The sequence below is a fragment of the Indicator indicator genome, chromosome 2 (genome assembly GCF_027791375.1).
Source record: "Indicator indicator isolate 239-I01 chromosome 2, UM_Iind_1.1, whole genome shotgun sequence".
NCBI lineage: Eukaryota > Metazoa > Chordata > Aves > Piciformes > Indicatoridae > Indicator > Indicator indicator.
In genome coordinates this window covers 45,328,064-45,400,152 of record NC_072011.1, presented here as the reverse complement: position 1 = coordinate 45,400,152, position 72,089 = coordinate 45,328,064, and the positions used below count along the sequence as shown (strand labels likewise).

Genomic DNA, 72,089 nt, shown 5'->3' with positions numbered 1-72,089 from the left:
GCTGAGAACATGATCATCTTGATTGGCAGAGAGAGCAGGTGGAGGGCAGCTTTGAACTACTTGGAAACTACAAAAGAGTCTCAGCCTTTGGAACAGTAGGTGCTGGTCAGCCTCTTCCAAAGCACCTGATCATAAGGTTATATCCTATTACTCACTATGCACAACAACAGGAGAAGTAGAGGCATGCCCTCTTCTTATCAACAAGGGTGACAATGAACTGTTTTAAAGAGAAGGTGATAGCCAACTTTTACCTGCAGCATTGTCTAAAAACACTGTAAATTTTTCTTTCCCCCATGGAAAAGTTAAGTAGATATGAGGAAATGTCCACAGAAGTTCCTGCCCTCTATCATAGTCTGAATTTTCTAAAATTCATGTCTGTTGGTTTAGACCTAGACCCAGTTTTGAATAATCACTCCTCTGGCATGTGCACATGAGAAACTACTCTTGTTCTGAATCTAGAAATTAGATTCAGAGAGTTTAAGACAAGAATGGACCGTTAAAATCAGTCCTTCTAATCTCTGACATCACAGAATCACAGAAAACATCCAGTTGGAAGAGCTCTCAAAGATCATCCAGTCCAACCTTTGACCCAGTTTAGGGTCAATCCTAAACCATGTCCTTAAGTGCCAGGTCCACACACTGCTTAAACATACCCATTGATGGAGACTCCACTACTGCCCTGGACAGACCATTCCAATGTTTGATAACCCTCTCTGTGAAGAAATACTTGCTAGCATCCAGCCTGAACCTCCCCTGGTGCAGCTTGAAACCATTTCCTCTAGTCCTGTCACTTGACACCAAGGAGAAGAGGCTGCCCCCTCCTCGCTCCGACCTCCCTTCAGGTAGTTGTAGAAAGCAATGAGGTCTCCCCTCAGCCTGCTCTTCTCCAGAATGAACAACTCCAGCTCCCTCAGATGCTCCTCACAGACCATGTGCTCCAGGCCCTCCACCAGCCTCACTGCCCTGCTCTGGACACACTCCAGAACCTTCTCGTAGTGAGGGGCCCAGAACTGAACACAGTACTTGAAGTGTGACCTCACCAGTGCCGAGCACAGGGGGATGATCACCTCCCTGTTCCCGCTGGCCACCATGTTTCTAATACAAGCCAGGATGCCATTGGCTTTCTTGGCCACCTGGGCACACTGCTGACTCATATTTAATCGACTGTCAACCAATACCCCCAGGTCCTTCTCTGAGTTGCAGTTTTCCAACAACACATCCCCAAGTCTGTAGCTTACCATGGGATTGTTGTGACCCAGGTGGAAGACCTGGTACTTGGCCTTGTTAAAACTTCATACATTGGTCTAACCTGTCCAGGTCCTGCTGCAAAGCCTCCCTATCCTCTAGCAGAGTGACATGGCCACCCAGCTTGGTGTCACCTGCAAATAAACTGAGGGTGCATATATCACCACCCTTTTAATTTCAACTCAGTTACCCTGTATAGAACCAAATAACCATCTATTTAAGTAAATATCTGGCTAAAATGGGTCTTCTGAAAAAGTACTATTTAGCTTTATCTTAAAGAGGAGGAAGTGAACAATCACTGCTCAGGAGTTTTTTTCTCAGCAATATATCATCCTTTCAAAGTATGAGCCAAATTTCTAGTTTGAACTTGCTTAGCCTCAGGTTCCATCTGAGATGTATTTCACCAGTCTCCACACATTCTCTTGAGTCTTCAAATAAGTTTTTGGTGACCAGTACAGTCTTACTGTGAGGGTACTTTATACTAAGCCAATCAACTCTTAACCTTCATCCTGCTAAAGCTAAATAGGCTCTCCAATAAAGATCCCAGGCCTCAGATCTATTTGTGGCTTTCTGAACAATCTTTATTCGATATCTAGGCACCAAACGTGTCTGTTATTGCATGTCAAAGAGGAAAAAAAGACATTAATGATAGAAAAGGAACATAGGAGGAGAAAGTGTAGGTACCCTAACAAGAAGTCTACTAGATTACAAAACACAGTTCTCAGGTCCAGACTTCATCTGTTTTACTTTGTTTCCTTAAGTTCAAACCATACCTCTATACATCCTAGACACAAGACAAAAAAAAATTAGAGAAAACATTGTATTTCCATGGCCAAGAAAAAACGTAGGCACTCTGCACTATACAAAGAACTGTTTGGCCACTGGGCAGAATGGTGTTCAGATGAAGGCTGTGACTAGAGAAGAGTGAAGAGCATTGGCAGGACAGTGTGGAGCTGCTGGGAGGCAGCCCTGCAGGGCTGGCCAGAGGGGCATTTTGCAGTGGTGCACTCCATCCTGCTGCCAAGTGCAAGCTGGGACTGCTTCCACTCAGGCCTTCTGTAGGTCATCTCTTTTGACCTGGAACAGGGCACTGATATTTGGGCTCCAGGCCGTGGCTATTCAAAGACTGAGTTCATATTTGCTAAGCTGTTAATTACTGTGTAGGACTTAGTTTAATACCAGTGACACAGCAGGAAGTATCTCAAAGCCTCTACTTTGCCATTCTCCACCAGTACCAAGGGAACTGTATACCACTTCTTAGTTCACATTATTATGTCTTTAAGAATTACCAGATCACAGTTTCAAGAAGGACTCATCCTAGGAATGGCATACATTTAAAAGAAAGGAAATTTCCAATTACTACAGTCTGTAAAAGCCAGAGATCAGATACAATTACACTGCACTTTGCAATTTACAGTCTGTTGGTGCTCATTCCAGCAGAGGCTTGTTAAAATGCTCTCTTGCTGCAGACCTTCAAAATGTGCTTACCTATTGAAAAAGAATAGGCTTTCAGTCCAGAGCCTCACCATAGCTTTAGCTATGTGGACCTCAGCCTCCACTCAGAAACTCTGCTTAGGTAAGGATGGCACATGGCTGGGTTTAAGGCAAATGAAAGAACCTTGTGAGCTACTGAGCAATGTTAGTTTGAGCCTAAATTTAAAATGTGAATTCACCAGATGCACAAATATGCCATTCACTTTCTCAGAGACACACTGACCTATTACATGCTTCTAAATCCAGAATTTGAGTGTCCTCCTTCAGTTTTCTTTTTTCTTTTTTTTTCTTCTTTTTTTTTTGAGAATCTGGCCCTCCTGCCTTTACAGCTTGGTTGCCATTGCTGCAACACATATCTCCAGGGGTGGCAATAGGCATGTAGTGAAGGTGTTTACCCTGATGCTTCTCAAAGCACATTCAGGCAGATTGTTAATGGGAATACTCACAGCCAAAGCAGGTTCCAAGATCCAGAGCACCACAAAGGCAGTGGGATTCCCAGGCAAGTGGTCTTTACAAGCCTCTTCTTGTAAGTACAATGCAAAGTACCCCTTAGGTATGCTACTATAAAAATAAAGAATCAGTGCTAAAGATAATAGAAATGTAACAGTTCACACCAGATCAAAATTTGGTGCTCTGTAGGAGACTGTATAACAGTGGTATATGATGAATTGATCAAAGACACCAAAGACACCAACATGGATTTTCAAAAAATCCATGGCTTGGGCAAAATGCAAAGTGGCTTGTGACCTGTTACAGCAAAACAGATTCAAAATATACCACTGAGGTTGATAGCAAAAAAATTGCAAATATAGAAAACAGTTACCCTTCTAAACTTGCTATAGAACTGAGTTGGACCCACTCATAGATTTATTCCTTCCCCCTTTCTGCACATCTACTTGTATGGGCCTTGTCAAACACCAGAAAACATGAAACTACAGCAGAGGAGGAGAGCACCAACAGAAATAACAGCACATATCTTTCTCAGTATTTAAAGATGCAACTAATTTTCCAACGAGGAGATTGCCAATGAACTGATCCTCTAATGAGACAGAACAAAATGATCTAAAACTTGTCGAGGAGACTAGATACCAACAAAAGTAGTTTCCATTAAATCTTTCCTATTAACAATGGCATAGTATGAAATTAGCACACTCCTGAACGGGCCATTGACCTCACATTATGATTATTTAACCTACAGTCTAATGGTGCAGTGCACCATGAAAAAAACACAGTTCAAAATGGGCAGCTGCCATTGCAGATTTAACTTTTGTCCTCGGATGCATTTATTTTGTGAGTTCAATTTACATTTCTTTTAAATATTGTGCTCCTCACTCTGCATTTCCTAGTAATTTTTTTTCCTCACGTGTGGTGGAAGCCAAAGACAGTTATCTACTATTGTTCCCACTAAGAAGGAACTACATTAACAGTGACATGAGCTAAAGGGGTTTTCTATAATCAGGGTAATTTCAGAGAAAAGCATGGAGTCAAGCTCAGATTGCATAAATTGCTCCAAAGTCACAGGAGGAACCAGGTCATATAGCAGACGGCAATCTAAAACCTAGATTTGAGCAGGTGTCAGTTGACTCTCCTGCCATGAAGAATGATCAGAAAAAGCACCAGGGGAGGACAAAAAGGAACCAATCCTGAAGGAGCTGCAAGCATGAGAGCCCTAGTTCTCTGAGAAGTGTAACAATGGCAGAAGCACACAGCAGTGTGCAGAGCTGCTTGGTCTTTCCTCTCCAGCCCTCAGGGAGTACAGCTGGAGCAGCACTTGGGCAGCATCCAAGAAGGGGTTATGTCCCTAAACAGTGGGCTAAGGAGGTTCCAAGGAAGAGGTGAAGTTGATTTTGGCAGCCTTGAGGAAAATCCCAAGGGAGTTTGAGGTGAAATGAGGGGAAAGCTAAGAGACAAGAAAACTTGGAAATGGAGCAGCTGCAATATCCATCAAAATGGAAGTCACATACAGGTTAAATGTGAAGACATAGCTTCTGAGCTGCAAAAATATGATTGGGAAAAGAAGCCAGGCAATTCAATACAAAGCTCTGTGTTTTGCACTAAACAAACTAAATGTTAACAGGAGACATTGACATGAAGTTGGCACTTATAAGGAAGAAATTTCCCTTCCTCCTCCAAGCAGGGCAGCAAGCCAAGCTGAAAGCTGATGATCAAAGGTCAGTCGCCTCTCCCAAATCTCACTAGTTATCAGGATCTCCACTGGAAACAAATGCTTTCACACTACAGTTGAGCATGTTTATAAGGGCTGCTGAAAGCTACATTTCAATTAATGCAGAGGTAATACACTTTGGGTTCTGGGCAACATCAGTATGTGAGATATTTCAAGTGGCAGCGAGTCAATACTCCATTACTAGCAGCTCAGCAGGCAAAGCGCCTGCTGGGAATAGGGACACAGCTATGCTCTCTGCTCCCGGGAGGGGGCCAGGGTGGGGAAGCAACCAGCACTGCTGCTTGCCCTGTGCTAGGTTTTTTAGGTAAGCTGGAGAGCTTTGGTTTCCAGGATTATCAGCTCAGCACCACTACCGGAGTCCTACATTTTATGTAGTAGTGTTTCAAAATCTGCTTTGGAAGAAAATCCAAGTTTCTGCAGAGGAAAAGGCTGCTATCAAGAACTTTGAAAGCCAGCTTTTGTCTAAGCTACTCAAGTGTCCCTCCTGTTGGTCTTAGTAGCCCACCTACCTATGTTCTCCCAAAAGGCAGCATCTTGTCACTTCTGTAGGCAAGTACTATTTGTATCACCTATAGGGCTCATGCAGCTGAGGTTGCAAAGATAATTATTTATATTTAGGGAAGGAAACATGCAGCATTTCATGTTTTCTGCACAAGAGACCCTTTGGTTTCTCTTAGCTTGGATGTTGGCTACAAATAGCATTCCATGCTTTGACCTTGGGCTGCTGAGACGTAGCTTCTTCACCAGAAATTGAAATAATATTTGAGTGTTGATGTGGGGTTGTGTACTTTTAAGCAGAGTGTCATTGGCCCATTAATGGCAGATAGCTCCCCTAACCCACCTGAAATTTTCTGCCTCTCTCAGAATTGATCCTGGTATGAACAAAGACTTTCTTCACTGCCTACAAAAGTAACTTGTGGGAAAAAAACCCAGAAAAAATACTAAATGATCCATCTGAAAGACATTATACTGGTTAACAGAACGGTAGGGAATTGGGCTTTTTTGCCCACGAGACACTTCCTGGCAACTCCATCCTGCTATGTTACAGGCACACACCACAGTGCTTCATAGAAAACCAACAAGGGAACTAGCAAAATCATCCATCTAATATGGCTGCGCTAAAATGAAGCTAAAAAGGAAATAAAAGATGATATATCCACAAACACTGATTATGTTGTGGGTGTTAATGGGAAACAAAACTTTTCTTCATTGAGCTAAACAGTAGTTGGGACTCAACATTACCCAAGCTTAATATGCATCAAGAAGTAAAATTGTAAACTTATTTTTTTTTAATGAACAAAATTCACTTGGGTGACAGTTGGCATGAAATCTATGCAGGAATTAAGACCCACTTCAATCCAGAGAACAAGACTTAAAGCCATAGATTTCTCTTTTCACTAGGCCTCATTTCATCCTTCCAACAGGCACAGAAAGGAATGGAAGAGAGAAAACCAATGCAGCAGCTTCAGAAAAAGAGAAGAGTCTAACTCACAGGTTGGAAAGTAGCAGCTCAGCATGCCTTGTAGGTTTTCCTCCCCCCTTTTAAATTATTGTAGCATTTATTCCTCCACAGTGTGCTCAAGTTCATTGAATGTTCATCACTTCAAAAAGGAATTTGAGTAGAGTGGGAGTGCATAGCCAACTATATGATTTGGATTACCTACAGCTTTCTCCAAAAACACAGGACATATGCCAACTAAGTAGGTAACACACAAGAAAAACAATAGGCCAATTATTTTCTTAGCAATTACCACTTCAATTAAAGTTGGGAGCAATTTTTTTCAGGTCTTTGTCATGTTGTTGAAACATGTTCAAACACAAACCTGCCTGTTGCGCAGCAAATAATCCTTATGTCATTCAGTGTCTAAAACCCTACAGTGACAGAGATCACTGCATAGGACATTTCCATACTGGTATAAAGCTATCTGACTTCACTGTGGCTCTGCAAAGATGTGGAACTTGCTGTGCAGAGTCCACATCAGCAAAACCCATGGATAAAACTTTGCATATTATCAATAAACCCCAGCAGATTTCTGTGTATCTTCCTTGCCAAAACAGTGTCACTGTGGAAAAACTGAAGAGGGCAAAGTTTGCTTTCCTGCTCTATGTCAGAACAAGGAAAAACTGCCTTTCACTTGCTGCTTTTCTCCTAGGTCTGTGTATTCCAGCTGACCTTTGAGCAGAGCAGAGATTGTGGTGCAAAAAGCAGCACTGTAGTTCAGCTTCCTTGATACACCTCGTTTCCATGTGAAGTTTAACCTCATTATCAGCAACTCCCATTGTCACACTTGAAAAAGGGCCCTTGAAATCCACAGGCTATAACTTAATCAGTGCTGCAACTCCCACAGAGTACTTAGTACTAAAACAAAGATGACTGTATTTCTTTGGAAGTTGGTCGCATTTAATTCTGCAGATTGAAAAATTAAGCCATCATACATATCAAATTCACCCACTTCAGTTATTTTGCATGTAAGTCTTGATTTCACTAGTTGTTCTGTATGCTACATCCATTTTGTGTAAGAAAATTAAAACCTCAGCCAACCAGGTCCTGATGAAAGCTCTGATTCATTCTCATATTTATCTTTGCTCTAGGGCCTTTCTTCCTAACCTTTATACTCTTTCTCTGTAAGAAAGCTAAGGAAAAAAAAATCTTTTACCTCTCATCTGCTAATGCAATCTTCGCCATTAACCTGTTCAAAGGATATCTGCAACTTTTCAGCTGCAACATGCAAGAAGTACTAGGCTCACATGATGAAGTTTGTATCAGGTGAAAGCTCATGGAAAAGGGTTTTAATTATTTCTTTTCTCTTTTTACACACTTATTGAATTTCATCCTGTAATCTAAGGCAACACTCCCCATTCATGGTGTGCCTGTGAGATGAGTACACTAACATTCAATATCTAGCATAGCCCTTCTTGCAAGTGTTCTTCTGGTGCTGCTCTCAGTCTCCTGGTTTTGAAAATCTAGTAGTGATTTGCAATATGCAAAACAGCTCAGCAGATGATCAGCATTTCAAGATGGCTCACATCTTTTTAAATGCTATTTCCTCACCCAATCATAAAAGTACTTCTATTCCTACTTAGATTATCCTAATTTTGGATATGTTACATGGTGGGATTGCTCACATAAAGGGCAGAGCAAGGTGACTACATCTAGTGGACTTTGTAAAACACAGCCTTCAACTACACTAAATGCAGACAAATTTTCCTTAAGCAGGGAATTATTCAGTTTATCTGTAGGTTCAGTCATATCAGATTCTCTCAGCACAGGATCACAAGTCAGCTGAGGTGACTTCATGTTGACCTCTATCTTTCAGAAGCAAAGTCCAAGCAAGACAAAAAAACCTTCAGTCAATATTCAATTTCAAACTTTAGTTTTCTGTCCTTTATCCCTTTTCCTCCCTCCTGGCAAGAAAACCAGCATCAGCTTCTTTGGGTGCAGCATTGTGCAACCTCCACCCATAGCAGACTCAAGGAACCATCGTTTGTAAAGCATCAGGCTCTGTAATCTCCCAACCTCACACTAATTCACCAGTGTCTCTTTCCAGAACTTCTACCTGCATGCCCTAAAGCTTTCATGCCCTTTTACAAGGGCTTTGCTTCATTGACAGAGCCCTAACACAGATCTTCAATCCTAATCCCTGTGGACGTCCTGCATCTCCTAGCAAGCCCATTTCTCTTCTCACGTGTGTTTGTTTGCTCCCTTCAGTTAGGGTAAATAGTGCATAATTAAGGTTGAGACCCTGTTCCATATGACAGGATGCTGAATATAAATCTGCACATGGGCTAGTTTGGTCAGTCAGCATTCAAGTACTCACTTCACCTGACTTTCTGGGTCATCTGCTGCAGCTCAGCAAAGCAGATAGACAAGTTTAACTTTAAACATAGGAGCAGCCCCTAGGAATCAAAAGTAGTGACATTGCCTACTCACCTAACTAAAATGCTTAACTGCATCACAGCTGATGTGACCTAGCTTTGGCTCTAGATTTAAATGTTAGAGGCTGTACTTATCACTTGCTGCTTTAAAGGAGCATAGCAAGTCCCTTTTTGAGATACTGAACTGCATCAGGTTTAGCTAATGTCAGAGGAAATCCTGAGTCCTTTGGAAATCTCTGAAATTTAGGCACATAAAGATACATATGATACATAAAGATTGTACAAACAATGCAGCTAAGTAAGTAAATTTGGCAATAAAAGTCATTTAGTGAGGAAAAAAGAATACAGAGAAGATGAATTAATGGGGAAGTACTGTTTTGTAAAATCGTTTGCCCAATTTCCGTGTAACCTATCAACAAATCTTGGAAATTACTTTGGAGATTTCCAGTCACTGAAGTACTCTTGCCAGCTTCCTATTTCCATGCCACAGAGATAAAGACACACTGAACAATCCTCCCTTGCTTCCATGCTGCTTTTAGGTAACTTTTCCACTATTTTCTACATGGTGACATTTTTAAACAATAAGAAAATTCCACCTGGCATAGCATGCTGTTCCTCTCCTTCCCTCCATTTCTGAGGTGCTGCAGAATCTGTGATTCACCTCTGCTACGTGCATGGAGTGAAGGGGTTGCAGACTGGCTCCAACTAAAATCCAAGCCATACTTTGAGACATAAAGCAAACTCCACCATCTCTGCACTGCCACTGCAGCACACAGTTCTTGGTGCAGAGACCATAATGAAGGCTTGAAGAGAGACCTTAGAAAGCTGCATTTCTGCCAGTCCTCCTGAGATTCACTGCAGCAGGGTCATAAAGATAGGTCGCTATTTATTTGCACATTAACTCCACTGAAGAGGAGTGGCCCAGCTACAAGCACTGAAACAAGAACAAGTTTGGCCTTTAACTCAAACCCTGAGACATGACACAAGCATGAAAATGTAATAGTAAATATGTTTTTTTAAAGGTTCCATTTCCTTTGAGTATATGGATGTACTTATCTCCAGGGTTGCAGCTACCAGCCAAAATCTATCCATCTCCAGAGATGAATAGTTAGTGAGATTATGAGATCATATCCTCTGAAATGAATTCCCTGGTCCATCTTTGATTCATGAATTCTGCACAAAGTGTTCAAGGGAACACAATGCTTCTCAGCTAAAGATGGCTTGTTAATAAACAAGGTTATTTTATGAACACAGAAACTAGTGAAGGTCAATAAACAAACCCTATTTTAATAACATCTTTTGCTTTTTTCCCCAGGAGAACCAGAGCAGCAAGTGAATTTGTGTTCATATGAAAACTCCAGCTCCACATACACTATTACTGTTAATCAGTGCTGTTAATTGCTCTGGGGCAAGCATGTTTGCATCAGCTGAGGATGAGGCCTCCCCTGGATTCGATTCACATTTGATATCAAAGATAGTAATCCTGATACCAAACAGAAAAAGGTGTGGGAGAACATGGCCCTCTCCACAAAGTGCAGAGTGCATCTTAGGCAGACAGGCTTTGCATTTTTAGAAGTAGGTCCTAATTAAATTATCCATGCTGGTAAATGAGTGATGGTAATGTTTTTGGCTGGGCAATAAGCAGGAGAGCTTAACAGTCTGTCAAAACATTTTATCCACCTCATGGCCATTTTCAGCCTATCCATGGCCTGCCTTTTGAGGTATCACCATATTAAAAATGTTCTTCCCTGAAGGTATTTCCACACTGCACCAGATGTCATTGACTTGGCACTATTTGAAGGGTCTATTAAAAGCAATGTGATTAATTACTTGGGTTGTCATCACAGTGCTGCCTTTGAGATATTTAACACGGTTTGATAGCCTAATCCTGGAAAGTGCTGAGCACCTCCCAACTCAATTATGGATGCTGAGACAAGAGCCAGTGCAAGCTCCCCACTCATCCTCGAGTCTCCTCCTGATGCTACTGCTGTGTGTGTCACCTACCATGCGGTGCAGTACCACCATTTCTAGGAGACTCGACCCAGCAACAGGCACTGCAGCCAGCCCTGGGTGATGATTGGAATACTGAACCCTGTAATCCTGTATTAGCTGATGATTTGGGAAAGTGATACTTGCTGCAGCCTGGGGTGGAGTGCCGAAGTGGAGGAGCATGACAAGGAGGGAGAAGCAGAGAGGAACTTCTAGGTAGTGACCATAAACCCTGTTGCCTTGCTGAAGGGACTGATCATATGTATTCTGTGGTGATAACAAGGAGGAGGAGAGAGGAGTCAGGAGTAAAGTTGAGCCTGGGAAAGGGGGAAGGAAAGCTGGTTTTCCTAGATGTTTTAGCCTTTTTTTTTTTTTTCTTCTAATACCCAAATTAGTAATTAAATGCACATAGAGCAATTGGCAATATATCAATTTTTTCTCAAGTCTAGCCTGTTTTGCCCATGATGGTAACTAGAAACAATCTCACTGCCATCTCAACAAATAAGCTTTCTCATTCTCATTCCTCCTATTCTCCCCTTCCTGTTGAAGGCATGGAATGAGCGAGCAGCTAGTGGGAGTTTGGATGCCAGCCATGGCCATCCCACCACACTTAGATACCAAACATCTTATGTGGACTAATGTTGAACCATGTGCATGGAACTGAGAAGTACTGGACACATGGAAACCTCAGTGAAAGGCAGTGGCTTCTGCTGCCCTCTGAGTACTGAACTCAGCCAGAGCTAGACCTCCACTTTGCCAAACTATCTGGCTGCATCTTATTTCTTTATAAGGAAGTGCCTCTTGGGTTCTGCTAAATTCCTGCCAACACATTTGACTTTCATCTTGGGGAAGAAAGTGCAATATAGCTATGCATCCTTGAAAAATTGCTGAGCTCTGCTCTGTGGCAGTAATGACAGCATCTGATGCCAATAAAATAAAAAAGAACAGTTCTGAGAGGCAAAAAGAAAAAAATTCTATACACACACAGGATAAGAGAAGTAAGAGTAAATTACTGCCTAGGTCTCTAAAGCACAAATCTGTTGTTAATTTCAGCTACTGATATTACTGTTTGTTTCACTTTAAACATGCCACCAGTTAGGGAAAGGAAGCATCAGACACAGGGTTAGATTACAGAAGATAATTTACACAGAGCTATCTCTCAAAATTGATTCAAATCATCTCAGATGAGTCAGGTCATGCAAACTAAAATCTCCCTAAACACTGTAAAGAGAGTAAGAATAAATGAATTTGAAATATGAAAAGACAGGGACATCTCCAGGCATCTTTCTCAGCATCTTCAGTGATATGGAAGACAGACTCATTGGCACATTAATGACAGTCATATACAGTATGAAACTGAAAAATTTCTCAAGTGCTACCAAGGGCCATGAATTATTATGAGGGAAATAATAGAAGTATAGTTACAGTAGAAAGAAAATGTAAGGCAAACAGATTTAGGACCTCACCTGAAGTCTACCAAATGAGGGCAGAGAGTCCTTGATTCAGTGGTGCCTTAGATTTTTCCTGAGCTAGAGGAATTCACACTAGCATTTTCTCTACAGGAAACAAAACTGCAGATACTCCTCTAAGACCAGAGACAAACCTGAAAAGCAATAACAAAAGTGAACTAGAAGTGAAAGGAGGGAGATTGCTAGATATGATTATGTGATGCAGTTTTGCAGCTATAAAAGCTAATATATTTTAGGCTGCAAACAACAGCCTAAACATACACATATGTGATGTAGTGCTGTGCCAAGAGACCCAGGCTAGCCCTGAAAGAGGGAGCTGTGTTTTCAAAACCTCTGTGGCTGTATTCACTTGGCACACCCCATTCAACCTCAGAGGAATATGATGTTTTACCTCAGTAGCAGGCCGCATCAGTGCAGCATGCCAGCACAGCCTGCAGAACAGCATGCTGGCAAAACTCAGGCTGAGTCATTTTCAGCTAAAATGCAGGTCTCAAATCCATGTAACTTTTCCTAGCTATTGAAAGGATGACTGTGGGGGAGAAAAAATCCCCAAGACCCGGAAATCACTTACAGAGATCATCACAGATCGCTGCACTTAAAAGAGCTGAAGTGTTCCTTGTAGCACTTAGAAGACCTACTAGATGCTGCCTGCTAGCCACAGTAGTGCTCCCAATGAGGTGAACTCTCTACTTTGGCATAGGAAAAGGCTGTACTTAATCCCAAAGTAGAGGCTGTGGATGAACAGGTTAAACTTACTCTTGCTTGAGCTCTGTAATATTACGTGAGAAATTGATCATTTGAGTGACAGACTATTCTGCACTGATTTCTTTGTTTCCCCTCCTCTTCCTGTGAGTTGAAAGAAATAGATTAAATGGAAAGACTAAGTCTTCCTTTTTATACTCATACAAAGTGGCGCAGAACTAAGCAGACATCTAACCTAGATAGACAGACTTTTATCTTATGTAAAACATAAGCAGACTGCAAAGTAAAGCCACTATTAACCTCTGCCCAATTTCTTCTGAAAGGGTTTTTTAGGAATTTGAAAGCAGAGCAAAGTGAAAACTGTATTTCAGAGTGAGGCCTGGCAAGCAAAGCCCAATAGAGAGAGAATATATGACTTGAGCACACTGCAGTGCTTCATCTGTCTTTCCATGCTGATTGAGTCTCACCATCAGATGGCCCTTCTTGCCCTGTATATTGAACATCTTGAAATAACGAACCTTTGAACCCTGGCCCATCTATGGAGTTATGTAATAATCATAACTATTCAGAGGTAGCAGAGGGTGTTATTCCAGGGAAGATTAGCTCATGGTGTAGGTCTTAAGAATTTACTCCTTAGTTTGGGAAACATCTGCTGAATATAAAGAAGCAATTGTACTGCTACTTGTTTCTTAATCATGTGCTAGAAGGTTCTTATTAAGGCTATTCAAGTGACCTGTGTGACAAATTACTGCCTCAATGCTTTTCCTTATGGGCACTGCCACGATCACACCATCACAAATCCAGCTAGTAATGTTACAGTCTGATCTCTGTAGGGGATATTTCAGCAACCTGCCAGAAGCAGACCAGAGAATGAACTAGGACATGTAGTTTACTACTTAGTAGTTTAGTCCCCAATGACACAGATACTGAGCCCAAATTCCTCTCAATTTGTGCCCAGTAGGAGGAACTGTGTAACCACTCCTGCTTTTCCTTTCCTATTCCATCACCTATCATCCTTGAGAGGACTAACTAGGGATATGAGACACTGGAAAGCAGAAAACCTATCAGGTGATGTAGAACCTCTTTTATAATGATAGTATTATATCCTCTATGTTACTGCATTATATCCTCTATGTTACTGCATTCTAAGCATATACAATGAGGCTAATGCCATTATATATTATCTGTTCCTCAGCAGCTGGGTGCTCTACTACTGTCAAGTTCTTTTCCTGGTGTTTGAACCAATCTTGTCTTTTTTGAACCTTCTTTTGAATCTTTCAGCAAATTTCCCTATCACTGGCAGCTGATGACCAAAACTTCCGTCATGTGGCGAAGTCCAGTAATGATGGAGTCCCAAGACCCTACATTAGAATTTTTAACATTTCTAGCAGCCCTCTGGTTCAGATTCAGCTACAGGTAGGCACAATAAAAGAACCATCCATTCAAGCCTGACCAAGGTTAAAATAGGCTGTGCAGCTTCAATGTGAATATTTGTTTCTGTTTTCCTTAACTTCTGCAGTCTAACTCCTCCCCATTCTACTATGTAAGGGTGCTGACCTCATATCCTATGTAAGATACTAACCAACCTCAGGCAGCACTAACTTCAAAATACACTTTCCTTCTGCTCTGGAACATATCATAACGTTCACACTTGCTTTGTAATTAAAAAAAAAAGAAAGAAAAAAAGGCCAAATAAAACACTGAAACTGCCTTTCAAAGTGTGTTGTACTGGCTTGCATCCTATGTGACATCTAGAGTTATGATTGGAATGAGATGTTTTAGGTTTGTCAAACGAACAAAAAAAGCTTTCCTTCAAATTTTAAACACGATGTGTCGGTGTACGCAAAGTTCTTTCATTTTACTTAATTTCCAATACCAAACCTGTTTGCTTGAAAATTTTAAACTCTTTTGCTTTAGTAATTTTGCTCTCCTCCTCCAATCATTTTCACCTTTTCACCATACAGTAACTGATGATGCAGTGATGGCAGAGTTGCTGAATGCTTTCTTTGCCTCAGCCTTCACTCCTAGGACCAGCCCTCAGGAACCTCAGCCTCTGGAAGCAAGGGAGCAGAACTGGAGAGATGTGCACATTCCACTGGTCAGTCAGGACAGGGTTAGAGATCTCTTATACTATCTGAAGACACACAAATCCATGGGCCCTGATGGGATGCATCCACAAGTGCTGAGAGAGCTGGCTGATACTGTCGCTGAACCTCTCTCCATCTTTGAAAAGTCATGGAGAACAGGAGAGTTGCCTGATGACTGGAAGAAAGCAAATGTCACTCCAGTCTTCAAAAAAGGCAAGAAGGAGGACCCAGGCAACTACAGACCAGTCAGCTTCACCTCCATCCCTGGAAAGATGTTGGAGCAGCTCATCCTGGAGGTCATCTCTAACCACATGGAAGACAAGAAGGTTATCAGGAGTAGCCAACATGGACTTACCAAGGGGAGATCCTGTTTCACTAATCTGATAGCCTTCTATGAAGTTATGACCAAGTGGGTAGATTAGGGAAGAGCAGTGGATATCATATATCTTGACTTTAGTAAAGCTTTTGATACTGTCTCCCATAACATCCTCACAGAAAAGCTCAGGAGATGTGGCATGGATGGTTGGTCAGTGAGGTGGATTGAAAACTGGCTCCACAACAGAGTTCAGAAGGTTGTCATCAATGGCACAGAGTCAACTTGGAGGCCTGTGGCAAGTGGTGTCCCCCAGGGATCGGTGCTGGGTCCAGCTTTGTTCAATATCTTTATCAACGACCTGGATGAGAGCATTGAGAGTACCCTCAACAAGTTTGCTGATGATACAAAACTGGGGGGGTTGGCTGACACCGTGTCAGGCTGTGCAGCCATCCAACGTGATCTGGACAGGCTGGAGAGCTGGGTGCAGGCAAACCTCATGAAGTTTAATAAGGACAAGTGCAAGGTCCTACCTCTGGGGAGAAATAACAACAGGCACCAGGACAGGTTAGGGGCTGCCCTGCTGGAAAGCAGCTCCACAGAGAAAGACCTTGGAGTGCTGGTGGACAGCAAGTTCTCCATGGAACAACAATGTGCTCCTGTGGCCAAGAGAGCCAATGGGATCCTGGGATGTATCAAGAAAGGTGTGTCCAGCAGGTCTAGGGAAGTTCTTCTACCTCTCTACTCTGCCCTGGTGAGACCACACCTGGAATACTGTGTCCAGTTTTGTGCTCCCCAGTCCAAGAGAGACAGAGGCCTGATGGAGAGAATCCAACAGAGAGCCACGAGGATGATTAGGGGACTTGAGCATCTCCCCTGTGAAGGGAGACTGAGATCCCTGGGGCTATTTAGTCTTGAGAAGAGAAGAGAAGACTGAGAAGGGATCTGATCAATGTCCATAAATACCTGAGGAGTGGGTGTCAAGTGGAGGGGGCCAGGCTCTTTTCAGTGGTTCACAGTGATAAGACAAGGAACAATGGGTTCAAACTAGAACATAGAAGATTTCACCTCAACATGAGGAGAAACTTCTTTACAGTGAGGGTATCAGAGCACTGGAACAGGCTCCCCAGGGGGGTTGTGGATTCTCCTTCTCTGAAGACTTTCAAAACCCACCTGGATGCATTCCTGTGTGGACTACCCTAAGTGATCCTGCTCTGGCAGGGGGTTGGACCTGATGATCTCTTGAGGTCCCTTCCATCTCTGATATACTGTGATACTGTGATTTTCTGTTAATAAGCAACACATAATTAAACATAAGCAAGGTACCACTGCAGCATGACTTGATAGGACTTACCTCACTGGTATCACGCAGCATATGCAGGGCTCTGGACTAGGTAAGAATAATGTGGTTTAGATTTCCCCCCAGAATTCCAGTGATCCTGATCTCCTCTAACAAGACATGAACAGAACCAGTGCAAGTATTTACACCAAAAATCTGCATTGACAAATGCAAAATTTCCATTTAATCAGCTATGCTTTTTGTCTTTGTGGTCCTGCTACATTTTACATAATGAATCATTCAATCTTCTGATGCCCACAGAAGAAAGCAGCCTTTTGACACCCATCCGCCCAAGAGGCTGGGCTGAAAACAGCAGTACATTTCAAACTATATTCTTCACATTTCATGGTGAAACTGTAATAGTAGACTGTAATATTTAAGGATTTCATAAAACTCCATGAATCTCTTTTATGCCCTTTGCTGTTTCTTCAGGTATAAGCATTGAAATTTGGACTTAAATATGTTTTCAATGTACATTTAACTGTCCCTGTAGTTATATTTCAGGGGAACAATCATTAACCAATTTCTGGTGTTACAATAATCTCACTGATTTTTTTACATGGTCAATTTTGAGTGTTTTTTGTTGCTATTGTTGTTTGTTTTTAGTTTTGTAAAAGCAATCCTTAGAGCTATGCATAGTGAAACCAGTTTCTAACAGAAATTTTGCAGGGATATTTAGCTTTGAAAGCACAGATAGCCTGGAAAGGTAGACAGCAGACATTTCCTGTATCAGAGCATCCTGGGCACAACTGGGAGAAGCAGGCAGACTTTCAAGTATTCCTTGGTCCCCTGCAGCACAACAGTAAGGCGCAGAGAGGTCATCTGAACATGAACCTGCCATAATGCAACACTAGAGTTCTGACAATGCCACAACATGACAAGTTGCAGAAATTACCAAAGCAAAATACTTTAATAACTCATTTCCCTGACTCCTCTCCTACTGTGTATCCTACAACAGAGATGTTTTCCCAAAATGGGACTTCACCTGGCATGGACTTAATCTGAGTCCAAGGGAAAAAAAAGCACCAGAACAAGGCAGAGGGGAACCTTTGGAAGCGGCAGCTCACCTCTATTCTTTCTTGCATATTCCTTCTTTGAATAGCTCTGAAAAACCATGCAATGAGTAGCCTCCATCCTTTAAAGATGTGCCTGGTCTGGCCTCACAAGAAACCCAGTTTGTGAATTGCTTGCTACATGAGTCCTGCTTTCCACCTATCCTTTACAAGCATATAGGCAAACAAAGAGGAAAAAAAAAAGTCAAAAAAGAATCCAAACTATCTAGCAATGTCTCAGTTTTAAAAAGTGCAAGAACTAGTAACTTCTACAGCCACCTATGTTCCTAGTATTCCTGTGCACAGTCTGTGCAATTTGTAGTATGTTTTATCTATTTTTCAGTAAGTCCATCTGTACATATGCTATAGTTAACAGAGAAAAGTTAAAAATACCTCCTAGGTGTAGCAATACATAAGGCAGATCCTCACCAGTAAACTAGGAAATGAGTAAACCCCCCACTCTCCTGAACAATTCTTTACAATGACAACTCCCTCCTTCCCACACACGTACACTCTCACATGCCTGGAGAAGCCGGGGGTGGGAGAAAGCTGAGCTTTGCAGCGTTGTCTGGAAGCTCATCAGATAGGAGCTGCTTCCAAAGAAAGGAGGAAGCAAGTTCAAAGCCTCTGCTGATCGCAGCTGTGAACTGGCACTATGCTCAGAGATGACTGTGCCCACTGCCATGACATGAGTCCACTGAGCCAGAGAAGCGGATGTACAAGAATGTACCCCTTTATGAAATACAAACACAATGGGAGGGAAAGCCCAAACCTACTGAGGTGCCTTGCAGTACTGGCAGGAGGCAATAGCAACCAAGCCCAAGTTAACTGCAGTGGCTCCCAAGCACTGGCAGAAGATGCTAAGGGTGAGCGAAGACTAAAGAGAGGAGATGCGCAGAGGGGAGGTAATCCTGGCACTGTTGTCATCATCATGTTATGTGGATCTGAAAGGTTCTCAGCTGAAGCTGCTTTGCCACATTGGTTTTTTCCTTCCCTAAACGCATACATTTTTAAAGTCTCTGGGTTTTGGACAGTAGATATTGCATTGGGAAATTATGAAACAGCCTTCCAGGAAAATACTAGGGTATTTCAGCAGCTAGCAGGAAAACACGCTTGAGGATGAGCAGTACCATCATATCATTTCCCTTCTACCAACTACTACTGGACACTGAACTGAGATAAAAATTGCAGTTTCTGCCATCAGCTTGGGCCTGGATTCTTTGCGGCACAGACCACATCTAGAGAATTACTTTGCTGACCAGAAACTCATCTACATAGACCTTGCATTCACTTTGACAAGTACAGGGACAATAGTCGTGGCAGCTCCCCTCTGTAAGCTTTATCTGGTCCTTGAAGATCACAACAGCAGGGAAGAGGAGTGGGGAGAAAGCCTGAATTTGCATGCTTGTGATGGAAAGCAAGTTCATGCAGAAGCAGGTTCCTGCTGCCCTCTGCTGTAACAAGCTCATAAAACTTCTGACAAGGAAGTACCAAGCAAAACAGCTTCATATCCACACCAGACAGTGCATTCAGACTACATTAAAACAAACTGTGGTAAGTAGAACAAGACAGCTAGAAACAATGGGCTGATTTCTTGCTGCTGCTTTTAATTCTTGAAGTGGATACACATTTCTCATACATATATAGAAAACATACCATAGGATGACCACTTCTTAGATTTTTGCTTTGGAGAATATGTATTTTGGATTATTATGTGCCAGTAGCTTGCAATGGATAGACCATCACAGCCTTGACTGTACCATCGTTTGTTTTTTCTTCTGCTTTAGGAGTAACCAGATATTGACCCAGACTGTAACAAATTACTGGTAAGTCTCCCTAACAAAATTCCCCAGAGAAACTACCTGGAACATCTTTTGTACTGCACAGTCACTGCAGCGCTGGAAATGTACCAAACTTTCCTAGCAGCAGAGCAGTTAGGTTGTGCAAACAGAACATCCTGTGAAGTAGTTTACATACGTTTTAAAAAAACCAAACCAACCGAACAACCCCCTCATCTAATTCCTTATCTTAAAATATTACTTTTAGATAGAGAAGGATGCTGGTCACTATGTAATATTGAGGCCTATTCCTTGTTCCCTATATAGAGAATTCCTTTCAGCTCTTTTTCCATTAGTTCTTCATGTATCTTTAAAGCTTTGTAACCTATGAAGACTTTTACAGAGCTACAGCAAAAGTTGAACATTTTCTTCTATCATTCATTTTCTTCTGTGTTCTTTACTACTCACACACCAACAAGACTAAATTTACTGAAAATGGCTAAGACACATTGCGTTTCTTCTCTTACCTCCACACCGCTCACACAAATAAAATCATTGCCTAAAGAAAAGAAGATATATTTAGGGGCAGTAAACAAAATGTAGCTAGTCAGTTTGATTTCCTCCACCCCCTCCAAAACAGAAGGCATCACAATGAAAGAGGCACTACAGGAACACGGTAATTTTAGCTTGGCAACATGCATGTGTGATAGATTGCATATTACAAGTCACATGCAGGGGCTACAGGCAAATATAAAGGTGCTGAGATTCTCAGTGCCATTTGGATATATGAGTACTTCCTGTTAGAAGGTGGAGGAATTGGTCATTTGGATCACTCTAGTGGATTTGAAAGCCTCTTCCGGGAACAATTTGGAACATCAGCATTTATCCTTGTTTGTAATTTAATTCTTGAAGTCATTTCAATACTTCTGCAAGCAGCTATATTTAATAAGGAGCAGAATTCTACGGTTGAGGCTGCAACACATGGACACTCCATGGGCAAGGTATTCCATGGCCTTCTGACAAATCCACACCAGCACATACCTGCACCCTGATGCAAATCTAACAAGACCCCTTCCTTTTCAACACCTCCCGTGAACTTTGGATCAAGTTTCCTGTATGAACTGCTATACCTTCAAAAAAAAAAAAAAGACGCAAAACTACAGCTCTTTCAAATGGCCAGAGGCATTCACTTTTTTTTTCTTTTCTTTTTCAAAGGCTTCATTCAACTTACATGCAAAGGACAAACAGTAACTAATGAGAAATCAATAACTTCCTAATGAACAAATTATGTGAAGTTCTGGAAGCAAATTGCAAAAAAGGGTCTGCAGGCAATGGCACGAGTGTTAATTGGATTAGTTAATTGGACATACAGAATATACTGGAAAGGACTGGGGACAGCCTTCTACAGAACACAAGTGTCAAGTTTTGGACAATGTCCAATACCTGTTTGTGATTGATCCCTAACTAGTAGTCCATGAGATAGAAAAGCCTATGATCCCTCTGTCATGGTGTGTCAGTGAGAGCTGAAATTTCCCCCCCACCGACAATAACCAGGCTAGCCCAGTCTGGAAGCAAATGAAAGCTGTATTTACAAAGCAGAATCTACAATCTATGATGAAATGCAATGAATATGTACAAATATACAAAATTCAAACATTTACAAATATATACAATCAACAGAAAAGCACAACCAATCTCCCTTTGCTTCCCCCCAAAGGGGACCCTTCCCAAAGGGGCCTCCCTCTCCCAGGAGCTTCCCCCCAGACTCCCCTTGGACAGAAAGCAGAGTTAGTTAGAGCAGAAAGTTGTTAACTTAGCTGCCAAGGTCAGTGTGTGTTATCTTCAGCCAGAAGAGAAGAAGAAACAGCAGCCAGACAGCCCAGCAACTGCCCCCACTGCCGAACGCAGAATGTGCAGAATGCCTACTTTGTTTTGGGTAATAGTTCTTAAACATTTCTATCTATCCAATGGAAGTGTTTAGAACAATCAGTATTTTGCTTTCTTACACCCAATAGTGACTTATTTACACTCTTTCACTTTCTCTGTTCTGAACTTTGCAAGGAAAAATTAAAAAGACAGTTTCAAACCATCACACATGGTATATATATACATGATTGTAAAACAAATGGCAAAACCTGGGGAAGGAAATAGTAGGTCAAAAACTACATTATATGTTTTTTCTTGGAAGCAGAATTTTGCTTTAGTTAGAATTTTGCCAGGTTGTTTTTTTTTTTTGTGTTTTTTTTTGTTTGCTTTTGTTTTGGTAGTTTTTTTCTTTTTGTTTTTTTTTTTTTTTTAATTAATATGAAGAGATTGCTGGAACGTGTGACAAAACATTGCTTTGCTAAACGCCAAAGGATCAGGAAGGTTTCTCAAGAAAGGATCAGACAGGTGTAGGCTCAAGTAACTGCCTGGAGAAAGCATGCACTAACAGGATAAAGATATGAAACAGTTAAGGAAAGACTAGAGCTGGAACTAATGTACTTTGCTGCCATGTCAAGAAGTCCCTCTTTATGATCCTGATCTGGATAAGCGCTTCTTAAACACTTCCATAAAGCTCAATATACAAACAATCCTAATAATTAAAATGGAGCTACCTCTGTGCTTAATTTTAAGTACTCATTTTGGTGTTCCACCAGATCAGTGTTTAAAAGGATTAAGGACTGCTAATTCATATAAAAGCTTCCTTCTGCTTCATCTATCTGAATAACATGATCTCATAAATTATCCGAAAGGCTAATTTCTACTGCTGTTCTACACTTCGATAGTGCAAAGCTATGAAAAGATAATGCAAAACCAAACTGATCCCTGACATGAACCCAATCTGTTTTAAAAGCAGTACTCACATCATGGGACAGTAAAAGCAGGTGAAATGACCAAATGTTTCTAGTTTCAGTTAGTTCTTGTATTTGCACAAATTCTCCTCTTTTGCAACATCTATTTTACCCACTAGAAAATAAATATACATCAAAACATTTCAAATCTTAAATTATATACCATTTCTCTTGGCAGAGAAATGATTTCATAGAAGTTTATTATCCAATTGGAAGGCCTTTCCTCTCCCTCCCACAACCTAGTCTGATTCATTAAACAAATCCATCTTAACAGCTGAGAACTACTACTGTCTGCAGACTCTGCTAAAGTCTGCATGTGGAAAAGGCTACGATGCTTCTTCTGAAGTCCCAATATCATGATGAATGAAAGGCAGATGAAGCAGATCTGCTCTCTACTGAGTGCATCGTAGGGAGGAAGGAAGACAGCATCACCTTTTCTGAGAAAGTGTCTCTCTGGGACAACTCAGCAACTTGAAGGTATTCAGCTTTATCTAAAGGCTTCTTCCTCTTCTTTAGACAAGTCTCAGAAGAGAGTTGGCAGTTGCCTTCTTGAGTAAGAATTCAATTTATTAAGGCTGTGTTGGTGTGAGGTCCCATGGGCACAATCTCCTTGTCCCTCACATACCTTTCAGGGGTTTCAGGAACTAACACAGACCCTGGGGATGAGAGCATCTTATGCCAGATGCTTCCAAGTTACTTCACTGAAGGGTAAGGAAGCAAAAACTTAACCCTCAGATGGCATAGGAAGGTATAAAACACTGTTTGCACAATTTCCAAGTGCAAACTTTCCTACTTCCATTAGCTCAGCTGCAGTAGGTCACAGGCCTATTGCATGTCACACGTCCAAATCCACCTTCCCTTCAAAGGACACCTTTTCTTCCAAGGCAGCAGCTGGCTGCTCTCTTGTAAGACAGTTCTTCCTCTTCCTTTGTAATAGTCTTGAGATAAACCTGATGAAAGTTCAGGTTGCTAAGCTTACCAGGTCACCCTTTCCCCCATCAATATAGGATCAGGCTTTGGGGCAACTTTCCTAGAAATCATCTTGCACAGCCATTTGATGTAGAACAGGATGACTACAATGAGAGGAGCTGTTGGCAAGTGCTTCCTTGCAAGTTGCAACTTAAGGGTGATTTATGACTGAAGAGGTTGCCTAGTCACATTATGCACCTTTCTTCTAGATGCATTTATTAGTTCTGCAGGACTCAGACACGTCCAGATAAGCAAACTAAAGCAGACCAGAGGGTAGACCATACAGCCGCTGTACTACTTAATTTTTATCACAAACCTTGACACGCTTTCACTTATGTCAAAAAGCCATTTACCAACACCATCTGTATGGACCCTTTACACACTGCAGAAGAAAGATCTTGCAGTGTAGAAAATGTTACACTGAGAGAGCAGAGAATTTGTTATCTTGACTTGCTACAAGAATGCTACAAACATTCTTTTGTGAACAGCTGACAAAGCATCTAAAACAACAGAAACTGGCCAAAGTGAGTGCTGGATCCAAAGAGACTTATGTACTTCGGATATTTATTACAGGAACCAATTAGTAAGGTTAGTTCCTTATTTCATGGTTATGTAGTAAGTGTTATTTCTCCTTAATGGGAGGTGAATATATACAGGACACTGACGTTTTCACTACTGAGGTCATGCCTAGCCTGCTTCTGCTTTGTACCAGTGGAAACCTACTAAGAAAGATGGTAAGAGCAAATAGGTAGCTTCAGCCCTGGGGTATGCAACAGTATCTGCAGCAGAGAAGCAGTTCACAAAGGAAGGTCCTGTTGCCAGGGCAATGCAAGTGCGCAAAGGTTCCAGGCATCTGTCTCCTGGACTACCACAGAGAGCTGGGTCTTGCTCTGGCAGAGTCAGGAGAACAGGAGGCAATACCACTGTGTGTTATCCCACAGGATGGAACTGTTCCTCTGGGAAAGAGGACTCAGCTGGCACAGGCAGTGCAACACATCTGAGCTGATGCCAGACAGACCCTGTTTCTCTTTAGCAGAAGTTCCAGCTGCTACTGGAAATCCCAATGATAAAGTACAAGTCAAAAGAAAGCAATCTAGATTCTATCTTTTAGTTTAGCTCCAAATTAGCAACTGCAGTTCTTTAAATCATTGCTCTTTTTTTTGGCATTATCTATGAGAAAACAGTTATTTGACATGCTTCAATTAATACATGACCTGCCAGGCTTTTTGTTTGAATCCAACAAAAGATACCCTGCATACATTAATCATCAGGAAAAGCTTTGTATGAGACTTTTAATAAAAGGTTGATTCCATGCAGGAGTAGGTAATCTCTGAGCCCAAATAGATGGCTTTTTTACAGTGGGAAAAGGAACCTTTGCTCTCCTGTTTTCTTGGATACTACTTGTTAATGATCAATACAGGATTCTGTCCAGAAAGCTGACTTGCTCGGCTGACCGTCCTGAAAATACAACCATCACAGCACTGGAAGTTTCACACTGGGAATGGCTAACATTTAAAAAGTCCATTTTTCAGTGCCCAAGGCACTTTGTGCAACATTCCTTTCTAATAAGCTACTTTTTTTCCAAGGCTTTCCATGTGTGTCTTGCCATTTCTTTTCATGGAAGTGAGACCAATTTCTTGTAACTGCAAGACTGCTATGCTTGGGACTTTGGAAATGAACTGGACATGTATGTCCTATGTGCTTAAAAAGTAATTACAGGGATCAACATAAGGGCCTTGGTTTTTATGGAACAACATTTGCTGTTATTAGTAGAAAAGCACTTCCAGAGAGTAGCTACAGAAATGAATAGGTTGTGGATGCAGTTATACCTTGTGACTACACAAAAGTTTTAGGAATTTTAAATCAATAAACATTTAATATGCTTGACATTTTTTCCCCCTGAAATATCTGCCACAACAGTAATGGTTTGAGTTAAGCATATGTTACAGGGAAATCTCTAAGGCAAGATATCACTTGATAAAAACATTTTTTAAAAAATTAAAACCAGTATACTGATGCTTCATCAACAAATAGTTAAATTTTTCTACCTATCGCATACAGGATATTGACACAGGGGATATTCAGGAACATGCGTGTATGCCCAAGAGGCAACAACAGATGGTACATGACTGTAGCTAATGTTCTAATCTATGACAATTTGGAGGTCTTAAAAAACCCCAAACACCACCAACAAAGTGAAAATAAAAAAAGACAATCTTGCATTAGCCCACATCATAAATAAGGGTGAACTGTTACAATAAAAACATGAGGTGGTAAGATCATAGATGTTCAAGTCTTTGAAAGAGGATGACATGGGGGCTTAGAAATGTGCTAAATTCAGGGTACACAGACTGAATTACTCAGGTGTTTAAGCTTGTGGCTCAGTCTTCTGTTCTCAATGCATCACCTCCATAGTTCTTAAGAACATCACCCTAGGAGGATGAAGAGTGTTTGATATAGATACCTGCTGCTGAAAACACAATTTCTTTTTTTGTTATTGCTGTTTCCAGATGTTCTTATACAAGTGGCTATTTCTGAAATACATTGAATTCTTGGGAAATACTGATTGTTAATAAGTCAGCATTTCGCCAGAAGTCATTCTTCTTGGTGAAGAATGGAGAAAGACCTCATAGAAATTCTGTCAGATTGCTACAGATTACGAAACGCAGTTAAAGAATTCCTAATTTTAGGCAACAGAAACTAAATGCTATTTTCCTAAACTATTGCAGCTCAAATGTAACTTTTTGTATGAAAGGCCACTTTGTGTCTACTAATTTCGTCAGCAGCATCACACATTTTTAAAATGTATTTGTTCTTAAGGTTGTTCATACCAATATGGTTTTTGTACCAGCATTACCAATCATAATCATCTCCAGCTGAATAGCTTTAGAATAGCTAGCTTGGATACCAGCAAAACACTTGCTAAAGGAGCACAGAACATGCAAACTCCTCAGCAGGGTAAGCTATCTTTAGCTTTACTTTGTTCCTGCCGTTAACATTGCTTTTTTGTTAACCTTGTTTTAATAAGCTTGGGTCAGCGGAATTCAGGGGATCAACACTCTGCAAACTAGCCACTCCAAAGAAAGGAGTCAGATGATATATTTGAAAATGTATACATACACCTACCAGTAAGAGGAGGTGTCAGCAGAAGCCATAAACCAATAAACACAGAGCAGAGGTAATAGAAATTAAGGTGTATTTTCAGGCTGGAGAAAGCAGATACATAAAAATAAAGATGACCACCGTAAGTGGATAAGGTACACAAGTAGCTTATTTCCCACCAGGCCTACAATGCTTAGTACTCCCAGAATGGAAATACTAAAGTTGGTTGAAGTCATACGTGGACAACTTTCATGCAAAAATAAAACCCAGTCTTACTGAAACAAGGCGTAGGCAACAAACACAGCACACCACTTTTCGTTTTCCTATAGGGAAAAGAATACAAACAATTGTCTTTCAAGTGTTAGTTCAGAGCAGAATTTTGAATAGTTGCCAGTAAAAGCTAGCAGTAAGCTTAAAGGTCTGTTTCAAAGAAGCATGTATATCATCCCAGTGCTTTCCATTTTAAAGTTCCTGTTTTTCCAAGTTGTACAGGATGTGTGCTTTATCTTACATGGACAGATGTACAATGACAACATCATAGACTAATGCCTTGTAAATTCAAGTATACACCACTGCTTTTTCAAGAAATGGGACATATATGAAACAAATGCAAGGCTGGGTTTCATAGAATTGTAGTCACTTGAAGTTTGTTGACAGGAACAGCATGAAGCATCTTGTGAGGTTTCAGAAGTCTAACTCCTTCTGGACAACAGGTTGATGTGGGATAGTCCACAGCCTGCAAGCAGGCTACTGAAAAATGGTTCCGACAAGAACGCAGACAGATGCTTTTGTCCTTAGTCTTCGTAAAAATGATCTCTCAAAGGGACACACGAGATCACTGCAGCATGCCATACAATTATCACAGCATAGCACAGGTCATCCTGTGCTATGTGCTAGGAACCACCTTCTTTCTTGTCTCACAATGGTACTGCTTCTTCCTCTGCTGAACTGATTTTAAGAATTGCAGGCATCAGTTCAAAGTACAGAAAAAGGAGGTTAATGTCTAGCAGCAATCAGGTAGGAAGAGGAACAGCTAACAATCTAGGGCAACTAGAACATTGCACATTAACCCTACAGTAGGTCAGTGCTACTATCAATACAACAATCACCAGCGGGAAGGAGGGATTGCAGTGTTTTCTTCAGCTAGCTTGAAGTTATTTCTGGATTGGAAAAAACACAGAAGACCAGAGCAGGATCTCTGATGTTGGTGGAGTAAATGTTTTTCTCATTGCTTATTCTTTGAAAATAATAAAATGAAGAAAAAAAAGATAAAATAAATACTGAGGAAGAACCAAAGTTTTGGAATAGTTCCAAGCAAAACCATACAATCCTTTATAGGGAAATGGTGGCCAGTACTGGCAGTATTGTACACAGGACAATAACTGCTTTTAAGTAGCAGTCTAATCCTCACTGCTGGCTGGAGTCAAGGACTCTTGTGTCTTCACTCTAGCTCTCACAAGCAGTTTATTGTCACAAAGTCCTTTAATATTTTTGTTGTCTGCCACCATGCTTACCTACCTTAAAAGATTGTGAGACAGATTTTTTTGCTTGGATACTTCTGGATTACGGACTATTTTCACATGAAAGGGGATAGGGATGCGTTATGTTTGCAGCATACAGCAACCATTTCTTGTTCATAAAGCATTAAGATTATACATTTCAGCCACTCAAGTTTTCTTCACTTTGAAGACTAGGACACTAAAAGTAGAGACTGAGGTCAGCAACCTACAAAAAAACCTACAAGTATAAAGTGGTAACCATACAAATACAGTCTGAGTAATTATGTACAAGAATTACCACATCCAATCATCCTAAAAATGTGACTGTAACTGCCTGCAAATAATTAGTTCTTGATTAAGTTACATGAAAATACTGCATTTTACCTACCTAGCAAAGCATACTTGTATAGACATGGGTAAGCAAGCACTGAAAAAATGTTCACATTTAACCATCTCCTTGAAGTGCCACAGCGAATCTCCAATGCATATTTGTGGTAGACTGATGCCACCTCCTGGCCATTTTGATAACTTACAGGCTTCTGTATCTAGTTCTCAACTATTTTTGTTTTAAAGGCAGCAGCAGCAGTTCATTCGTGTGCAAAAATACTTATCCATTAAATGTCTCTATTGTCAGCTAAAAAAAGAATATGCCTGACAAGTGTCAGCGTGTAACAATCAAGCTCTTGCAAGATTGTCAGAGGTGCCAAAAAAAAGTAAACTCAACCCCACCTCCACAAGCTGGCCACAAATTCTAAGCTTCTCTACTTCCTCCCATTTTGCTTCACAGCCTCAGGTCAGGTCAGCTTCACAGAACTCTGAGGCCATAAGCTGTTATTTGTTCTCAACTACCAGCTATTCCTCAAACCAGCCATGCACTGCTGATCCTGTGCAGATGTATGAGCCAGTAATTCCACAGAAGGCTGAAGGCATCTGTTTATTCTGAGCCTAGTCTTTGCTGAAGCACTCATTTCAGAATTAGCGCCCCCTTCAGCTTTACACATGGCTCAGTCTGTACCCTAGAAAACCACAAGTTAGGAACTCATAATTTGCCACAACCCCCCCAAAATCTGATTGGCCAGAATACCCATGGTGAACTGGAATGGCTCTGCCAGTGTCCAAACTGTATTCCCTGTAATACCTATGTGAGTCAGTAGCCACAGGGCACTGGGGGAGCCAGTAGGCCCTGGAACTTCAGGGATAGGAAATGAAATAGGTATAAGTGGGACAATATAAACTTCTCTTAAAGGTTCAGTACAGGTGACTAGAATTAATAGTCTTAACAGTGTGGCCTAACCAAAAAGGCACAAGTATCACACCCCCATTTTTGAAGACTAGAAGACCAGTAAGATTTCTGTATAGTCTGCTTCCATGCCACATTACCTCATGCTCACCTGAGAGGGTATCTGGTAACGAGAATTGTATGAAAGCTGCTGGAAGAATCAAGCTGACCATTACCACCCTTTCTTCCTGCAGTTGGCCTGTGACTCACTAGCAAAGAGCATGTGAGGCAGCCTCTGGAAAGAAATCAACCGCCTCTTGAAGATACTTGTCTTTCCATCATCTTCTCAGTGTTTCTTGCCCCTGAGCTTTAAGCCTGGCACACAGGCTGCCCAAGAACTGCTGTCAGGCCTGTGATGACTTCTAAGTAACTGACCATGGCTGTCTCTAAATTCTTCCTTCTCCACTCCCTTCTCACTTTTGATTTAGACCACAGTTATAAACAGCATGCATTTCAGCAAGGCCTCCCCTTAGTAACCAACTACCTGAAGTTCCTGTAACACAAGCTTGCCTACCTCTCATTAGGCTGCTATACATTTGGATAAAATCATGCCACCAAGCAGAACACATTCTTTTTCTCCCACCACCCTGGAGGCTCTTGGCCTGCAACCAATCTACAATTGCATGCTGCCTACTGAAATAGCAGCTCTGTACCTGACATCCAAGCCTTGAATCCTAAAGGGACCCACAGTGGTGTGAGGCATCTCCTCTAAGGCAAACCTTATGCTGCTGTGCCCCAGGCCCGACTAAGGAAGGGCAGACACGAAATCCTTCAGGCTTACATGAAATGCAAAGGGGAAAAACTTTACTGCAATGTTAGCAGGTAACTGGCTCTCATTCCAAGTAAACTACACTTTGTATTTGCCATCACTACTGTTCACAGGGTTATGTGTAGTGTCATTAGATCACATCCTGCAGGATTTATGGAGGGGAAGAGGTTGAATTGACTCCTGAAGGTTACAGAAGCATGTCATCCTTGTGTGCAGTGTGCTTAGCTCTTCAGACAGGCCTCACATGGCAGGAAGTCAGCACTTCAAGACAAAATTATTCCATGGGAGATTTCTCCTACAGTTCCTAGCCATATATAGCTGCTTTTAAAGGCCTAAAACAGCCAGCATGCTCAGATTGCAGCTGTTTCTCCATACATTTGGATCCCTGCCCTAGTTCAACCTGAATACTTGCATGCCTGTACTCCCCCTCCACCCTAACATATATAGGGAAGCACTACATACACAGTGTCAAAAGTGCAGATACCAGTCCGACTCTACACAGCACAGTTTGGTTTGGTAGTTTGGATCACTGACACCACAGGCATACGCTAAGAACCAATGTTATTTTTTTACATGAAATTAAATTGGAAGATCTAATTTGCATACAAAAGCCTGAGTGCTGCAATCCAAACCAGTACATGAGGACAATCAGGATTCACTTCAAAAACACGTAATTGCTCCAAATGAACACATTTGTGTAGAGACAGCTTTTCCAAGAGCAACTCACTATAGACAGATAGAACCTGGCTAAATATCATGCTATTCCCTCAGATCACGTCTGAGCTCTACAAGTCTCTTTTCAACACTGTCTCCAACACCAGTGCATGGGTGAGGCAGAAGAACTGCTTAATTAAAAGCAACATAAATTATGTAATATTTGTGTAAAAAAGGTATTCAAATTTATTACCAGCCCTAATCTGATAGCATCTCCCAACTAGCTCTCCACGCCTAAGCCAGAAAAATTTATTTTTTTTTCTCCGTTACATTGATTTATAGCAGACCTAAATAGTTTTTTCCTACATATTTTCTACTAGTCCTCCTCCAATCCCTGGAAATTTATACAAAAAATCCCACCCTACTTGGTTAGAATTGGAAACAGAAGAATTCAGAGCAAGGAAGAAACACTGAAAATTTTCCCTATAACAAAACCTTACTTTTCTACACTTTGCTTGGCAGCTCTGAGCTCAATTCAATCTGCCAAGTTTAAGGGAAATAAATTTCCACATCTGAGGTAAGCCTAGTTTCAATGAAGCAAGATCTGAGTTATTATGAAGCCACGCACTATGCATGTATTTCAGTACTGATCAAGGGATAAGGTTTCCACATCAAACAAGAGCAGGATAAACACAATACCAGTTCTGCTGCAACAGCTTTCATCCACTGGCCTTCAACCACTAGATGTCATCTACATACTACACCAATTCTAACATGAAGAAAATTATATGTTGGCTGGACTTCAATTTTTCTTTAGGTACCTCTGTTAAATTCTATAGCATTAGTATAAACAAGGCATATCAAGGAAAACAGTATGTCGTCTTACTCTAGATAGTAAAGGCAAAGCAAAAGCCTCTAAGACTACCATGTCAGTTGTTTGTTCTTGTACACACAGGCAATAGCTTTGACTAGGAAAAAAATAAGTAAGGTGCTTGTTCTTCATCATTGTTTCAACAATGTGCCTGAAATCTTTACAGCTCATTCTCTTAACTCAGCCTCCTGGGAACAAGATGCAATTAAGATGCAGTTATGATGTCCATTAAAATGTAATTCTCATAACACATTCCCTCTCCCAGCATTTCACTGAACTCATGCATGTTCTGTCTTTGTGGAAGGTGCAAGAAGCCACTCTGGAAGAGCAACCTGAAATACAAACAAAATATTCTGGAGTAGTTAACAGCAAATTGCTAATTTACACATGCCCAGAAATTTGACTTACACAGGAACTACAGACACACTACAAAAAAGTAGCCACAGGGAACAATTTGAAATATTTTTAACTATTTTCACGTTACAGTATGTTGTTGGGTGTTGATAGGACTTCAAAGTGATGAAGGAAAAACATTGCATCAGTACATATTTACTTGCCACTGCACTCACTAATGTTGCATGCTCCTCTGCTTCACGTCATGAGCTGCCCCAGCCTGTCAACAAGATACTAATTTGTCTTCCTTGCTAAACTTTTCCAGTAATTCATTGGATAAATCTATGGCAATCTTTCTTGCACTCTGAAGATTCAAACCTTTAAAGCAGTATGAGCAGGCAGACCTGTCTACCAAGGGGAAAACCAGTAACTTTCATGAGGTTTGCAGAAGGCAAAATAACTATTTTTATGTATCAGCTATATGTAAGAAAGTAGAGCAACTGCAATGCTGCTCATTTGCTTTACTATCTCCACTGAACAGTAACTCAGATTAGGTAAACACTGAAAGTTAGTATCTGGCCATGTCTACCTTCTTTCAAGAAGATTTTTCAAGTGGTACTTGTTTCTAGAGCCCTGTCTGAGACTTTTTTCATCATTAACATAAAGCTTGTATCTACAGCTGAAGATATGGATTAGTTTTGGCTGATCTTTGTTAGCAGCTAGATCTAGTTAGCATCTGCTTTCTTCTAAGACTGAATCCATGCTAGACCAATGGGCTGCAGATTATGTTAACCAAGACAGCAGAAGTCAGGAAGAGGGGTGTGCTAGGCCATATGCACGGCATATACTCTTAGAGTTCCACCTGTTCACACTTTAAGGCAGCAGTAACCTTTCCCTTGAGAAGATTACTAGAACTGTATTTTGGCAAACTTATTTTGCATTATGGTTTTAAATTATAATTTCTTAGGACACACAGGTGCAGAGATTGAGGTAAAACAGGACACTAAGAATGACGTTTTGTCTTTACTACCAATTAACATGCTGAGATCATGATTGTTTATTTTAACAAGGCACACTAAGATATACAGAACAAGTAACTCAACAGCTTTGAGGAATTTGCAAGGAAGATGCTCACGTACTACCAGTTCCAGAAATTCATGAAAGATGAGAACCTGGCAGATTCGTAACAACACAAAGTACCCAAATGTTTGTCTTGTCTTGGTAATTTATTTACTGTCTCAACACTGACTTCCTCTCACATGGTTTTCCAACATGGCCTGAGGTTCCTTCAGCTTTGATCATCTGACACATGCAGTGAGAATACTTATAAGCCCATGAGTTGCATGCAACCACCTGGTTAGATACCATCATCAAAACCTTGATCAATATTGGGAACAAAGGAAGCAAAATCAATGTATGACCCAAGAGGAAAAAAAAAAACAAAACAAAAAACACAGCTGCACTGAGAATGAGCTTGAAAGCTGCTACTGCTAATTAGCAGAAGCAAACAGATGATGGTAGAGGAAAAAAACATCCAGGGCTATACCTGAGCATCCCAAGCCTGTTACTGATTCACTGAGTTCCTTTTTATTGACAAGAATGACTACATACATGAATCTCATCTTAACTCTTACATTAAAACCTCCACACTGGTCTTTAAAGCATATTATTAGCCCACATGGACTCAGAGACAATACACTGTGCTGTGGTCATCTCTGCTCCAGTACAAAGGCACACTCTCTTGGACTTGCTTTTTCACCAGCCCATTTGAAGACAAATACTCATATTCCTCCTCATACACATTACGAAGTAGACAGATGCCACCACAAATGAAATTACAGCTCAAGTTCAAAAGTTTGTTAAGCTATAATGTTACCTGTCAGGTTTGTATTAAATGTCTTAATCTCCAACAAATGTGATAGCAAGGAGAGTACCAGAAACACCAGCCATGGATACAATATTGACAGTTTGCCCGGAAGAAATTAAACACCCAGTTACAGGCTAGGTTCTTACAACTGTTATCTATACAAACCTCTACAAAGCAGGTATCTGTTTCTCTTAAACTTTGAGCTTTACACCAAAGGCTAAGCATGGGATATTAGTCTTTGTTCTCTACATATTCCAAAAACTCCAGCTATCCAAAACAGAATTCCTCTCAGGTCACCTTCAGTTCAACTACATTCAACAGCAGTACTGTCTTCTACATTTCAATTAACTCAGAACAAAAAAACGTGTTGGCTGACCCCAAACTAACCACATGCAGCTCCAGTAACCTAATAAGACAGCTTCCACAGTATGTTGGTGATATTCTCTGGGACTTACCCAGAGGTTAAGAAAAGAGAAAAGCTACAGAGAGGGCACATTTCTTCATATAAAAGTTACCATCAACTCCTACTTCAATCATCTTTTGCCAGAAAATTATGAAAGATCTATCTTTAAATGTCCTTAAACAAGGGATGTAGCCTATTAACAATAAAAGCAACTTTCTTCTACAGATCTGAAGAATTTCATTAAGTTTCCCTGGCAAGTAAGCATACAGCAATGCATCACACTGGGATACTACAAGCCACAGCATACATACCTATTAGCTCCTCTCTCAGAATACAGTACAAATGCAAACTAGCTTCCTAACAGGATCGTGAAGCATGGTGACACCTAGCAGCAGCACACTTGCAGTTAATCATAGTAAGTTAGAAGCAAAATGACCAACTTGGACTTCAGCAGCCACAAGTGTCCAGATGAAGCAAACTGAATACAATCCACTAGTGTTAAGACTTATTTCAATTTTTTCCAGTGAGTTTACTTATACAGCACATTCTGGAAAGGTTTCAGTTCAGTACAAACTCCACTTAAACAGAAATAGTGTTCAAGGTATTACAAGCAGCACAATAACCACAGCTACATAAAACACTACTTTTCTCCTCCTTTAAAGCAGTAAACAATGATGAATATTCCATGCATAGAAAACACTGAGCACTATGAAGAATACAATAAAAAAAAGCAATGTAAAACAACAATCTCAACCAACACAAGAGACCAAAGTAGCAATCCTTGCAGCAGAATTTTAAATTAAAGCAGGTCTTTCTCTAGTGTTAGGGAATCACAAAATGCCTGTAAATCAAAAAGGAACAAGGTAAGGGATTGTGTGCCAATTTGTACTCTACTATGAAATCAGGAATGGATAATACTGTCAGACAAAAGGAGGTGAGGGAAGAACATGCAAAAATCTCTCTCAGGTAGTGTAACGTTTTATAAGCCTCTTAACTGCTTGTTTGAAAATCTTCCTGTTACTTCCCAGCACAGTGACACTGTGCTATTTAGCAGCATTTTAGGCTTGTACAAACAAGATATTTACATGGAAAAGACTTATTAGCAATTAGGCCACTAGCAATTTCCATGGAAGCAAGAGTTAATTTTCTGACTACATAATGAATATAACAATTCGATTCAGGTTCTTTTTTCTACCTCTTCCAGAATGTACAATAAGTAAAAGGACTAAAGATCTATATGAACATCGTCAACTTAAGCTGAAGTGGTATGGCAAGTTCTGTTAAGTACCTGATGCTTCTGACTTGCTTTTAGTTTGGAATATAAATCATCTCTGTAGAGAGAAGGTTATTAAAGAAAGCATATTTTCTGCAATATAGGATGATGAGATGTTAGCAGACGTCCAAACTCTGCAGAAATCAAAACAGCATTCAATTCCTTTCAAAGTGATTGCTGCTATGAAAAATAGAAATTCTTCAGAATACCACTATCAGATCTGGCTTTCTAGTACCATAAAATAAACTAAGAATTTCCTATTTCTTTAGGACACATAAGAAGGCCCGAAGACTTTATTTTCCTTTAGACATAGCATCTGTACATCTGTAATACAAGCAAGCATGTTAGGTACTCCCATAACATACAGCTTTACACTCAAAAGTTTCATGATACAGAAGACATTTTTCCAGAAACTAGGGAAAAAACGGAAGTGAGTTAAATCCAGACATTTGGTGACATGGTGATTATTAAAATAAAGGCTGGCACTTGGTAAAATCCAGCATTGTCAGAATTTGTAAAATTAAACCAAGTGAGCAATGACACACAGCAGAAAGTTACAGACTAGATTTAATTAATTACCTTGTCACAAACTGAAGTTACTCTCACACAGCTCTCATCACTGACATTCAAGAACAAGTGTCTCCGAGCAATATCAGAAGAAATCTACATTTCATTCTGTGTATTGAACTCTGGTTTTGCTTCAAGGTGGGGTAAACTAAACCACTGTTCACACATCAATCTGATATAAATCAGTAACACATTTATATACGCTGTGAGTTGTTTGGGTTTTGCTGTAAGTTGTTTCAGTTTTGCTGTTTGTCTTTTAAAAAACCCAAAACTTCACACTACTGGAATAACAGTACAGTATGTTAAAATAAACCAGTCAGACTTCATTTAAATGAATTAGACAACTTTTACTAAATGAAAAAACCTACATTTAAAATACGTATTTAAACCAAAATGGAATTAGAAAAAAGACTTGAAAGAACTTGCTCACTGTGTCAGAAATCAATATACCTCTTGCATTATATAATGTGCCAGTTCATAAAACCTAAGTTACCAGAATCCTCAATATAACATTTTCAACGACAATACTGAAGTCAAGAGTTTTACATCTACTGATGCACATTTAGAATGGTACAAATCTGAAGCTTTTCCCCCCAAAACCTTACATATTTGACAAAATTCAATAAAAGCTTTTGTAGTCATATCCAGTGCGTATTGAATCCTAAAGCATCACAACTTTGTGCCTTTCATTTATCCTAGTTTTGTATCTTCTCTGTATCCTGCCATTTGCCAATGTTGACTCTTTTAAGAAAGGAGAGAACTGAAAAGAAATACTGCATAACTCTTGATCATGTACAGAAGTTATTGCTACTATAGTACACTACAAAGCAGAAGTTTATATAATAGTATATGAAATTTGATCATGAAAATCCAAAGGATAAAATCTTTAGTGACATAAGCCTTATATTCATGTTGGACATTCCTACAGCATTTGCAGCTCACCACTTATCAGTTAGCCTACTGTCCACTGATGAACATCATTTAAACATATCTTCTTATGAAAAAGAAGGTCAGCACTCAAAGGCTTAGCAAATAAGGATCTTCATGTCCTGTGGAACTATATAAGATGATTTTTGATGCAGGTAGGGAGTTACCTGGAAGCTAAACATGCCAAAGGTGTTTCATGCTAATAAAAACTAAAGCCAAGGTACCACATAATCAAGTTACCAACTAATAGGCAGTATCATTTTTGTCCTAAATTAAATGAAGTGCCATAGCACAGTGTAACGTCAATAATTTAAAATAGTGTAGTGCACAAATTCCATGTGGGACAGTTTAAGTTAAAAAGTTAAGACAGTTTTCTGTCTCACTTTATGTTGGCTGTCAAGCTGTCCAGTTTGGGCATTTTGGACTTAGTTTTACCTTTTATTCACTATCCTACTATAAACTTTGCATTATAATGGAACACACATTTGGGCAGCATTATTATGAACAACTGGGGGCTAGAGGGAGGATAAGGATCAATAGCTGTTCTAAAAAGCCCCTTTCTCGTTTCAATTTCAGAGAGAGAGCCAGGAAATAAGACTACATACCATAGTCTGCATCATTCTAGCTACAAAATAACCAAAGTAAAAGCAATCAAGCAACAATAAGACCACATTACACAAATGGAACACCATGCTCTCATCTGGTTTAACTATTACATCAAGTTTTAACTGGGATGTTGGTCAACTTTAAAAACCGTGGTAGATGTGAGTATGTAGTTGCAATAGTTTTTTCCTAGTTTCGTTTTTACTCTATGTTGGATATTAGAGCTTGGAGCTATTTGTTACAATACAGTGTTGCACATCTTTCTACTAGAAAAAAAATTAATAAAGATCCTTTACCCGTCTCTTTAAGTTAAACGTGTGACATCATAAAGGGTGTCAAATGGCTGGATGGTTTTACAGTGCACACTTATTATATACTGTAATATGGAGTTTTGTCCTTGACAGATCTGGTGGTGTTTCTACATTACTCCTTTCTTCACCTCTTCTTCGGAGGATTAGCTGTCCGAGGTGGAGTGACTGGACGTCCAGAATTCAGTCCACCATACTGGTACTTGGCTTTCTTTTCAGATGGTTTCAATATCTTAGAGAAAATAAAGACGTTTTTGAGCCAGTGACACATAAGAACACTCCAAACACTGTTAAACTAACATGGAATCTCATTCAGCAGACACAAAAGGGGTGAAGTGAGGTAGAAATTACATTTCTATATATTTTTTTATCCTATATATGTCAGCAATACTATTTCTAAATACTTTTAGTTCTACCACTACATTGGAGTGGGAAATGAAAAGCAAAGGGACTGAAAACATGTCCAGGAAGGAGTAGGGATTAAAATCTGATCAGAGTAACCACACTAAAACAGTCTCAATAGTCATTAGTCTGCATAATTGGATACTCTGATCACTAGGTATGACTAAAAGGAATCACCTAATTAAACTCTGAAATGAGCATCTGAATAGAGGGAGTAACTTAATATGCAGCAATTTGGAAAACAGCAAATCCCACACAGTTCTCAAGAGAATAGCTGGTTTGACATTCTAATTGTCCACAAACACCAGTTTGCTGTGCAGTCCTTTCTGTAGCTCAGGTATATTATCCTAGTATATTATATATATAGCTACTACTTGCTGTATTGTATTATTAGCATTACTATATTACCTTAGAGTAACCATAAGCACATCATCAAGCAGACAAACTCAGTTCATATAACCATACACATAAAGTAACACTAATGTAAAATAGATCATACCTGAAAGGAACACATTAGAGTTTCATCCACACTCATCATGCCCCCTGCATTGTCAAATTCGCCACAGTAATTTGGAGCTGAGAACAGCGTGACCAACTGCCGTTTAGCAAAGAATTCATATCCATCTTCAACCACCTGTCAACACCAGACAAATCAATACAGCTCACAAAAACAAAGGTGAATTTTGAAGAAAAGTGCCGGACTTGAGGCAAACAGGATGCGTATTACAGAGATGAAGAGAAATCATCAAAAACACATTTTATGTCTTGGCTTTCAGACTCAGTCAATTCAGTCATTTTGTTTTATTCAGGCAAGAATGCTGAATCAGGTAGCTGAACTTGTCTGACACTTCCAATGTTAAACATAGATCCGTTTGACCAGTATTTTCATGCTTGGAACACACTGCCAGTTTAAGAATTCCCAGCATTTTGTAGCTTATATTCAGAATTTGGGGGTTTGATCTATTAAGTAGGAGTACTACTTAACCTTCCTTGTATCTGTAACCATGAAGCTCCACATACACTGGTGTTAATCTTACAAACCTTCAGTGTAGGTTTTTATGTAATTTTGATGCTTTATCTGAAAGCAAAGTGGTTCTGCCATATTTTTTCAAAACAGTGCAAGTTGTATGATGCATCAGCTAAGGACATTCTCTCTTCCCTAAAATAGAAGCCTTACATTATAATGGAGTGAAACTAGTGCAGCAGCTGCTTACTTTGGTCCAATCACTATGGTCTTTTAAAGATGCCACAACTCTTTTATAATGAGCTGAACTGACTACATGTATATAGCAAATTGGTAGCAATCTTGATCAGCAACTTAGAAATATTAATATCCGTTCCACACACTCACTAATCTTCTATAATATTTTAGCAATAAAATTTCAAGGAGAACATTTAAGTGATCTGATAGCAAACACAAACCTCAGACTGATGCAGAATAAAAAAAAGCCTGGTTTTGTTTTACAGCAGAGGACAGCTTTTAAAAATTACTAAATAATGGAAGCTATATGTTATCCAAGAAATGGAAACCTGTGTCCACCTGGCTAGGACACTTGATTAACTTAATAAAAACAAAAGAAAAAAAGAAGAAACCAAACCACGCACAAAACCCCTAAAAACCCAACCAAACAACAAACCAACAGAAACCAGAACAAGTGTAAAGTACTTAGAGTGATGATGACAAAAATAAAATTTGCTTTCTGCACGTTTCAGTAAGTCAGACAATCTGTGCCAATGTACTTTAGATAGATGAGCCAAAATGAAGGCAGCAATAAGAGCTTTTATATACAGACTTGGTTTTAGAAATGTTCAAAATGTATTTAATACTTCCATGATGTGAAGACAGTTTAAGCCACAACTACGAGAAAACTTGACTAGTACTGAAATGCAAGAACTCTGAATCTTCAGTGTAAATCTCAAATTCAAGTCACTCTGCCACGTTAAACCTGGACACTGTACCTCTGAATACTCACATAATCTAACAGTAAACAGACAATACAAAAGAAAGATCAAATGGGGTAATCTAGTGTTATAGTCTTATTTCACTGACATTAGACATTCAGTTCAACAGGACACAGAATGACATGGCCTTATCCCTTTATTAGGAAGATTCTTCCTCTAGAAGTTTCAAATGTAAGCAGCACAAAAGAGGCATAAAGTCTAGACAGAAAGGTTTTAAGCAACAGCAACATAATTCATACCTGGTGGGCTCGACAGATCAAATCCAGATCATGACGGTTCAGAAATTTACTGACCACATCAGCACCAAAAGTGAAAGAGACCCCACGATCATTTTCACCCCAACCTTGCACATCTTTGTCTGGATCCGACCACAGGAGGTCACACAGCAAGCCTTTAGAAGATAATACAAGTGAAGACACTAGTCTTAGGAGGTATTATTCTATAACGTAAAATAGTTTTATTGTAATTACCAAAGCACCTCTCCTAAAGAAAATAAGCCTTATCAACAAATTCAGCAACATTTAAGGTGCAAGTCAAACAAAAGACATGGTTTGCACAAGTCTGGAGATTTCCCCCCTTCCCACCTCAGCACTGACAGTAACTTGAGATAAATGAAATCAGAGCCAAATAGTTATTTGAAATAGTATTTAACACTAATATTCAACATATTCACAGTGAGCATTTGAGGAATTTAAAAATACTGCAGTAAGTGCACTTTAAAAAGCAACCATCCATTTCACAGCTTACCAAGAAAGTTTGAAAGTTGCAGTAAATTTCAATTCCTAAGCCAGTCAAAGACTGCAAATAAACTTCAACCACAAGCTTCTTAACACTGAACAGCTTTTATTCTTACTTTTCTTAACGTGAGTGAATAACCTTATACGACTAACAAAAATTTAACATGGCAAAATCCTGATATGTTGCTTCAGGCAGCGCTTTCCGTTTGCTTGGACTACTGCTGCTTTTTCAGAAAGCCTCATGCCAAACAGTCTGGAACCTAAACTAGAATGACAAACCTCTCAGGCTTTTTAGAAAGAACCAGGCCAATTCAACTACAACACAAACAAAACAAAAAAGCATTAAAAATGTATTTCCTAGTTTTCCATGAAGTTGTACTTGCTTTAACTGTGATGACTAACTCTGGCATTAAATATTTAAGACCACTATTTCATAATCTGAAAGAGATGCCAGCAGGCTCCTTTCTCTGGCAATCAGAAGTTTGATTTACAATTATGTCTGGTTATTTGCTGAACAAAATACTGAAGATGCTATTTCTTAAAAACCCAGACCCTTCAAGTTGTAACCAAGCAAAACTAATGTCTGATATCTGTTGTGAAACTTAGACCATTCTGTATTTACAGCAATCAAACCTCTTCAGTACCAGTCCCTGTTCCTCTCCAGCAGAGACTACAATTCTATTTGCTTTTAAAAGACAAAGAACAGAGCAAGTGCAACTGCATTTTAGATACAGTATCTATCCAGAAATATACCAAATACAGACAGCATACAAAAACTTCACTGAAATTTAGTTCTATATTGAATAACATGTTTTTCAAAACAGAATAGCTGCACTAAAATCCCTGATGGGTTCTTATCATGAATAAGGAGGGACAGAAGCTGCTCATCTCAGCTTCTTATGGAATGTTTCCTCTTCTATTCTCACCCCCCAAAATCAAATAATCTTTAGGGTCATACACAGTAGACAAACCTGTCCTATAATCTTTAGCAGTGCTGTAACAGAACCTCACAACAAATTTGTCTGAACTAAACTACTCTGCCCAAGCAGGTTTGCATTTTAACATGCAACATCCACCACTGCAATAGCATTACCTGATCAGGAGCAAACCACAACACTGCGGATACAACACACTCAAGATTACACAAAAGAGGGGATTAGTTTCCTAATAAGGAAATAATTAGCAATGCTGACTAAAATATATAATTTATAGCCTGTCTTAACAAAATGCAAATACTCTTAACAGTTAGCAAAGGCAAGTGATTTAAGTTGAAATACAAAGTTATACTCGAGTGAACAGCTTCCAAACCCAATATTATACTGCCAAGATAAACTGCAGTTCAGGTTGAAAAAAGCTTTTCTTACCAGGCTAGAAGAAACCATCACAATGATCTAATCTTCTCAGCATATGCTACACAATCATATACTAAGAATTCCTGTATCAACACAACTATTCATCAAGTGGCATCCCTTCACAAAGGGATAGCTATCAAGGACTTGTACCTCTCACAGAAGTGAGACCACTTAAGCTTATTTTTCATTTTCCACAAGATATACTTCCATTCTGTGATACAGGTTGTTTTAAGTAGGTCCAAAAGGCCAAGACATCTATGTCACTGTACCATATACACACGATGGGGCATTTCAGTTTACCTTCAGTAAACATCTGACTATTGCATTTTGAAAGCAAAATTAAGACTGAAAACTACAATGTAGATCAAATGCCTTTAAAAAACTAAAAAACTCTATGCTTATTTTCAGGAGGTACTAAGAATAGCATTTCAGTGGAGTGTCCATGGAAACCAGAACTATGTTTTACAAAAGCATTCCTGAAGCAGAGGTGGCTCAAGCGGTAGTATTAGCCTGTTGAATACATCTTTTTCTGAGAGCTGCCATAAATGTAAAGATTCACTCTTTTGTACTGACATTTTAGTCATGCATTGAGTAAGTAGCATAAGAGGAAGAATAATGTAGTAATTTATAGTATAGAAATACTCATTCACCAGTCTAGCAATCCTTCTCAGTATCAAATATATGTATATCATTTTACAGAAATGTTTTTAAGAGATGATATACTTATGTGAGTCTCTGAATTGCTCCTATGCAGCAGCACTGAGGAACATTACAGGCAGTAGAATTCTTCTCCAACATTTAGCTGCAATTTTGTGTTTCGAAATAGGTTTAGATGTGTTATCTCCTCTGAAAGTTAATTTCAGACCACTGTTGAAATCAACATTTTAAATAAATATCCCAGTCTCAACAGTTTTTAATTTGCTAGTAACAAAATTTGGAATAAATGGGATGCTGAGGAAGATGATTAAACTATTCAAAAGAATACTGGCAGCCCTTTCTCTCCAACTTATACGCTACATCTACATACGAAGCCTGTATTAAAAGAAAATGAGGGCTAGCACATTGATACAAGCAACTGAAATCCTAATAGCAGCAGGGCTTGTGAAGTAGGAGTTATATTTCAAAAAATGAAGAGGAAGAAGACATGGCCCCAAGTACAGAGAAGCCCAACCCCTTTAATACTCAGCAAGCTTTCAACAGTTATGTTCTTTGATAGATTAAAGCAAGGAAAACAACTGTTTGTTTGGTTTCATTTGATCTTTCATTACACTTCTAAGGCAAACTATGTGGATAACGTAAATGAAACTGGATACGTATCCTAGTCTGTTATGACAAGCAATAATAGCATGGGCAATAGCCTCTAACACAAGTCAGCCATAATGAGGAAAAAGACTCCCACCCTACACAGACACTGTGTTAAGTCACTGCATTTCTTGTACAGAAGTTGATTAAATCCATTTCACCAATTCAGACCTATCTAAATTCCATGTCACTTACCCGTATCAGGAACATCTGTAGGTCTCATAATTCTCCGGATCTGCTCCATTGACTGGAGATCTGGAGACAGTCCTGTAAGTAGAAGAAAACGAGTGACTTATTCATGTATTTTACCTGTAAAAAGGGTTCCAGAGAACACACAATTAGAGGTTCAAAGTCATACAGAATCCACTGTTTCCACTGTAATATAAACAAAAGATAGTTTCCTATAAGACAATTAAGTTCTTGAACAAAGGGACAGAGAATTATGCAAGTGAAATTTGTGAGAGGTTTTAATTGTTTTTCTACCTTCCTTTTAGCCACACAGCATAGAAATCTGAGGTTAAGTATGTTCTGCTAAACAACTAAACAGAGAACCAGTGAAGGATAGTGTTCACATTATCTAATACAAACTGGGTGTAGACAACCTTCATTACAACCACTTTATAGAAGCTAAACGTAAATCTCCTACCCCTTTAGAAGGCCACAGGCCAAAACAGATTGGAGGTGTGACTGGAATCAAGACATACCATTTAATTTCAACTGAACAGCCCTCACTAGATACTGTAAATACTAGAGTATGAAACTGCAATAGAAAAGGAGCACTAAGGTGGTCACCTACATCTACTTAACTCAGTGGCTCAGTCACTTATAGAATCATTGCACCTTGGTTACTCAAAAAAAATTTTTTTTTATAGACACAGCTCTTTCTATATAGTTTTGCCATATTAATACGTAATTGCAGACAAAGCACAGAATTAGAAAGCCACTCTTTGAACAGTTCAAATACACACTCTAGAAGTTTTGGAGGAATACAAGCATGCCAGAAAGCCTACCAGATACTTTAGCATCTTAACATGTCCTAACGTGTCTTAAATGACTCAGGTCAAGATTACCTCATTAAGAAAGTTGCCAATTCGGAAACAGAGCACGAAGGCCTAAGTTTGGCCAAAACATATTTCATACTAACAAGCCATATACATTTGACTCTGTTCAGAACTTTGACGTAAAAAAATCTGTCCTTGGAGTCACCACATAAACTAATTCCAGCTGACAGTTTGCACAGTGGCAACGTACGCACTACAGGAACAATGACTCCATGGCATTTGGTATAAAAACTTGAGGAACTTTTCGTCAAGCATTACTATTCTAGATTACTTTTGTTGAAGCAGTTTTAGGATAAAAGCCTCTGTCCTCATCAGCTTAAGTCTTCACAATGTTACTTTGAGGTTGTGAAAGATGGTAGAAATCTTACATTACACAGCACATCAAAGGAGCTTTAGTCAATTCTACTTAAAAAAAACAATACAGGGATACCAATATAAATTCAAGCAGATAATTGGGCATTTAAACTTTGACCAACCTACTACTATATCTCTCTCAAAAGTCATCTATTTGCATGCAGATTATTCTACTCAACACCACACCCCAAGATAGTGATGGAGAAATCTGAGTGAAATAAGAGCAACCACTTTGTGAACTTCCCTGAGGTCACACACAGCTTTCAGCGTTTCAGGCTGCAATCAAAATGTGAAGTTCTTTAAATAAATGCAAATTATTTTTACAAACCATGCCTCAACCTTATAGCTGTTAAATCTGGTGCTATTTTACATAACTGTAAAATAGAAAAGACCTATAAAACTGCCTGTGGTTTGCAGATCTCTCTGTAACCACCCAAGAAGTCTTCTGTTCCCCAACATCTTTCTAACTCCTCCTACACACCAAAGAAATGTGTCAAAAATTTGGATCCGCAAACAACAGTTGTACATGATCATCACTAAATGAAGAAAGCAAGAATGCAAACACAGGCTACTCAAGCTCTGTGTGAAGATTCTATCCCTCCAGTGATTGCTACATGTGCCCTACTGTACACTGAAAGACAACTGAAAAGTACAAAACTGAATTCTCTTCTCACATAATGGCAGCTAAGCACAGAAAAATTATCCTTCTGGGTACTTCCTTCCTGAACCACAAAAGCACCCCTTCCCTAAGGGAAACTGAAAATGAATTGTAATTGCTTCTGGCAGACCCATCAAATCAAGGTCTCTGTATCTGAACCACTCCCTGATCAGGCAGAATTGATAAAGTGAGAGTTATGGTTATTTATTTTTATGGTGCAGTCCAGGAAACTCCTCAGGTCTCTTTGGACAACATGCAAGACTACCAAGTAGATGTTAACATACATTTCACTGTCACTGATGTCACAAGAGAAACAAAAATCCAATGTTTGCACGTATTATGTAAATCCAGTATTCTACTAAACTAACTTAACTCTGACGTCTCAGAGCTTAAATCCAACGTGGTAAGACCAATGTGTTACATCGACATGACACTACAATATGGAAACTTGAAGATAATCACAAGGTCTCTAAAGAAGTAGAGAGTGGTGTCGTAGATAAGAGAACAATGTTGTGAAGAATATAAAAAGTAAAATGGAGAAGTCAGGAATGGTTATAGAACAAGCTTTAATGAAGCAGGATAAAGAGCAAAGTCAGAAGTCAAGAAGATGGCCTTAAGAAAAGGCCAAAATATAACTTGTATGAGCAATATGGAAACACAGGGAAGAAAGAGGGAGGTGATGGAACAGATAAAATGAAAGATCCTTTCAGCAGCACAAACATTTGGAGACGGGGATAGGAAGAAGTTTGATTTATATTGCAAGAGAGAACTCAGCCCTGGAAAGTCTAGGTAAAAAAGCTGACTCAGTATTTTGAGCTGTAGTAGATAGGCTACTGGGGTAAGTTAGGTGCCTTTTATTTTACTATGTTATGCGGTTTTGCAAAGTTTTATTATATATCCCAGAGGACAATATTTTTAAAATAAACTATGCAAAAATGCGCAATATAGTAAAAAAGGCACCTACCTTATCTACATGCTAGCTTCAATTTTCCGAAGAGCAGAACCGTTTGTGTCGCTGCCTCAGTGTTTATGATAGCAGTAACATCATGAAAGGGCGCTGACAGTCCATGACTTCATGGGATCTGGAATGCAGTTTAGATAAGACTGGAGAAGAGCAGAAAAAGGGCAAAACTTTTTATGTGCTGAATGGCCACTTTCACTGTCACTGTGAGTGACAGTCATCTCAGTTACAGACGAGGCCTGTACAAGTTTAAGGGACAATTAGCATTCAATAAAGTAGTAAATACTGCATTCCCTAAGAAACTCTTAACCCTTGTGATCCCCTCAGCTTTACACTGAACATGGCATACAGGGAATGGAATATCTTGTTGGTCAGTTCTGATTCATCTGTCCTATCTCTGCACCCTCAACATGATACATAAGATTTAGCAATGACCTTGGTCTCCACAGGAGCAACTATAAGCAGGAGCCTTTCTGCATACCAGTCCTTGATAGTTACTATAAGCATCAAATATCAATTCTAGAAGCAAACACTGGTCTGCAAAAATATACTGCCAACTTTAGAAAGTGCAGTCACTCAGAAGGGATTGAGCTGAAAAGCAAAAATCACTGAACAGAATTAGTTCTAACTCCAATCAGGACAGACAGAAACACAAAAATTGTATTTTGTCACCATTCATTCTCTATCATTTTCCTAAATACAAGATTTACAAGAGCTACAATGATAGCAAAATAATAATTCCTTCACCATCTTTTTTGGATACAAATTTATTACATGATTTTAGCTACTGATAACCTAACAGCTATCTCAGTGAATAAGTAACTTTGTATCTCATTCTTAAAATTATGAGATCTGGCTCATAAGGTAGGTACTGGTTCTTAAAAATGAAAAAAAAAAAGGCACCACATCACAGTAAGTGAGAACAAGATCAAAATGGGCTGTGAGAAAACAAGTACTTGACATGGCAGCGCTGTCTGGAGATTGGCAGAATGAGCCATCATTGCATTAATTTTGTATTTACAGAGATATTACAATACCTCAGAGTGTATTAGGCATAAGACTGATAGCTTATACTAGCAAGCACTGAAGACAGAAGCCTCCAACATAAGAGCAGGCAGGATCAATTTTAGAGCACATAGGCAGAGCTCTTGCAGAGATACCTGTAATCAATAATGGCAGCATGACAGCCATCATACAACCGCAAAGCCTGAAAAAGCCTGCCAGGAATTTACGGTGCATGCTATTTCTATTTCCAAACGGATCTGCTTGGTCAGACTAGAGGTTTTTGCAGTGGTCTCACTTCTGCTAATCTCTAATTATCTCACTGGCATGCGTGACACCTACCAGCCTCTCTCTGGATAACTCCATGCAAAGCACCAAGTTGTTTATTAACAGACATAGATGCAACAATAGCTGCTGAAAGGCAGGATGGTTCTTACTACAAGTAATTTGAAATTGTTGCCAATTGTTTGATCCTGCAAGGTCCTGAAAACCTGTAAACATCACTGCATATAAAAACATGGAGAGTCCCCTTCCACAAAGAAGAGCACCCAAGCAAGTTCCAACATTCACACAAGTCTTGGATAGACCAGCATCAAACACTTTTTTACTGTAGTATCAAGTCAGCGCTCGGGCACATACCTATAGAATGCAGATTTTTTTATTTTAAACAGCAAAAGTTTTATGGAGTCAACAAATGTCCCACTTCACGCAGTAGGCTTGACTAGGTGACCTCAGAGGTCCCTTCCACCAACATCTTACTAAAACAGCTAACTAGGGCAAGACTCTAGAGTTTGGCTTACTTATGAAAGCTCTTCTTTAAATTCACTGCTAGGGAAGCCAATGTTGGCCAAGGCTGCACTGATACTAATGGTAGCAAGTCATGTGACAAATCAGAGTTCTAGCATTTGGTATTCTTCAGAGAGGGTCATACAGATGGGTATACTTATATATGCATTTGCCCCTCAGGCAGAGGACCATGTATATTCAGGCTGACATCTTTCTGCTGCCAGATACACAGAAAAGCACGAGGCAACAGCAACCTATCACAGACACATGGTTAAACATCTCCAGCTAAATATCAGGTATGCACATTCACACTCCATTTGGTATAGCATTAACTCAAAGATCAGTTTAGACACAGGCTTTAAAGCAGTCATCAGCTTACCTCCATGACAACAGAAGATCTTCTCATCCACAATGGCTGCAATAGGCAGACAGTTAAAACAGTCTGTGAAGGTCTTCCACAGCTTAATGTTAAATCTCCGCTTGCCTACAAGATTAGGAAGAGAAGGCTGTTTTAAGTCAATCAGCAATACATGTCACAACCTGACCAAAAATATTTGCAAACTTTCCTCACAGGGCTTTATTTGTGTTAGTGTACTTAGGTTTCAACCTCCTACAATGATATTTCAAGGACAGCAGAAGACCAAGTAACTCCCTAGAGTGACTTGAACCTTGATTTGAAATGAACTTTTAGAAAGTTCATGGAATACTGAAATCCTTGCACTACTAGAAATGTCTCCAAAACTCAATAGCAGTTTCTTACAGTCTTTCAAAAGAAAGGGTTTTGCTTACATTCATCATAGAATCCGTAGATCCGATTGATGCTAGCACACTCATGATTTCCTCTTAGGAGAAAGAAATTTTCCGGATACTTGATTTTATATGCCAGTAATAGGCAAATGGTTTCCAGAGACTGTTTGCCTCTGTCCACATAATCTCCAAGGAAAAGATAATTAGCTTCTGGTGGGAATCCTCCATATTCAAATAATCGAAGCAAGTCTGTATACTGACCATGAATATCACCTGAATAAGAAAACATTTACCAAGGATTAGTGCAATAACAAAGAGTACACAAATCAAGAACTTGAGTCAGCTAATCACATCTTATTAATTGTTAATTAATTTGTTTTATTAATATTTTCTCTGAAAACAGAATGGCAATAAGAATCAGAGAGGTGGGAACCGTGTTAACATTACAACCTGAAACACTCAGTAAATGTAAATGTAAATAACCCACAGTTATTTGCTGAAGTGCCATGTCACTTATGAAGCCAACATGAAAAGCAAAAGCCATGGAAGTCTTCAATTAAGCACAAGCTCTCTAACCAAATTCTAATTTGTCCAAACTAAAATAAGGTCAGAAAGACAACCTCTAATTGACCAGCTACACTGCTAGGAAGCAAATGTATTAAAAAACAGTTAAGTCTCATTATTCACTGTAAAACAGATCAGTAAAAACTCTGGATAGACTGGATAGAAACTGAATGTTGTGCTGGCAGAAAGAATTTAATTCAAAGGTCAATTGCTTGTCCTCACGTAACATTGCGGTACTGAGATTCCCATCCCCTGGCACTTAGGATAGCTTGTTCTTCGATGCAGTTGTTCACATAAAAACAGTACATTCAAAGACTGATATCCCTCACCAGATACTCAACCCTAAAGGTGTATCTTAGGAAAAGTAATTGTCATGTTACTCATCACACTGGCAGTTTTAAAATTAAGGAGGCTTCCCATAGAATACCTCTGTGCAGTAATTACAACACCACAGCATATCATATCAGACTAGCCAAAACTAACTTTCTGGGAACTGGCCATAAGGTCAAATACAGAAAGCTGTAACTTGTAGAATACATGCCACATATTCCATATGAGCATAGAATTCATTACCAAAGTGACTGAATGCAAAAAAGCTATACAGGAAGCCTTCAATACAAGCTGTAGGCTGTATAAATTTAGTATCTCCTGGTCCCTTAAACTGAGCATTCCATAAATGCATTTTCACTGCTGCTGCTTTTCTTCATCAGAGCAGCAGCTACTATGGCCTTAAAAAAACCCCAAAACATAAAAAACCCAACAACAACAAAACCCCACACCCCAAACAACAAAATCACAACAGGGCAAAAAAACCCAACACACACACCTCCCTGCAACTTCTTCCATCTTAAAGGTCTCCAAACCCGTATGCTCAACAATTCTTAAAGAATACAGTGGTAAGAAGAGTACATAGATATACCCCACTCTTTCCATGAGAAATGCAATTATTCCCTCTCCTTTAGGCAGTATTCTTCTGTAACTATCTCTCACTCAGGGAAGAATTGCTTCCCAATTTTCTTCTAATAATGGGGAACACTATCTATTACCCAATTCAGGCACAATCTGAAGTTCCACTGGCTAAAAATCATTATCACTTATATTTCAAGAATAATTCCTACTCTACTTGATATTTAGCAATTTCCAGGTCATGACCAGAAGATAATACAAAAGACTTCTCCACAAGTCATTGCTATGCTGGATCTAGTACTCCAGAACTACAGTATCAATACACTCCCAAGACTTCACCATAATTAACTATGGAAAGAATATTGTAATTGTGTGCACTGTACAGAGCTATTTTCAGTTGCACACACTAGCCAGAGGGACCAAAGCACTTAAAGGATAAAGGAACATTTTATTGAAACAATTTTGTAAAGGCACTAAAGCATTCACCATTCTATTCAAGGCACTTGGCATTTTAAAATACAGCTTCATATGGGCACAAGTTGAAGTCTTTGAGATACAAAGTCTCACAGTAAAAACCATACTTATTTTAAAATGGACATTTACGTAAGTATATCTTTCATCTTACATTAAAACAGCCATTCAAGATGTGAAAGTTTACTCTGATTTGATTGCAAGAAAATACTATAATGGCTCCTCGGTCATTGCCTGAACATAGTTCAAAGCAGTACAGCTGCACATTTTGCTTTTGATGAAAGCAATCATCTATCTTTCACTTTTATCTAAACACATCTTTGACAATTGCTCTAATATTAAATTTAGATGCATGTGACGCTTCCTGGTGCTATACCTGTATCTGGAATTCAATTTCAAAATAACAAATGCTTTATTTCTGTGCATTTGCCACACTATTGTGCAGCTAACAGCCCATTCAGCTGCATCAACTATGAGAGAAATTAACTTTGAAGGTGGCTAATTATTCTTTGCAGACCTTGACTTATGTACAATCTAAATAGTCAAGTTACTGTTTTCCTTCCTTCTCTATTTTGGAATTCTGTGATAATACATTGATGCTACTATAGTCTTTTCAGTGCAGCATGAACAATGTGGTAAAGCTGGATTTCACCTTCTGGTCTGGTTTTTCCTCCTCACTCTATAAAGCAAATTAGTAATTTAAAAATGACTTTACCATTAGTAGTTTTTTTGTGGTTTTGTTTATATTTTTTAAATTGGTAATATCCTCTCTTAATGTAAGAAACATTGCTACACTAGGTTTGCCAGGAAGAAACCCAAGAAGTTAATCATCTTTGAGTGCACTAGTAATACATTCAAAGATTGCTTCAGTTTCAGTACTTTCTAAGACTGTGTTTGCCATTAATAACTTGAACAATGATTACAAGCCAGTATTTACAATGCTGCAAACCTGTTAATAGCAACATACTTTTGAAGAAGTCTAGAATCTAAAAAAGGCTTTGGAAGGTGAAGAATACAGGTGTTTTAGTTTATCCCTATTTTACAGTAAAAATAATGCTTGCTAAAACTTGCTGTAAAGCTCAAGGAATTTATTACATTGTAATTAAATCAAATTTAACAGTCTGCATCTGGTTTTATTTTTTCAACTGAGTGACTAACAATGTCATTTCAACACCTCAAAAATAGTGTTCCTTCTCACAATGTGGAAACATCTTTGTTTTGCTTATACTTTGAAGAGAGCAACTACAGTATTACACATTAGCACTTTTTTTTTTTTAAAGCAGCTAACTGCTTTTTGAAAGCAGTTTTCCAAAGAGTAACAGCTATGTGCAATTGTCCCTAGGAAACTACAAGGGACTACACAAGGGCATAAGCAATTCTTACTGCCAACAGAACTTGCTTCTACATAGGAACATAGGTATATCAACCTACCAGCTGTAAGCTGCCTTTTCTCAACAATTCAATCTAAACTGAAAATTACAACTAAGATAGTGAAGACCTCACTAGTCTGTATCACCCAAGTCAAGGTCATTTGCTTATCTCAGTATCATTCCAGTACACATAGCATACAACTAGATTAAAACACTTACATAAAACGTATACACACAAAGCTTACATACCACAAATTTTCAGAGGGGCCTCTAGTTCCAGAAGAATAGGCTGGCTAAGAAATATTTCCCGTGATTTTATGCACAAGCCCCGAACTTCTGCTTCAGTCATCTGAACAATCTTCCCAGGTCGACATCCTCGTACTGAAATGAGATGTTTAACAATTCAAGGTAACTATCACATAGATACACAGCAGTAAGTGCAGAGGAGCTGCATTTGAAACCTGTATTTGACAAAAAGCCCACAGCACACTCCAAGACACCTACCAAATGTGTTTGAACTTTATATTCAAATTCTAAAATTTCTAATGCTGCAGTGATCTGTGCTTAAAGGTCCATTGCATTTCTGTTAGAACAGGCTCTCAAAACAATTTAAGCTCTGCTTTTGTCCCTATTTGGATAAACAGCAAGTTCAAGAAGCAATTAAACTAGCATTCCCATTATGCTAGAGTATTTACAATAGGGAACAAAATACTGAGAATGAAAATCCTGACAACACTTTCACAATAGCACAAAAAACTTCTTTAGAACTGTTGAGTTCAACAGGGCTAGCTGAATACAAATGAAAAACCACAGGCATAGTTACAGTTTCGGCAGCTGAAAAGTGCCGTATTAGGAATACCACTGAAAAAACCAGCAGTTTGATGAAACCTTCATTCATGCATGCCTGTTTTATATCCAAACAAAGACAGTCTTATCAGAATGAAATTGAATTCCTAAATCAGTAAAATTTGGGTACCCAGACCTCTATTTAGCACCAAGTTTTCACAAGCATTCACATGCCACTGCACTCCAACCAACGTCCTCTAGCAAGTTTATCTGCAGCTGCTTCTGTCCACAAAGATCTGCATGATTCCTCCTGTCAAAGGCTTTAATATGTCTTTAACAAGGCAGCAAAAATAGAACAAACGTACCGGCACTTTGGGTGATCCAGTTCAGTCTTGCATCTCAGCATAAACCAAACTTCAGAGTTCAAACTAATAAACCAGAATATATCAGTGTCTACAACAAGCAACATCCTGTCCTTTTATCTGCTTTAGATGGAAACAACATTAAGCATAACACCACTGTATACAGGAAGAGGTGGTAAGATTCTTTAGCAGGTCAAATCCAAATGCTTTCAAACTCGAATGTAGTAAGACATTACTTAGTAAAAACTTTAAGCTGCAACTTTAGGAAGTCTAAGAAGACAGATCTTGGAACAGAATAGCAAAAACTAGTTCTTCACACAAAGTAATTTTCTGGCTTTCCTGCTTCTCCTCTCCAAAACATAAAAGTAAGCTTGCAATGGGTTTTGTTGGTGGGTTTACTGTTTGGGTTTCTTGTTGATGGTTTCTTTTGTTGTGCTTTGTTTGCTTTAAAGTAATTTAACCATCCTTTTCCTTTTATTTTCACTTAGTTTCTATAAAACATACTTTATGGAGCATTGTTATCCATGTGGTGTAATGGGGATAAAAGGCTACAAGGGGAAACAGTTTGTTCTAGGTCACATAGTACTACAGTCCAAAGTGTTAAAAAGCTTTGATCTGGTTATCACTGCGTACTTCTTCCATGTAACTGTACATCTAACCATGTGCTATTGATTTTAATTTTTAATAAACACCAGAAGCATGAACTGAGGTTAAGAAAGCCACAGGAAGACATGAAAGGTAGAAATGAAGAATGATTTTCTTAAACAGGGAAGAGATGTGAAATTTGATCCTGGGACAGCCACAGTCCAAGTGTCAAAATAGCAGGAGGACTAATCTATCTCCAGTGAGCACACACTGGAAATACTTTGCTCATTAGAATCCTGCAAGAACAAGGCTGGATCAGCACCGGGTGATCTTCACCATATAGTAAGTCGCATTCCTTTTGCTAACTAAGATTTCAACTATACTTGAGAAAGCAAACAGCTTTTCAGTAACACTTCCCTCTTCATGCATTAACACAGCATACATACTAAAACAAAGGCAGACATCAGACACAATCAAGACAACTAGAGAACAATAAATGGCTACAGGCTTCCATTTCATCACATCTCAATGCCTACTAAGTGATGTACTTATAGACAGATCTTCAGCTCCATGGGGATTATTAGCAAAATAATAATAGTAACACATCTTGAGCTTGACAGCTTTGCACAGGACTATCCCTGGTTGCTCCAAAAATCTGCCTTTTCAAATGGTTGTGTTCTAGTAACTTACAATGATCCTTTTCAGAGACAAAATCATTTTGCTAGGCACAATAAACCATTGCTATACATAAGAAAGCTCCCCCTGACAAAGCAGTCTTAATACCACAATGGTTATCACCTTCTTTAAACCTATGGCATTTTAAACCTATGGCTTACAACAAGGTCACTCTGAAGAAGCACACTGCATAACCGGCTTTTCAGTCACATTTTTCCTCTACAAACTGTACATCCTTTTAATCTGTTTTGATAAACAATGAAATTCTGCTCTGTGTTTAACTACTTTCATTATGTTCTGCAACACCAGAATTAAGCCATTTCATGCATATTAAAACCAGAAGTGATGTAACTGTGCTTCTTGCATCCACTCCAGTTTCAGAACTCGAAAACAGGGAAGCCCATATCCATAATTAATGTTACCATACGTAGCACCAGACCAAGCACGGAGTCCAAAACAGACAGAAGCTCAAGGAGGGCACTAAATACATAAAATAACTTTGATCCAATAAGTATCTCTTAGAACATCATCCTTTAGTTCACTCTAAAACTCACACAGAGGTTTAAATTTGGAACAACTGCTTTATAGGATTGAGGCTTTAAGTGCTGCTGGATTTTTGCACTGGAAGATCCAGTGAATGTGCAGCTCCTGACTTCAAACTATGCAAACTGCTACAGTAAGCATATGTCTTGAGTTAGTTCTTTACTCTTTACAATACAGCCTTAAATGTTACAAGCCCATAACAGACAAACCAACAAACAGGGTAGTAAATTACCACACTTTGTACTCTCCAGATAAGAGAAGTTTCTGCAACTATTGCAAGTATGTCACTCTCAGAAGAGATAAAATGCCTAATGATTGCAGGTATTTCCAGCCCTTGGGAAAGGAAAAAATCCAGGCCACCGCATCTTTGCAAAGGCACCCACCACCTAAACAGTCCAGTTCCACACAGCAAACATAAGCTCAGTTACATTTGAAGAAGTACAAGGACTGGGGTTTCTAGAGAATAATCATCAATAATATAACTAAGAGAAAAGAGGTTTTCTCCCACAATTCCCTGATCACCACTAAGGGCACTACATATTGAACAGTGAGAAGCTATTGTCACCCTAGAACCCTCTTCACAGATTGGATTCAAAAAGGCACTGAAAGGTTTGCCAAGCAGTCATCTGGAACAGCTACGCCACAGCTGTGGTACACATACACAGCAAGACTACGCACGTTTCTCACCAGCCTACACTACAACTAGAATTATGTTCAGGTTTCCTTGACTCAGCTGTGCACTGTAGATTGTAAACGAGCATCTGTCAGCACATTTGGTTTTTCAAAAGCAAAATTCCCGAGAATGGATTTAAGAGGAGGCTATGAGAATGTGACCAGTTGTTGTGTAAGTTGTTTTTCAGACTCATTTACAGATCACCATAGCTAGCCATTCTTAAAACATTCAAGTCATAGCTGCACGCATTGTAAAATCTGTAGCTCACAAAAAGCCTTTTGACAGCATTAGGAAACTCATCATTTTTAACGGCTGTCATTTAACTGGAGCAGAAATAGCATTTCATCATTAGATGTAAATGAATTCGCTTTAATCTGAGATGCAGATACTGCAAACAAGCTTTGATTTACATAAAAGTCTTCAGTAGGGACAGCAACTCCTGGTGTAATACATAATCCCATGTGCACAGTGATATGCCAGAACAAGCCTTTGCTGCAAGGAGCTAAAAGCAGAGTGACACTACAGGGCACAAAGAGAATTAAAAGCAAGTATATGCATTGTACTGCCGGGCTAGCATTTTAGCACAACAGATTCTTCAGAAATCCAAAGGTGCTCTAATTGATATTAAAGCAGTCTCTACATCTACACAACCTTTGATAAACAACCTTAGCAACTCTATTAACAGCAGCTAGTAATCCAAGACATGAGCTGCCCAGTGGCAGGAAAGAAAAGCTTCAGTAAAAACAGTATCTTTTTTTTTTTTAATCCCACCAAATTCCTGCCAGTGAGTAGCAGACTATGTAGGGCAATACTGGAGAGGAAGAAAATAAATAGCATTAAGGAATCATTAAATCATTAAGGTTGGAAAAGATCATCAAATCCAGCCATCAACCCAACACCACCATGTCCACTAAACCATGTCCTAAAGCGCCATCTCTACACATTTTTGAATGCCTCCAGGGATGGTGATTACACACACCACTTTCCTTGGTAGCTTGTTACAATGTTCGACCACTGTTTCAGTGGTCAGTAAATACATTTAAGCTGTTGTGTCACACTATTTCTGGTGTGTCTCTCACTCAAATTATGCTGCTCATTTAAGTTTCCTCTCTTACTACATGAGCTGTGGCATGCACCGCTGTCCTAAGCATTTATACTGTATTCTCCAATATCACACAAGCCCTGTGTACGGGACACAACACTCACAATTTTTACACTAAAACTCATACTCCTCCTAAGTCTCAAAAAAAAATTGGGCCAGCACTGTTCAGAAGCAGCTGCCTCCTTTCCTTACAGTCTGCCTTTTTTTTTTTTTTTAAGAATAGGCACTTATGTGGCCACACAGCAAACTGCATCAGTGAAGTGATCTTTTCTTTCTAGTGCAAAGACAACAAAACAAAAATGTAATCTAGCTAGCTGTCCAAACTGACAATGCATCCATTGTGAATTTGGGCTAGAAATAGTTAAGGAATAAGCAGCTGGTTCACAGTGCCTCCAGCCAATCTTATTTCTGAAATTATGGCTTTACAGATCTATTTTGCCAGATTATATCTATAAAAAAATCACCAGGCTGCAAGCATACAATTTTATAAACTGCACACAAGGAATTCCTACAAGCTTACACTCCTGCTCCCCCACCATTCTGTGGAATACGTAATGTTTTGTGATAAGACATTTAACTATTTATTTCTTGTACTTCAAAGTATTTTGGAGTATTTTATGAATCTTGAGCACCCCCTCAATAGTAAGAGAAGGATGAATTTAGGAGCCAAAGGTGGCATTAATTATGACTTCAACAGTCTTCACACTGATTTTGGAAATATGTTCTGAACTTCACTGCTCTCCACATCTAAGTTACTTTTTCCACAGTTTTAAGTCAAGAGTCCTACATTGGACTTTAAAAATGTCCTTCATTTTGGAAAGCAAAACTTCTACTCCCTCAAAATACTTCCTGTTCTTTAAATTGTTCAGCTGTTATCCAAACCCAGCCACTTCCTATCCTACAGTAAAACACTGAGAGTTAAGCCAGCAACACAAGTTTTCAGTTTCAGAACTGCTGCAATAGAACTAAGCTTTGAATAGCTTTGATTCACATATTACACTAGAGGACAACAATCTAAAAGAAGCCCCATCAGAACTTTGCTCAATTCAGTAACAAACATATTGCTAAATATGCAGCTCCTCTGCATGTTGTCTGCAGCAAAGCCCAGTACCTTTCCTAAGGGTCATTACCCAAACTTTCCAGTAACAAGAGATTCATCAGCTTTTTAGCAAGTTTTTCCTAAAGATCTGTGCTTTTATATCCAATTAATCTTAAAACCTTACCGAATTTCCTTTCACTAGATGTTCTTGATATTAAGCATTTTGCTGAAGAACACAGCAGTTGCTTATGAATTCATATTAGTAGGTCTCATTTAACATTAAATGAAAATTCACTGCCAAGTGACTCCCCAAGCCTTTAATTTCTAACCATGAAAATAACCAAGCAATGAAATAGTGCTGTTCTACCTAAACATAAATTTACATTCTTACAATATATAAAAATTAATGCTCATGGAGAATGACCTTCAGTAGAAACTACTACGTAAAGCTGCTTCAGGGGATGCCCAAATATGCCCATGAAACCACACGGTGCTGTCCCTACAACTATCTTCACCCATTATATTTGCTTGTCATGGACCACCTTGCTTTCTTACACAGAAGTTTCATAAAATAACTGATGGCCTCAATAGTTTTGTAGAATGTATAGTTCCAAAAACAGCTGAATTCAAGGTTGAAGGACAAGATGACATTAGTTACTACATTCCGTAAGCTAAATGTGTAACCCTAATGCTTGTTATTGGTCTGCATTTACTGTCTGCTTAATTATACTTGAACCTAGAACTCATGCTCTATTATTAAAAAATGGTTCTGGTTCACTTGGAAGGCTAAGGTAGTATAAAAATCTCATTAAACAAAAAAATTCATTTTCTTTCACTAAGTTTGACTCCTAAAATTTAAGGAAGGCAGAGGCAAATCACAAAGTTTGTTCATAAATCCTGAGAGAATTTACTTAAGTTGTAATATAAAAAACAAGAGTTTAACAACTTTCAGACTTCAACTTCTCAGATTAACTAATATGGTTATGCAGGCTATACAAAATCCTTGTATTAAACTTAGCATTAAAATCATACAAAACACACAGAAGATGGTGCTGTGAAACCACAATGACATAGCCTATGTACTAAAACAAATCATACAACACTATGAGAAGGCAGTAAACAGGCTCATTTCAATGTCCAAATTATGCACTACATAGGTATCATTCTAGAGCCACCTCAGGTTGTAGTTGAATGGATTCCCCTATGCACACCCCCCTACTTCACTGAATACAGCATCTGACCTTACTGAGTAATAACTAAATATAGTATGTTTGACTTCACAGTGATAAACCGTATATTGTATTCTGATTGTGGGTTGTTTTTTTTTCCCCGTTATAAAAAGTTAAATATATACATTTGGTGGTCACTAATGAGCATTTAATTGCAACGATGAAGTATTTTAAATCCCCTCACCTACATTAAATAAAACCAGTGTTTTCTCCTTTTATACTATGACTTAGCTGTACTGTTAGCAAGACACTGGATGACTCAAATGAAAACTGTGCTGCTGGATATCTAAATGAAAGTAACTGAATCATGTAGCCTGCAAGTGACAAAACAGCCAGACAGAATAAAAGAACACCATCACACTCTGCCTGCTGCAGGGTTCTTGGCCTTCAGTGCAATTTTTCAAGCCAACTATCCCATTCGTCATGCACTTATAAAGCTAAAGATCAACTGGCCGATATCTGCACTGCCATACAAATCCAGAAACAAGCATCATTCTTTTCATCCCCTTCTCCCTGTTTAATACCTACCCTCCTAGAAACATATGAGGCCTATTTTCTCTCTAAAAAGTATTTTAAAAATACATCCCTTGCAAGAAGCTCCTTTTTAAGTTCTCCATGTTTATTTTTCTAACAGCATATCACTCAATTTCACACCAAACCAGGTAACAACCCTTGTTTATTCAAGGTTCACATCTATCATTTGCTTATATTGTTCTTCAACAAATCTGCAACAAATTAAGGTCTACTTTTCTTATCTACAACTACCTCTCTTCTTCCGTATCAGTTACAGAGCCTGTGGAACTGCAAACACTACCGTATCACACCACAGCATCAAGCTGGCTGGATATGTTTATTAGTTAAGATCACTAAGCAAACAAACACATTATTGACCAAGGTCAAGCTTAGCTCAACAGCTAGTAAGGAAAATCTCAATTATTTCATAAGCATTTAGAATCCAACTTCCATTTGAAAAATCAAGTAACAGTCAATTTCTATCTTGAGCACAACCTGCAAGATTTCTGAAATTAGAAGAAAATGAAGGTTGCTGCTTTCTTATAAAACATGACATGGTGAGAACACTACGCAACCACCTTTTATTAAGGCAATCATACAGATCACATTCTGAGCTAAAGACTGATCTAAGCATTCTCTACATCTACCCAAAGTTTGACAGCTCTTCTTGGGCATGTATTTCCCAGCTTTCTTGGTGGAACAGTACTATCAGAACTAGTAGCCCTCCTGACGTCACCAAAATTAATTTTGGTTTAGAGCAGATCCACACTGAGTTCCATCAAATTAAATCAAATTGTTATTTTTAAATAGGTTAGCTAGATATTGTCAAGGAGTCTTGCTTAAGGTTAATTTGTACATCTGTATTAATAAACCCTCTCCACAGAAATCCAGCTTGCATTTAAGGCTACTATATATCAGAGTTTCCCCAAGTGCATCCTTTCTTCCATATGGTAAACTGCTTAGTGTTTACCAACATGGATAGCTATATATTTGAAAGGGCATAAAGTCCAGTGCAGCTGGGCTGTCATACATTCAGAAAATTTAAGAGAGAGATACAGCACAGAAACAAGCCCAACATCCAGACAGAAATACAGCTGTCTAGCACCATCCACAGCAGTCTTTACAAGTAAGGGTCACCACCTATTCTGGCATCCTTGCTCTGATATAGAGGAAACTTTTCCACACATCCCCAAAGTTTAAATTTGCTTAGAGTCTGCAAGCCTGGTGTATCCCTTTAGCTCAGCATTGTTGCACACATCTAAAAGCACTAGTGCTCCCTCACTCTTCATGTAAAGAAACAATAATGGAATTTAAATCTAGAGGTAGAATAAATAAGAAAAAGCATTGCTAAATTCAGGCTTCATGCATACAGTATGCACTTCAGTTTTACCTTTCTCCAAACAGAAGTTTTAAGGCATCACTAGCTAGCAACCAAGTACTAGACACAAATCACAAGAAAAGTCAATTCAAAACAAGCTCTCACCATTCCTAAACTCATCACTTAATTCACAAATAAAGAGGATAAGAACTTGATATATGCAAAAGAACATGTAAGTTAAAAGCTAATGTCCTAGAAGACTATCATCACACATTACACTATATAGTACCATTGAGTCTCTCTGAAAATGATCCCCAGTTTAACTCAAGAGAAACAATCTGCCTTTCAGCACTCAGATGATCTCTAAAATAAGTACTTATTCACTACGCATGCATGCGAACATACTGAGGATTGAGATGATATTCTTTAGCAATACTCCCAAGCAGTCTGGATATACGGCTACCTCATACTGATATCTCAGAAAGAAAACAAAAACAACAAAAACAAAGCCAACCAAACAGAAAAAACACCACAAAAAAACATGGGAGGTTAAAGCAATCTAAGTAGGCAATTCCAACCAAAAGGCAGGTTAATGTGTCATATAACCCAAAAGATATGTAGTCTTGAGCAACAAGGGTAAAAACAGTTAAAAGTAACCTAATTCAAGTAAGAGCAAGAACACGATAGCCAATACCACAACCTAGAAACAGGTGTCATCAAGCAGCAATCTAATGACAGCAAGGTATCTGGTATAGGTGATCCTGCTCTGGCAGGCAGCTTGGTCTAGATGATCTCTCACGGTCCCTTCCAGCCCCTAACATTCTGTGATTATGTGAAGTGTCCTGTTGCTGTGACTTCTGATATGTATTTGCTAGCCTTTAAAATCTGCGTGCAGCAGCCATTGAGACAATTGTATACTGCTCTTCATCCTCAAAGTCATCAGTTTCACTTAAAGCATCCAAAAGGTCTAAATATATACTACATGACATTTCATAAAAGTTTCTATTTCAATGCGCATTTTCACCATTCAAAAGCTACTTTTTCTTATCCTGTAAGTCACTATTGAAGTGCAAGTAGTAAGAGTCAAACATTTTGCCTTTAATTGCTTCAGAGATAAGAGTAAACAGACATTTTTCTGCGCAAGCAGCATGGGATTCATACTCACTTTACCAGAATAGGTCAGCTAAGCAATGGCAAGAGCTCCAGAATGTGAGCTGCCAAATGTATAAAAAACAAAGCCTCATTGTGAAACACTACTATTCAAACCACAACTTATAATATTGTATGCTATCAGTACAACAAATAAAAGATGTTAAATGGAAGTAAAAATAATTCATACACAATGCATTTTTTAAACAATCTTGCCTTTTAGATAAAAGATACTGTACAGGGTTTCTAGGTGATGAGCAGAAAACCCCCCATCCCTTTCCCTTAAGAATCTTTCCAATCTCCGCTCAGGAAGAGAAGCAGAGGTGAAAAAGCTTGGTTCAGAAGTTGCACATACATATCCCTAAAGATTAAAGTACTATGGAATATAAAGCACACATTAGGTTGCTCAGACACAAGCTATAAAGTTGCAACTAAAGTATCTATAGAATGTGAAAATGGTATGGAATTTGTATTTTAAAAGTCTTAGTTAAAAAAAGATATGCAAAGTAATATATAAGATAATGGGGAGTTGAACAATCTAACAAGTGGCATACCAAAACCGGCAGAATCCTCTTCTAGCACTCAGGATTAAGGCAACTACACTGAGGAGCAAGAAGTACCTTTCAAATATTTTAAGCGTTCAAAAATTCAGCACCAGATATATACATTCATTTTGATGAAAAAAAAAAATCTGCACTGCAAAGTTAAATGTTTACTAAGTTACTATTTAATTTGTCTTAAAAACCTACCTACTAATCTGAGTTTCAACATCCAGAAAAAGTTTTATCTGTATCAGTGATCAAAGATAAACTTTGACTGATGATACCTGCAGGTTTCTTCATACTATACTATACTACATAACTTCAATCATAAATATAAGCATGATTGCCAAAGCCTTTTACGTATTTTTAAATACTCATCTTAACTTTCACTTCCTAAAAAAACAGATGGCAACTATTAAAAAAAATCCTCAAAGACCTAAAAAACTCTGCTTTGTAGTAATTCAGCTGAAGAAAACTTTCAGACTTACAAACCTTGCTTCACTTACAGAACTGTGCATACTCCAAACATTCCTTTCTGTAAGCCTTCTGCAAAGTGATCCAGTTATCCCAGGAGTATAGCAACCAAGAAAGTTACAAGCGCATACCCGTGCATGTTGTCTCATCTCCAGCATACCAGGTATTTGTTGAATGCGGAATGAAAGATTAATGGGAGAAGAGGCCTTAGGAAGACTAAACGTTATTGAGAAATTAAAATGTTAGCAGTACTCCCTCAGCTTCTCCATGAGCAGGGAATCACTTTTCTCCTTACTTCAAAACGCTCACTATACAAAGTCCTTCAGAGCTCTTATTAGCCATCCACGAGAGCCACTTTCGGAGACTGCACCGTAGGCAGTTAGAGGAATGTCAGCACACTGAATCCTTCTGCCTCCACTGACACGTACGTGCAACTCCATACCTAACGCTGCCGGTACGCGACTTTAAACGCGGACGACTACGACTAACCTAACCGGAGAAAAGGATATGGTCGCCCATAGCTCAGCTAGCGAGGTTCCCCCAGCTCGCCCCTCTGTCAGGCGACTGCAGACGGGTGTAAAAGGGAAGAAGGAAAGGCAGGCGATTTTTTATCTTTATAAGAGAAAGGCAGCCACTTCACCTAGACAGGGACGACGCATCCCCGCGCACACCAGCGCTGACAGGACGCTTAAATGCGCCCCTCCCAAGGACCCCGCAGGACCAGGCCCGGGCCCAGGGCTCGGGGTACCGGCGAGGCGCGCCAAGGCCCCACCCGGCCGCCAGCCCAGGCCCGGCGGCGCAGGGGAGGCACTGCCCCGGCTCCCCCGGCCGCAACGGGGGACAAGCCCGCCCCGCCCGCTTCACCCCAACCCGGCATCAGCCCCAGCTCCCATAGGAAGGTGACGGCACCCTCTCGTCCGTCGCGCTGCGGGCGCGGGGCGGCAGGCAGGCGGGGCTGCTCCGCGCCTCGCTCACCTTCCAGCAGCCGGGTGATGAGGCTGTCCACGTTCAGCTCCCCATCCGCCATTTTGTGGCCACCAGACTCGGTCCCGGGCGGGGAAAGGGCGGGGTAGAGGGCGCTTCACAGAGGAGGAGCTGTGGCTGCAGCTACAGTAGCTCCCCCCACCCCCCTCCAACAGTCCCCTGAGACCGCCCGGCTTATCCCGCGCTGGCAGCCGAAAGCGCCGCAACCGCTCCCTCACTGCTAAATGGGGAGAAGCTGCTTCCCCTCCTCCCTGCACCTCCTCCCCGTCTCAGAAGCCGCCAGCACGCATGCGCCTCCCTAACTCTACCGCCGCGCCCGCCGCCGCAGCTCTCCCGCTCCGTGCTTCAGGCACCGCGCAGGCGCCGAAGGTGCTGGCGGGCTCCGATGCGCATGCGCAAAGCACCACCGGCCTGCCCTGCGTCGTCCTCGGGGGTCTCCTGGTAACCGCCGGGCCGCGCGGTCTGTGGGCCGGGTCGGGCGAGGCAGGGCAGCCGCTGAGCCGCGGGACCGGCAGCAGGGAACTCCATCCCCTTTTCCCCGAGTTGGCCTGCCCTAGCCTACTTTCGGCCCGGCCCCCGGGACTTCTGGGTCCGACTCTGAGTCAGGCCCTTCAGGCCTCCACAGAGCTCAGGGTGAGGAAGCCTTTCCTGGCACGGCACTGTAGCAACCGGCCGGCTGTTTCTAATTTGAGGAGCAGCTCGGTGCACATCACTGTGGATGTGGGGATTCTTAGCACTTCTCATGGTGCCCCACTTTATTCTAGCGTGGTACTGAGGGACGGTGGTAGCTTTGGCTTAGGAGGTTACATTGGCAGTCAAATTGGTGGACAAAAGGCAAAAAAAAATGGGTCCTACTATACTGACCGTGTATATGGGTGCATTTTTCTGATGGAGCTGTGCCTGTGCAAGCTCACAATTTATTTAAAGAAATCTGTTAGAACTGGAATGACAAGTTGAACTCTTTATAGCCCTCTTCTAAGAGTTCTCAGAAAAAGCTCCTTACAAATGTGGTTTATGTTTCATTGCAGCTAGTCGTGCTAAGAGTACTTTTGGTGACTTCTGAAACTTCTAAGATGAGCTCTCTAAAGACATGTTTGCATACTTTTGTCAACAGTTAGTTGCCTTGGACAGACAGAGAAGCGTTATAAAACGTAGGTGGTGAAAACTTTTTGTGAATTGGGACAGCATTCAGATACATGTATTTTGACAAAATAAAGTGCAGATGTTCCAGAAAAACAGGCTGCTTATTTATATCCCTAAATATAGATATTGATGTAGAAACTTAATTCTGAGCTTGAATTTTAATTTTTCTATAAGTCTGTTTAAGCCAGCAAAATCCTATGACATTAAATAACTTCGAAACACAGCTTTTTATCTCTTGATTAGAAGAAAATTAATATCAGTGAAACAAAAGCAATTAGGACATGGTGGGACAATGATTAGGTGTCAGGTGAAGCAAGGTGTCCAGTCAGGTAAAAGAACATTGTGGTGGGTTGAAAATTCCTCCCAACATGACATTGTCAGACCAGCTCAGTTAGAAAGCAAGTGAAGCTGTATTTACAAGCAAAACTACAAAAAACAGCACAATGATGATAAAGTTTCACTTGATACATTGAAAGAAAAGGAGTAAACTCCAGAAAACAAAGTTGATTCTGTATCCATTTGTAGGCAGCATATAAGGAAATGTAATTCTGACTCATCTGCTGAAAGCATATATGGCTATCCTTTCTTATTTTCAAATTTTGCCATTGGAGAAAATACATCCTAAAAAACCCTACAAAATTTTTCTTTTTTTTTGGGGGGGGGGCGGGGGTGGGGGCAGGGAATCAAACCATGAAAAATAATTATTCCCCTTTTAAAAATATCTTCTTTATCCAACTACTTTACTGCTGCCAAAACTAATAGATCCACAGTCCCTCTTGAGCTTTTAGGAATTGTCCCAGTTTCATTTCACACAACTGAACTGCCCTGAAGGTTATTTTAAGCCATTGCAACATCAAGTTCAGACATAATAGTATTACTTTAGTACAGAACATTCTGCATTGAAAACAAAATGGAGATACAAAATTGTCTTTCACTGTGGCATAAAGATACAATTAATGCCTTCCAAAACTAGATGCTGCACTTTCACATACACCGAGTAAAACACAATTCCACAACAACTGCTTTTACTAGGTATGTCAGCATGTTCCATAAAGAGCAGCATATCATAGTAATGAAATAACAATTTGTGGAACAGAACAAGATGAAATAACTGTCTCGCTTCTTTCCTTGAAGATTCTCTGCCAGCGTCTTATTTTACCACATCGCATCTGAACCCACACTGACCTGTATAACTTGTGTCACTGCATTATTGAGAATCTCTGGTAAATACAAGAAGCTTGGTTTTTCTACTTCATTTCACTACTTCTTTATTTTCTCAGTTTTCTGAAGGATAGCATCACACTGGGTCATAAAACGCACCGTGCTGCCCTTGATGTCGGAAGCGTGACACTTCATGGGATACCTCTTGGTTCCTATCATGGCTACATCCCAGCTCGCACACCTCAGGATGCCCTCCCTCCTTCTCCATCAGGTCATGCAGTGGGAGCATAACTGGGTGATGGATTGTCAAATGGGAGGATGGTCACCTTACTGTACTGCCTAACCCTATGAAGTTTGCTCCCTGTCCCCTTTCTTGCTTCATAGCTTGAGCAGGGGAATGAATATGTGAGTTTCTCCCTCCCTGGATAAAACTTGACAGGTCCTGTGGTTTCTGCTCACATAATCCCAGCACAGTAAAGAGAACTAAAAGAACAGAGAATGAGGCCCATTGTCCTCAGTGATTCATAAAGAAAGTTAATGTGGACTGAACGCATTTTCTTCGACGAAGGGGATATGTCAGTGATTTTTGGCTATATACCATGTGCAGATACAGGCCAAAGATATCGAACTAGTTGTTCAAGTAGCAAGAGAAGCTGAATGTCACTGATGCCTTTGGGAGATCCTTAATAATGCGCATCTTTCTAAACTTCCTTTCCCTGTATGTCCACCAGCATGGCTTGGCTTCTAACTTTCCTCTACTTGTTTTCAGTATTATTTACCCTACATACACTGCATGTCAACTTTCCTCTCCCTATCTGTATGCCATTTCAAGGTGTCCTGTAATCTGCACTACTCTTCTGCTGAGTTTAGATTTTTAGGATGGACATTTCCAAAGAAGGTGGCAAAAATTGTATGTTAGTGTCAGTTCCCAGCAGATATCTGACTTTAACCTGCCAGATATCTGCTGGGAACTTAACACGGCAGAGAGGAGGCAGACCAGAAGATTCTTAGAGTGCATGCAGGACAGCTTCTTGACACAGCTGTTATGTGAGCCTACCAGGGGTGAAGCCCTGCTTGACCTGCTGTTCTCAAATAGAGAAGGGCTGGTGGGGAATGTGATGGTAGGAGGCTGTCTAGGGTGCAGTGATTGTGAAATAATGGAGTTTTCAATATGCAGGGAAACGAGGAGCAACAACAAAACCCTTACTTTGGGCTTCTGGAGGGTGACTGGCCTGGATGGGCAAGCATCTTCTGAAGGTACTAAGGGAAAAAAAGAGGGTATATTGCCTTTGGAAAGGGGGGGAGGTAACTTGAGATATGTTTAAGGATGTTGTTAGATCATGTAGGAGAAAAATTAGAGGCAAAAGCCCAGTTAGAACTTACACTGGCCACTTCTGTGAAAGATAATAAAAACCATTTTTATAAATATATTAATGCTAAAAAGAGGGACAAGAAGAACCTTCACTCTTTATTGGACTTGGAGGGGGATACTGTAACTAAAGATGAGGCAAAGGCAGAGGTACTAAATACCCCCTTTGCCTCAATTTTCAACAGTAAGACAGGAGGGCTTCAGGATAACTGGCCTCCTGAACCAATTGATGGGGTCAGGGAGCAGTACAGTCCCCCTGTAATCCAGGAGGAAGTAGTTAGAAACTTGCTGAGCTGCTTGGATACTCACAAGTCCATGGGACTGGATGGGATCCATCCTAGGGTGGTGAGAAAGCTGGCAGATGAGCTGGCCAAGCCTCTTTCCATCATTTACCACCAGTCGTGGCTCACCGGAGAGGTCCCGGACTGGAAGCTGGCCAGTGTGATGCCCATCCACAAGAAGGGTCAGATGGAGGATCCTGGAAAGTACCGGCCTGTCAGCCTGACCTCAGTGCCAGGCAAGATCATGGAGCGTCATCTTGAGGGCAATCACAGCACACCTGCAGGATGGTCAAGGGGTCAGACCTAACCAACACGGATTTAGGAGGGGCAGGTCCTACCTAACCAACCTGATCTCCTTCTATGACCAGGTGACCCGCCTGGTGGACGTAGGAAAGGCTGTGGATGTAGTCTACCTGGACTTCAGCAAGGCCTTTGACACTGTCCCCCACAGCAAACTCCTGGCCAAGCTGTCAGCCTGTGGCTTGGACAGGAGCACTCTGCACTGGGTTAAGAACTGGCTGCAGGGCTGAGCCCAGAGAGTGGTGGTGAATGGTGTCACATCCAGCTGGCAGCCTGTCACTAGTGGTGTTCCCCAGGGATCAGTGTTGGGCCCAATCCTGTTCAATATCTTTATTGATGATCTGGATGAGGGGATAGAGTCCATCATTAGTAAGTTTGCAGATGACACCAACCTGGGAGCAGGCATCGATCTGTTGGAGGCTAGGAGGGCTCTGCAGAGGGACCTTGACAGACTGGACAGATGGGCAGAGTCCAACAGGATGGCATTTAACAAGTTCCAAGTGCCAGGTTTTACACTTTGACCACAACAACCTCATGCAGTGCTACAGGCTGGGGTCGGAGTGGCTGGAGAGCAGCCAGGCAGAGAGAGACCTGAGGGTACTGTTTGACAGCCACCTGAACATGAGCCAGCAGTATGGCCAGCTAGCCAAGAAGGCCAATGGCATCCTGGACTGCATCAGAAACAGCGTGGCCAGCAGGAACAGGGAAGTCATTCTTCCCCTATACTCAACACTGGTTGACCACACCTTCAATACTGTGTCCGGTTCTGGGCTCCTCAGTTTAAGAAGGATATTGAGATACTTGAAGGCATCCTGAGAAGGGAAATGAGGCTGGTGAGAGGCCTCGAGCACAAGACCTATGAGGAGAGGTTGAGGGAGCTGGGGTTGTTTAGCCTGGAGAAGTGGAGGCTCAGGGGAGACCTTACTGCTCTTTACAAGTACCTGAAAGGAGGTTGTAGCCAAGTTGGTCTCTTCTCCAAGGCAACCAGCAACAGAACAAGAGGACACAGTCTCAAGCTGCACCAGGGGAAGTTTAGGCTTGAGGTGAGGAGAAAGTTCTTCACAGGACGAGTAATTTGCCATTGGAATGGGCTGCGCAGGGAGATGGTGGAGTCACTGTCCCTGGAGGTGTTCAAAAAAAAGATTGGATGTGGCACTTGGAGCCATAGTTTAGTTGTCAGGAGGTGTTAGGTATCAGGTAATAGGTTGGACTTGATGATCTCTGAGGTCTTTTCCAATCTGGCTGATTCTGTGATTCTGTGATTCCCTTAACTGTGGCTCTTCAGAGCTGAGTTCTCACACTGCTGCAAATTTAACACTGTGGCATCCCCAGCTACAGAGCGCTCTCTCAGCATCTCTGACATTACCTGCTCTTTCCTAGTAACCTTACTAGTTGGTTCAGCCAGAACTGTTACTCACTGTACTTCAAAGTTAGTGTGCTACATTAATTTTTGAGTTATTTACTACACCATTCTAAAGAGCTGCTTTCAAGAAGCTATGGCCCCAGCTATGTTGCCTTCCATGGTCTTTCATCAGTTACTTGCTGGACGGCATATGGCAATATTTTATAGTATTATCCCATCACCATAGCTTGTTTTTAATGTACTCTCACCTTTGCTGACTGTAACTTGGGGCTGACTGCAGCTCTTATGTGCATGGGAGGAGGAAGCCATGAGGAGCCATGTGGTTAGTTTTCCAACATGTAATTAGGAGCCTGTTCTCCCTGGGTGGTGATAGATGAACAACTGCTGCCTTCGCAGTGGCATTTTTTAGCTTCTGGCTTGAAACAGAGATTAGTGATCCAAATCAGCAATGTATTTTCTTAGGAAAGTTGCTTTATAAACTATTCACAGGTCCTGTTTCTTTAGTAAGAAATGGCAAGACACTGTATTGAGGTAAAATATACAAAGCCTACAGATAAATTATCACTGTTTTGTCCCAGAGGCAGGTGCGGAAAATCAAGTAGATCCCACTCCATAGCACTTTATGACCTCTTTCTGTTGCTTGATATTTGAACTAAAGCTGGGTAGATAGTAGTTTTTGTTATACCTTTTTAAGAGTTAAAGTAAAATAAAACAAAACAAAACCCACAAAAACCAACCAACAAACAAAACCTCAACAAAACAAACAAAACCCAGAAATCCAAACAAAACTCTTCTACAATGACCTAGACCCAAGACTTTCTCAACTTTCCTGAGAAATTAGTGAGGGAAGAGGAGAGTCACAAATGAGCCAGTGGTTTGGAGGCCTGTGCCTAGGATATGAAAAACTCTCCTCTGAGCTGCTGTGGCCAAGACAGGTCTCTTGGTATCACTGTCTGGAACTGCAATACTTTGTATAAATAATTAAATATCCACTGAGGGAGGGACTTGAGTCTGGATCTGTGTCAAGTGACTGGTCCAAGTCATTCAGTGATAGAGCTCGTCTATGTCTCTTGATGTAGCTATTATGGTTTGTAGAAATAGTTAAATATTAATCCAGCCAAAGAGGCAAGGTGTTATTAGGGTAACACACTCTAAGTGTTCTACATACATTTTGCCCTTATTCTTTCCACTTCAAAGAGCCAATTGGTAAATCCAGATTCATCCTCCCCAGATTCTTGTCATACATTTGCCCATCATTATTTTTATGAGCTCTCAGTTTTAATTTCCACATTTATAACATGGGAATAATAACATATGTGAACCTTTCCAGGGAGTGAAGAGGCATAACTGCAATATTTGAAACACATTACAAGATCTTTGGTTGATACACAAATGTGTTTGCTATAATCATCAAAGCTTTAGCAATAATGTTTTTTTGAAGAACAAGAGTAAGATTAATACTGGCTCTTGATTCCTGTGGATGCAGTTATGTCCTCTTTGCCTTTTATGCATAACTCAAAGGCAGGGCAGGTCTAAATGTTCCCTTAGTTTCCCTGACTGTTGATGTCAAGAACCAGTGCTGGAACAGTTGAAAAAGCCAAACAAACACAGAACATACATTTCAGTCCAGTGTGAGTGTAACTTTCAAGTCTTATTTTGAAAAGAGGAGCTGCCTCTGCTCCCAGAGAGAGAGGGTTAGGCAGCCTGGGCAGGACAAGCACTGCCTTGAAGACATGGGAGAGCCTCCTGGGAGCCACATGCAAAACAAGGACAAGGTGAGGTGTACGCAGTGGTATTTATCAGAGATAACTTCATCTCTTTGTGTTAGAACTACTTAAAAGTGTAAGGAAGGCTTTTTTACAAAATACACTCATTAGCATATGATACAACCTCATTTCCCCTGGCAGCCTGTCCTGTGGCCCACAAACCATCAGAAATGCACACCACCTGCTGTGTTGTTATTCCCTAAACGAAGGGGGAAGGACTTCTGAGGTGAAACAAGGTAAATAATTTGGGCATGCATGATCTGCAGTTCGTGGAATGTCAATCAAGCTTACTATTCCTTTGCTTAGGAGA

The 72,089-nt window shown here is 40.0% G+C and overlaps 1 protein-coding gene across 1 annotated transcript; it reads right to left on the bottom strand.

Moving 5' to 3' along the window:
• Positions 1-35,670: 35,670 nt before the first annotated feature.
• Positions 35,671-64,439, bottom strand: PPP1CB (protein phosphatase 1 catalytic subunit beta). The gene is made up of 8 exons (XM_054399193.1): positions 64,388-64,439; positions 52,672-52,803; positions 49,154-49,384; positions 48,744-48,848; positions 43,738-43,809; positions 40,391-40,542; positions 38,689-38,823; positions 35,671-38,019 (listed from the first exon to the last, which is right to left on the bottom strand). The coding sequence occupies exons 1-8, from the start codon at positions 64,437-64,439 to the stop codon at positions 37,915-37,917; spliced, it is 984 nt and encodes a 327-aa protein (XP_054255168.1). The 3' UTR covers positions 35,671-37,914.
• Positions 64,440-72,089: the final 7,650 nt, after the last annotated feature.

Bases quoted from the DNA above. Each gene is read 5' to 3' on its own strand.
- PPP1CB (XM_054399193.1), bottom strand. From the start codon at position 64,439: ATGGCGGATGGGGAGCTGAACGTGGACAGCCTCATCACCCGGCTGCTG. The intron at 52,804-64,387 runs GTGAGCGAGGCG...ATCTCATTTCAG, and splicing joins CATCACCCGGCTGCTGGAAG to TACGAGGATGTCGACCTGGG. The intron at 40,543-43,737 runs GTAAGTGACATG...TATCTTCTAAAG, and splicing joins TACAGATGTTCCTGATACGG to GCTTGCTGTGTGACCTCCTG.